Source organism: Geotrypetes seraphini, chromosome 14 (assembly GCF_902459505.1).
Source record: "Geotrypetes seraphini chromosome 14, aGeoSer1.1, whole genome shotgun sequence".
Classification (NCBI taxonomy): Eukaryota; Metazoa; Chordata; class Amphibia; order Gymnophiona; family Dermophiidae; genus Geotrypetes; species Geotrypetes seraphini.
Window position 1 is genome coordinate 63205873 of NC_047097.1, and position 72089 is coordinate 63277961.

Genomic DNA, 72089 nt, shown 5'->3' on the forward strand with positions numbered 1-72089 from the left:
TGGGTCAGTGGTAACCATCACAGGAAAAGGGGGATGGACAAGAGAGGGGAGGGGGTGCGTGAGCAGGATATGTACTTCATTGTTTAAATCTTAAAGGTGTTAAGAGCTGTGGGGGGTTGAGCCTTCATGTCTCAGACAACTAACCTAGTTAACATAAATTAAATGACCTCTTCCCAAACCATTAAGAGAGTAAACAGAACATTTTGCATTTGATTACTTCCAGCATAGACAGAGGCAGAAAACTTATCCTTTCCTTTCACAATATAATACAGATGTACGAGATAATTGTCAACAAAAGTTAATCCTAACAGCAAATCAGCCACTAGAGTTACATAGCCATTCACCGTGGTGTCGGTGCAAGAGAGCTTTAACACTGCTGGGATTTCGCAAAAGAAGTGGTTGACCCACAAAAGGATCATCTGAATACTAAGCCACTGATCACCATGGAATTTATAATGCCAATGCACCATGCCAGTCCTGCCAAGCCCACACACATTCTTCTGCTCATAATAATTGGATAACGCATGGGGAGACATATTGCCGCAAAACGATCGTAACTCATTACGCAAAGGCGTGCGAGTTCAATACCCCAAAGGTAGTCGTGGTAGAGACTTAGTAATTGGGGCTGGGAGATGTATCATTCGTCCTTAAAATCTGCATGTTCAACAACCTGAAGGGGAATCATTTCCTTGATGCACTACCTGGCTCATTGTCAAAAGACAAATGCCGTCCCCAAAATGGCATATATAATAATAATATTATTATTATTATTTTATTTTTATATACCGCCAAAGCCATAGTAGTTTCGAGGCGGTTTACATCAAGAAGAGCTGGTACAGTCGGCGAAGGAAAAAATAACAATGAAGACTTTGGAGACAGCGAAGAAAAAAATAACAGTGAGGATTTTGGTTACATAAAGTCATAATGTGGGGAACAAAGAACATGTGACTAGGAATACAGTAGAGGGTTTTAAGGGTTACAAATCGGTTGAACAGGTTTGTTTTAACTAGTTTACTGAAGTTAAGGTAGGGATGAGGAGTGTTTGATGAAGTTGCCTAGCCAGTTGTTTTGTTGACTTGCTTGGAAGTTCTGTTTAGGAATCCTTTTGTATTGGCAGGTTTTTGTTTTTTTTTTAGTTCAAAAAGTTTTATGATTTTATAAAAGATGAAATACAAAGCCAACAACATGCCGTGCTCCAACAAGGAGCACATTATAACAATGTAATGTAATGTAATTTATTTCTTATATACCGCTACATCCGTTAAGTTCTAAGAGGTTTTCAGAAATATACATTAAAATTATAAGTAAGAAAGGTACTTAGAAGTTCCCTGACTGTCCCGAAGGCTCACAATCTAACTAAAGTACCTAGAGAGTAATAAAGTGCAAAGTAAGGAAAGAGAAAAAAATGAAAAATAATCAATTTAACAAAATTGTGTGCTTTGAAAGATAGAAGAGAAGAGAGAAAGGAATAGATGCAGAAGGAGGAACCGTTGAAAAAAAAGAATTCTGGAGAAATTTAAATGATAGAATATAGAAAAAAAAAAAAAACCTTGACTTCAATCCACAGTTTCAGCTTCAATATAAAGGACTTTTACAGGTAAGAGATTTGGTTGATAGATCTAGGCTGTCCATGTCTCCTCTTCTGTGATGGTCTCCTCCTTGAAATCCTTTCCACCTTAGATCACCCCATGCTCCAACTGCTATCTCGAATAGCCGATCCAAGGAGACTGCTCCAGAAGAGGCCTGTGGTGGTTGTAAGAAATTCCTCCCTCTTGAAAAAGCCACTCGGTACTGATTCTGGTACATGTTGGTGCTGTTGGTAGCTGGGACTGACGGGTGAACCTCTGTTTTGTTGCTGCTACCTTCCCCACAACGCATGGATTCTCTACAACGATGAGAAACTCCTGAGAAAAACCGGGCTGATGGACGCCGGGATTTCGGAGAGGAAGATTTCAGGTTCCGGGCCTGGCAAGCCTTGAACATTGCCGTTAAAAGCCAAAGTCATTAACAAATGTGAAGTGCATCCACAGTGGAATAATAGTCATAAATGATTGAATGCATCAGAAATAAAATAGAAGTTGAAAAGACATCAGTTCAGGAAAAAAACATAATACATATTAGGTGCTAAGTTCTGACAGTATACCAGAGTAATCAGTTTAAATGATCCAAGCATAAAATAAAGAAATTGACATAAACAATATTAAATGAAACATGGTAAAACGGAGAGAGGTGCCTGAAATTAGACCCTTGCAGTAGTCAAGGGTCTGATTTACAATATTCAAGCAAGGGGGACCAAATTTTTTGCATAAGAGGACACGGAATTATTGCGTTCAGCAAAATGACATTCATATTTCACGAGGAGACAAATTGAGTTTCCACCATTGATTGACATGTAATTTAATGGAATCTTTCCAATTGTGGAGAATAGTGGAGAGAGCAGTAAATAAAAGTATAATTAACAAACCGTTCATGAGTAATGGATGACGGGAGGAAGAGAGTATCGAAGAGCCATTAAACAATAAGTCAAAGGAAAACGCATCGGTAATTTGCAAGATACGGGCAATTGTAGACCATACATTCGACCAGAAAGATGAGACATATGTACAGGAGTAGAGCACATGAAGTAAGGAGCCATCAGATGATGTACAGGTCCAGCAACAACCGTTCGTATGACCGGGTTTATTGTGGCTGATTTAGCAGGAGTCCAAAAAGCCCTGGCTGAACAAATGTAGCACTTGAATGTTTTATTCGCTAAAACGTCCAAATTGTCATTTTCAACACCTATTTTCCAGGTTTACTACGCCACCTGATAGGGACTACGGACAGCCAGATAATTGTCACCCTCAGTAACTCTGCAGTTATTCAAGGACACTAGCTCTCGAACCCAGCCAGATCACTAGAGGGTCCTGAGACAGTCCGGCGCTCAGCTTATACGCTTTTAAAACGGGTCGAACTGTAGGCGTCTTTGGGCACCGCCCAACCCTAAACGTCTTGTTTCATTTCTAGCACTTGGACGTCCTGATGTAATCACGCCCAGGTCAATGTAATGTATCAGACTAGGAAACGGGGACTACTGTATACAATGCATAAAAAATATGGTAGGATTATGAAAACATTGCTTGGGAAAAAAACCCCAGCTTCACACAATTAGTCAGCGCTGCGTACACCTTTCAGCGCTTTAGAAATGATAATAGTAGCAGTAGTTCCAACCCCTTTACCATTTTAGATGCTATTCTCTGAACCTTTATAATTCCATTATATCATTTTTGAGATAACGGTGACCAGAACTGAACACAATACTCTAGGTGAGTCCACACCATGGAGAGATACAAAGATTTTTGTATATATATTTTTTAAAATTTGATATTCGGTATGTCAGTGTACAATTTCTTTTATAGTGTGTGCATGTCGATGTGGCGGCGGATAAATAAACAAATATTTTTTTTTATAATATAATATAATACGTTGTGCTCCGTCCCTGGCAGTGTTCAAATCCAAGTTATACCTAGACCCACTATAATCTCCCCAACCCTAAAATGTCCTGTCTAAATTAGAATGTAAGTTCTTCTGAGCAGGGAATGTCTCTGTGTTAGAATGTATGGCATCTGGTAACTATGATTTGGATTTTTCTTCCCAATGTGCATTTGCCTACATTAAATTGCATCTGCCGTCTGGATGCCCGGTCTTCCAATTTCCTAAGGTCATCCTGCAATCTTTCACAGCCCGCGTGTGTTTTGCAAGTGACACAAAATCTATTCAATCACCTCACTTGTCATTCCAGTTTCTAGATCATTTGCAAACACGTTAAATAGCACCGGTCCCAGAACACACCGCCGTGGCACTCTACTATTCACCCTCCTCCATTGAGAAAAATGGCAATTTAAGCCTAGCCTGTGTTTTCTGTCCAAAAACCAATTCCCAATTCCCATCAGAGCATTTCCTCCATCCCACTGTTTTGCTTCACATTTTAGACAGGCATGCCTGGACATGTTCTCCATATAACATGTGGATTTTTTGACTTCCTTCAGGCATCCCACAGGTGTATTCAGTCAAACTCTGTGGCATGGGGGCAGGTGCACAATTGAAGAATAATGTACATAATTGTGCAACAGTGCATAACATTTGTTTCTTTGAATCATCTCAGATGCTGCACAATCAGTCTGGCATTACTATCCTCTCTTCAAACCTTTTCTTCCCATCCATCTATTTCAAGAACAGTTTTTCCAGGGGGACTCTGGGTACTGGCATGTTTCTTGCCTCCACCGTCGTCCGGCAGCCCCCTGGCCTTTCCGGTCTAACTTTAAAAAGCAATTATAGTCTGCAGAGGATCGTTGGTGCTGCAGTGATTCTAACAGGTTGCCCGCGACCTCCGCTGCACTTTCGCTCTGTCGCGGTCTCACTACCTCTAAGCGATGTCCTGTTTCTGCCTGGGTTGAACCATGGCAGAGGGAAAGTGCAGCAAAAGCCGTGGACAGCCTGTTAGAATCGCTGCAACCACAGCGATACTCTGCAGAGCATAATTACTCTTTAAAATTAGACTGGGAAAGCCAGTGGGATGCCGGACAAGGATGAAGGCAAGGGAGAAACATTCCGGTCTTTGGGGTGGCCTAAAGCCACAGGGACTAGACTCTAGAGCAGGGGTAGGGAACTCCGGTCCTCGAGAGCCGAATTCCAGTCGGGTTTTCAGGATTTCCCCAATGAATATGCATGAGATCTATTTTCACGAACTGCTTTCAATGCATATTCATTGGGGAATCCTGAAAACCCGACTGGAATACGGCTCTCGAGGACCGGAGTTCCCTACCCCCTGCTCTAGATCAGGGGTGTCAAAGTCCCTCCTCGAGGGCCGTATTCCAGTCGGGTTTTCAGGATTTCCCCAATGAATATGCATTGAAAGCAGTGCATGCACATAGATCTCATGCATATTCATAGGGGAAATCCTAAAAACCCGACTGGATTCCGGCCCTCGAGGACCGACTTTGACACCTGTGCTCTAGATCAACTTTGCTGTTTGCTCCCCCCTCCCCCAATGCCGGCCCTTCCCTGATTGCCCTCCATGTGAACGCCTTTACATATTTGTATTCCCTATGTCTCTTCACTATGAAGAAGGCACTGATATCTGAGTTGGAAAGCTCAATTTTTTACTTAATGTACTTGATAATGCTTTTACCTGAATTGATGTCTTACCAAATGAACCCCCCTCTTTTACAAAATCCATAGCGTGTTTTTTTAGCGCCGGCCACAGCGGTAATAGGAATTCTATGATCATTGGAGCTGTTAATGCCGCGGCCAGCGCTAAAAACTGTAAAAGGGGGGTGGGTGGGGGATAAATGTTAAAAATTCCTATAGCACAAAATCCACAACGCAATTTCAGCCAAAGCCCACTCCCCATCACTACTATCTTCATCACATATCTTTGCTTTATTTGCGCAGTTATACATTTTAATTGGTTTCTATCCTTTTGGGTGTACATTCTTTTTGAACAATTTTTTGAAGGCATTGATGACCTCTTTATTTCTTAAACTGTAAATAACGGGGTTCATTACAGGGGAGATAATGGAATAAACGGCAGTCATCACTTTGTCCGTGTCTGGGTCATTCATGAAAGCAGGTCGAACGTAGGTGTAGATAACTCCTCCGTAAAATAATGCTACAACGGCGAGGTGCGAAGCGCAGGTAGAAAAGGCTTTCTTCTTTTTGTCAGCAGAACGGATTTTCAGTATGGCTAAGATGATATATGTATAAGATGTCACTGCTAAAAGGAAGCAAACCATACCTAATAAAACATCTGAGACTATAAGAACCACAGCGTTGATATAAGTGTCTGAGCAGGCTACTTTTAATACTGAGGGAATTTCACAAAAGAAGTGATTAATTATGTTGTGTGGACAGAATTTTAACCTGAGGATTAAACTAGTGTGTATCATTGAATTCGTGGTCCCAAGAAGCCAGACAGCTGCCGCCATAAGAAGACAAGTCTTCCTGCTCATAATGGTCGTATAATGCAGTGGGTGGCATATTGCAACGTAACGATCGTAGGCCATCACTGTTAAGAGCATGAGCTCCGTACTCAAGGCAACGGTGAAGATAAACATCTGAGTTATGCAACCAGAGTAGGAGATCGTTTTGTCCTTTGACTGGATGATCTGCAAAATTGCAGGAATAGCAGCTGTGGTGCAACAGATGTCCAAGACGGACAGGTTCATGAGAAAGAAGTACATGGGAGTATGAAGACGAGGGTCGGCGGTAATGATGACAGTGATTGCAGTGTTGCCCGTTAAAGCTATTAGATAGATAAAAAAGAAGATGACGAAGAATAAGGGTTGGAGTTCTGGATGATTCAAAAATCCCGTCATGTAGAACTCAACGGTTATGCTCCGATTCTTTCCCTCCATTATAATTAAAATATGCTCCTGTAGGAATGGAGAAGTAAAACATATGAGAAACATACCATAACATATGAAGGTATCATAAATAATAAAATCCTAGAGCGCGCATGCGCTGTTGAAATATCGTGAGTCCTGGTGGCATGAGGTGTGCTCCTGTGTCACTCCTCACGGCGCCTGTGCCAGCGACTCATCTAAATTCAGCCGGGGGTGGGGAATCCGAATTGCATACGTGCTCCAGCTCCGGATCGGATCCCGCTGCTCCTCTCTCCCCCCCCACCCCTTTCCCGGCTCCGGAGGGGAATTGGTCTCAGCCCCGGGTGGGGGCGCACGCTGGTCCGATCCTGCCTCCGGTTCAGGGTTTAGCTGCTCCCCGGTTATCTCGGTTCCGCTTCGGGATCGGAACCGGCTCCAGCCGCAACGGGGCGCCGACTCGGCTTCTCCCTTTCTTTTTCTTGCCCTGGGAGGAGGATCGGGGAGGGAAAGACATCAGTCCGGAAACAGCTGGGCAAAGCCCCGCCCCGCGGGATGAGAAGCAAAATGTGGATCCGTCAGGACAGGGCGGCCCAGACTGGCATTGGGGGTGAGATGGGGTGGGGGTTTCAGTGGAAGGGGAATGGGAATGGGAGGCAGGCAGACTGGCATAGGAGGGGGGGTGGGTGGGGGGGTTTAATGGAAGGCAAGCAGGCAGGATGGCATGGGGGGTGTTCAATGGAAGGGGGGATGGGAGGCAGGCGGGCATCGGAGGGGGGGTGAGGTGAGGAAGGATGCACTGGGGGCACTATGGACATAGGAAGGGGCACTAAGGACACAGTGAGATTCACAGACAGAAAAAATGACAGACAGGCAGCGTGCAAGGAGAGAGAGACAAAGAAAAAAAATACCCAGACAGACAGACATCTATTCTAGCACCCGTTAATGTAACGGGCTTAAAGACTAGTCTTCAATATTTCTATACTGCTGTCAGCACTGGAGTCAACTATTGACCACAATTTTTAAATTTACTGCCTGATATTCAGTGTCAGCCAAGATATTACATTACATTACATTACATTACATTACACCAATGTCTTCTATTCTGCCAATACCTTTCAGTTCTAGGCGGTTCACAACAAGAAATTAGCCTGGGCATTCCCAGAGAGATTACAAGGTTGATAGTATGCATCGGGATCTGGGAAGGGTCGATTACGGTTTGGTTAGATCATTTGACAAATTTCTTGAACAGTATGGTTTTCAGTTCTTTCCTGAATGTTTTGTAGTTGGGCGTCGTGATCAGCAGATTTGAGAGGTGGCGATCTATTTTCGCTGCTCTGGTGACTAGTAGACCGTCATATATGGGTTTTTTTTTTTGCTTTGCATGCCTTTGATTGGAGGTGGGTAAAGTGTGCTTGAGTTCTCCTTGGTCTGGATGTGTTTTTCCAGATTAGGTGGTTGTTCATATAGCTTGGTCCATTTCCATTTAGGACTTTGAATAGGGTGCAGTAGAATTTGTGTTGTATGTGTGCTTCTACTGGGAGCCACTGTGAGTCTTGGAAAGCTGAGGTCTTGTAGTTGTATTTTTTCAGCGAGTATATTAGTCTTAGGGCTCTATTTTGGACTGTTTGTAATTGTTTTAGCATGTTGGCGGGGCATGACAGGTAAAGTATGTTACAGTAGTCCAGGAGTTCCAGGATGAGCGCTTGTACTATGAGTTTGAATTGTTCGTTGTTGAAGTATTTTCGGACTTGTCTTAAGTTGCGCATGGTTGCAAATGCCTTCTGAACCGTTTTGCTGATTTGAAGTTGCATGGTGCAGCCTTTGCCTATCATTATTCCCAGCAGTTTTAGGTTGGGTTGTAAGGGATATGTGATGGAGTTTATTTCTAGGTTTGTTATGGTTGGGGTTTTGTTTCTTTCTAGAAGTAAGAATTTGGTTTTTTTCTTGGTTCAGTTTTAATTTGTGGTCTCTCATCCATTTTGACACTGTTTCTAGTGCAATGCGTAGTTTCTTCGTTGTCTTGGGGGTGGTTTGGTCGAAAGGCAGAAGATATTATTACTGACTAACAAGATATAGAGTAGCTGATGAAAGCTATCCAAGCACTGTCAATATTAGTATCTACGGTAACTTATCCAGTTACCCCACTAGCAGCTTTAAAAATATCTCATTATTATTTATGTCAGCTGGGGACCTCTTCTGGCATGACGTCACAGGAAATGAAAAAAATTTTTCCTTCGGATCAGGATATATTTCAAATCGCAGTTCATTAGCAGCATAGCGGGTTCTCCGAAGAAGCCAGTTTGGCGAAACGCGTCAGAACCTTGCCTTGCCAACGCTGACTGAACATTTAAGCTAAGTTTTTTTGAACTCACGTTTTTTGAATTCACTTATAAGCTGGATACTTATTTCACTATATGGGCATAAAAATATTTATGAGCGTTTTTCAACAAGCACTTTTAATTACCTTTTACTTCAAAATGGTGCAATGATAGATTCTGTAAGAAGCTCTTCAGGGGTTTGTACCCCACTCTGAGTTTTTTCATTCCATCTTGGATTCTGAGCGCCACTCAAGTTTAAAAGGTATTTAAAGTACTTTTGGTTGTTCCTTTACTGGTCTTTTTGCAAATGACTCAAGTGTTGCCATTAGGCTGTTTCATGGAAACGTTCCTTCTGTGAAAACCCTGTTTTAAAAATTGATCCAAAAGAGAGATTTTATACATCAAAAATATTATCTGAAGATTTTATACATCAAAAATTAAATCTGAAGAGTCCTTTTATGACATATGAAAATTATGTTGCATTGACCCCCCCCCCACCGGAGTGCTTAAATGGTTGATCCTGGATGACACAGTTGAAGTCTTTTATTTATCATTTATTATGTTCCTGCCTGGCTTTCAAGATCATTCACGGAATCCTGCCTCCTCTTATCCCACTGTCTTTCAACTCCTCCAGTCCCGACTCCTCCAGAACTGCCCAAAGGCTTAAACTAGCTTCCCCTCTCCACGCGGCATCCACTATTCAGGCAAACTGGGAAAATCCCTTCTCTTCAAAATCACAGGTCTTTGGAACGACCTCACCACCCCGCTGCGGAACCTGAGCTCCCTTCAGTTATTCCGCAAACAACTGAAAACCTGGCTTTTCAGCAAATTGTAGCTCTATCCTTCCCCCCTTTCTCTCCCCCCTTCTACACATAAGTTCATGTAATCCTTTTTTCTTCTTCTCTACCCACTATTTTAAGTTCTTGTAAACCGTGTCGAGCTCCATTCTCATGGAGATGATGCGGTATATAAACTTAAGGTTTAGATTAGATTAGATTAGATCATTATCCACTGGTCATCTAATTTATTTGTCTCGTAAGGCCAGTTAAGGCCCTCTTTTACTAAACTATGGTACAGATTTCTGTTGCGGCCTGGGCTGCTAAATGCTCCGATGCGCACATGAATTCTCTGAGCATTAAAGCAGCGTCCGAGCATTTAGTGCTCCGGGCCATGGTAGAAACCTTTACTGTGGCTTAGAAAAAAGGAGGATAATTGTTTTTTTGAAATTGGTCCGCCCCTAAAACAAATATACTCCAGATTTCCCCAGTGTATAGGGTGGGTCTCCAATTTGTCAAGGCACCGGTTCTGTCGTGCAATAGCCCGTGAGATTTTGAAATATAGTCTGTCCACCCATTACACCAGGGATCTCAAAGTCCCTCCTTGAGGGCCGCAATCTAGTCGGGTTTTCAGGATTTCTAAACTAAACTAAACCTTAAGTTTATATACCGCATCATCTCCACGGAAGTAGAGCTCGGCACGGTTTACAAGAACTTAAAAATGAGAAAGGGTAGGAAAAGGTTTACATAAGTTTATAAGTTGAGTGGAAAAGTAAGGGAAAAAAGAAATTACATGTTAGAGAAAAGCCAGGTTTTTAGTTGCTTGCGGAATAAATGGAGGGAGCTCAGATTCCGCAGCGGGATGGTAAGGTCATTCCAGAGACCTGTGATTTTGAATAGAAGTGATTTTCCCAGTTTACCTGCGTGGAGAATACTATGTAGGGAAGGGAAGGATAGTTTTAATTTATGGGCGGTCCTGGTGGAGTCATGGCATGAGGAGTTGAAGGAAAGTGGGATTAGGGAAGGAAGGATGCCGTGAATAATCTTAAAAGCCAGGCAAGAGCATTTGAATTGGATTCTGGAAATCACTGGGAGCCAGTGAAGATTGGCCAGGAGTGGGGAGATGTGGTCAGATTTACGTTTTGCAAAGATCAGCTTGGTTGCTGTATTCTGAATAAGCTGGAGTCTTTGGAGGGTTTTTTTTGTTAAGCATAGGTAAATGGCATTAGAGTAGTCAAGTTTGGAGAGGATGATGGATTGGACAAGGACAGCAAAATGTTTTTGGCAGAAGCAGGGTCTTGCTTTCCTTAGCATGTGGAGGCTGAAAAAGCATGATTTTGTCAGGGAGTTGAGGTGGTCGTTGAGAGAGAGGAATCAAAAATGACGCCAAGGACCTTGCTTGAGAACTCAAGGTGTAAGGCAGCGCCTGAGGGTACTACGAAGAGGGAGGGTAGGTGTTCTAACTTTGGGCCGAGCCAGAGTAATTTTGTTTTTGATTCATTTAGTTTCATCTGTACCGAGAGGGACCAGGAGTGGAGTCTCATTATGCAGGATGTTATGTTATCGTGGAGGTTGGTGAGGTTCTGGTCTGTTTCAAGAAGGACAAGGATATCATCGGCGTATGTGTAGATTGTTTCAAGGGGGGAAAGCTGGAAGAGCTTCAGTGAGGACATATAGATATTAAAAAGGATAGGGGATAGGGGTGATCCCTGAGGGACACCGCAAGAAGGAGACCAAGGAGCGGACATGGTGCCATTAGAGTTGACAGTGTAGGAGCGAGAGCGAAGGAAGTTTGAGAACCAATTAAGAACGGTGGAATCAATTCCTATCTCGGAAAGTTGATAAAGTAGTATGTCGTGGTGAACGACATCGAAAGCAGCAGAGAGGTCGAATTGTAACAGAACAGCGAATTTGTTTCGAGAATGTAGTTGTTGCACCTTTGATATTAGGGAGACAAGGAGGGACTCGGTGCTGAAGCTGGGTCTAAAGCCATGTTGATAGGGGGGGAGAATGGAGAATCTCTCTAGGTAAGAAGATAGCTGGGTAGCGACTATGGACTCAAGCAGTTTGGTTAGGAGGGGGATATTTGCTATGGGGCGGTAGTTCGATGGTGAGGAAGGGTCGAGATCAGCTTTTTTCAGAAGAGGGGATAAGGCAATGTGTCCCATTTCTGTGGAGAACAGGCCAGATAGTAGGGCAGTGTTTACAAGATTGGTAAGGGAGGAGATGGCCTGCGCAGGAATGTTATCGTAAAGGTAGGATGGGAAAGGATCTAGGATACATTTGCAGGATTTCAATTTGAGACAAAGTTTAGAGATCTGGGATTCGGAGGCTATTTCGAAGGCAGTCCAAGATCTATCAGCAGGGATAGGGTTGGAGTCGTTGGGAGGCAGAGAATTGTAAGAGATGGTTGGGGGGGAAAGAACTTCTTATGGTAATGATCTTTTCGTTAAAAAATTTGGCTAGGTCGTTTGCGGATGGGGGAGAGAAGGGGAAGGTGGAGTCATTTTTTGAGGTTAAATTACGCCAGATGTTGAACAGTGTACTAGTTTGTTTTTTTGATCTGGTGATTTTGTCACCATAGAAATTTTTCCTTGCTTTTGTCAATACCGTGTTGTAGAACTTGATGTTGTCTCTCCAGGATTGTCTGTCAGAAGGGGATTTCGATTTTTCCCATTTACGCACCAGTGCTCGACATTTCTGCTTCAATTCCCTATGATATGGAAGATACCAGGGAGCTTTGCGGGAGTGGGAGAAAGGTTTAGTAGAGAGAGGAGCGAGAGCGCGGTAGGTGGATTCAGAAAGGGTTACCCAGTTGTGCCAACTGGAATCAGGATTTCCCTAATGAATATGCATTGAAAGCAGGGCGTGCACATAGATCTCATGCATATTCGTTGGGGAAATCCTGAAAACCCGACGGGAATACGGCTCTCGAGGACCGGAGTTCCCTACCCCTGCCTCTGGACCAGGGATCTCAAAGTCCCTCCTTGAGGACTGCAATCCAGTCGGGTTTTCAGGATTTCCTCAATGAATATGCATTGAAAGCAGTGCATGCACATAGATCTCATGCATATTCGTTGGGGAAATCCTGAAAACCCGACTGGATTGTGGCCCTCAAGGAGGGACTTTGAGACCCCTGAGTTACACCTATCTCACTCCAGCACCCATTAGACCTTTGAACACATGGACGCATTGTTGTTACCAAAGGAAGACATTTAATAACCAGAGTGTGGATCTATTATATGCTGATGTGCAAACATTAAAATGATGTAAATTTTGCTACTGAAAAGATACAGTAGAGCAGTGATTCCCAACCCTGTCCTGGAGGAACACCAGGCCAATCGGGTTTTCAGGCTAGCCCTAATGAATATGCATGAGAGAGATTTGCATAGGATGGAAGTGATAGCCATGCAAATTTGCTTCATGCATATTCATTAGGGCTAGCCTGAAAACCCGATTGGCCTGGTGTTCCTCCAGGACAGGGTTGGGAACCACTGCCCTAATGAATATGCATGAGAGAGATTTGCATATGATGGAAGTGATAGGCATGCAAATTTGCTTCATGCATATTCATTAGGGCAGTGATTCCCAACCCTGTTCTGGAGGAACACCAGGCCAATCGGGTTTTCAGGCTAGCCCTAATGAATATGCATGAGAGAGATTTGCATATGATGAAAGTGATAGGCATGCAAATTTGCTTCATGCATATTCATTAGGGCTAGCCTGAAAACCCGATTGGCCTGGTGGTCCTCCAGGACAGGGTTGGGAACCACTGCAGTAGAGCAAGCACTTGAAAGAGTCGCCGCCCCCCTCACCCATGTACGCGAAATAGGACAAAACGCTAGCCCCCTGTTTTACTAAGGTGCGTTAAGCGTTTTACTGTATGTTTAGCGCATGCTAAATCTACGCACGTGCTAGCCGCTAATGCGTCCATAGACTAACATGTACACTTTAGCATTTAGCCCGCGGTTAGTGCGTACTAATATGCAGCGTGCGGTAAAAAGCAGAGCACACCTTAGTAAAAGGAGCCCTTGGTCTCAGGAATAAAATTGGAAACTGGATGTTGTCTGTGATCAACCCAAATCGCACACACCTATTCCCTAATAGCCCATAAAATGGACAGGGCAGGATTAATTCGTCGAGGGCCCCTAGGCACACAAGTACACTGGGCCCCCTGCCCCGCCCCACCCCACCATGCGCCCAGGCGGAAACAGGAAGCTGCGTCAGAGGGAAGCGTTGGGCAAGCAGCACCGCTTGCAAAATTACAGTTCCCGTTGCCTTTCTTACCCGCGTTGCTTGCATGTCTTACTTTCCGTCGATGGGGGGGGGGTGTGCATTGCCGATCGAGAGGGGCCCGCATTGATGATCGGGGGGGGGGGGGCCCGTGTTGCCGATCAATGCTGGAGGGGCCCATCGCCATTTGGAAAAAACAATGTTGATGCTCTCCTTCATCGGGCCCCCTGACCATTTTGGGTCCTAGGCACGTGCCTACTAGGCCTACTGGTTAATCCTGCCCTGAAAATGGAAGCTGTTGCACAATGCATATGTTATTAGGTCTGGGCACTGATGTCAGACCCAATAACATCACACTAGCAAATAATCCTTACTCACAGAATTATATCCACACAGACTGATATCAGGCCACAGCGGCTAAACTCAGACGTTCAGCTTGGAGCCGAGGTGGCTGAGGGGACATAGGATTGAAGTCTACAAAATCCTGAGCGGTGCAGAACGGGAACACGTGGATCGATTTTTCACTCTGTCAAAAATTACAAAGACTAGGGGACACTCAGTGAAGCTACAGGGAAATAGTTTTAAAACCAATAGGAGGAAATTTTATATCACTCAGAGAAACAGTTAAGCTCTGGAACGCATTGCCAGAGGTTGTGGTAAGAGTGGATAGCGTAGCTGGTTTTAAGAAAGGTTTGGACAAGTTCCTGGAGGAAAAGTCCATAGCCCGCTGTTGAGATAGACATGGATAAAGCCACTGCTTTGCCCTGGATTGGTGGCATGGAATGCTGCTACTATTTGGGTTTTTGCCAGGTCTTGGATTGGCCTCCGTGACAACGGGATACTGGACTAGATAGATCATTAGTCTGACCCAGTCAGGCTATTCTTATGTTCTTAAATTTGATTTCCGAGATATTAGCAGCGAAGCCTTATCACTGGTCTTATATCAGCTTTTGCATTATCATTAACTATCATAGTAACATAGTAACATAGTAGATGACGGCAGATAAAGACCCGAATGGTCCATCCAGTCTGCCCAACCTGATTCAATTTAAATTTTTTTTTTTTTTTTCTTTTTAGCTATTTCTGGGCGAGAATCCAAAGCTTTACCCGGTACTGTGCTTGGGTTCCAACTGCCGAAATCTCTGTTAAGACTTACTCCAGCCCATCTACACCCTCCCAGCCATTGAAGCCCTCCCCTGCCCATCCTCCACCAAACAGCCATATACCGACGCAGACCGTGCAAGTCTGCCCAGTAACTGGCCTAGTTCAATCTTTAATATTATTTTCTGATTCTAAATCTTCTGTGTTCATCCCACGCTTCTTTGAACTCAGTCACCGTTTTACTCTCCACTCTATCTCTATCTTTCTTCCATTGAATCTTTTAATAATGTTCTCAAATTAATCATGAACCAAAAAGAAACAAGAAAGTCTTACCCCACACAGTAGATGCAAAAAAAAAAACCCACAAAAAAAAACACGAGGACAAAAGGATAGTTCCTTAAACAATCATGCCTTAATTTTAAGCATATCACGCTGTCAGGCAGGACTCATCTTTGAAAGCCAGTCTTTCCCACTGCAGCTTAATAAAGGGACCCCATAGACACTTGTTTTGCCTTAAAAACATAAGCTGAAATAGGTGCCTGTTGTATGATAATGGGGGTATCTATTTCATCTCATTTGAGGTAGGCATGGCTAACATCAGTGTTAGTAATAAGCATAAAATAATGGATCGTACCTACTTGTTGATAGATGGAGTCTTTCATCACTGATATGAAGCAGTTGGTTTCTGAACGTTTTAAACATACTGAGGAAGCCCCAGAGATCTTATTTTCCAGTTTAGAACCCCCCAAGGAAGCGTGTCCTAATTTTTATCTTCTAATAAACAACTGTAAGGGATTTATGCAACTATCTTCATGGGCAAAGTGATCCCCTGAGTTCCACTGAGGCACCACACCCTGTAATTGGCATTTAATTAACTAAGAATGATCATCCCTAACTTTCTTTCTCCATTCTTTACCAATACTGTTTACACACTAAGGGGTTCATCATAATAATGATTTTAAAAAGTCCCAAAAGCGGCCTAAGTCGGTACTTGGACGATCAAAAAAGACAGTTTGTCCAAGCACCGATAATCAAAACTGGTTTTAGACGTATCTAAAACCAGCTTCATCCTTTTCACTGCCTCTGTATGCCCAGAGTGAAAAGGGGCATTTTTTTTGGAAGAGTAGATAGTGCAGGAGGTGGGTCAACCTAGACTTAGTCGTCTGTCAGCCATAATCAAATAGGTTTGACAGGTTGCCAGACAGAACTTATATGTTTTGACTTAGACCAAGTCAAAACAGGTATACGTTTCGAATCGGGCCGCTGAGCTGATCGTCGCTGCTACGATCAGCTCAGCGGCCCAGGCAACCCATTCCCCCTGCACCGGCAACGATCACAGTAGGAGAGACGCCCAATCTCTCCTGCTGTGATCCCCCACAACCCCCCCCCCCCCCACACACACACACACATACAAATCTTCCCCAGCAGGAAGATACCCAGTCCCTCATGCTGGACACAACCTCCCCACCCCCGAACACCCACGCGATCACTGGCAGGAGAGTGCTCTATCCCTCCTGCCGGACTCAACACCCCCAAACTTCCTTCCCCCTTGAACCAACCCACCCACCCATCCTCTGGCTATCTTCCACTGAATATACCATTTGTCAGATAGCCCGGTGTCACGCAGCTTAGCTGGTCACTGCCAATATTCATCAACTTGCCGGCTAAGTTCAGCAGCCAGATAGACCCACCTAAAAAGCCATTAGAACTTAGGCAGCCAGCTGCTGAATATCAGATTAGCCAGCTGTGTCTCGGCTGGCCATATTTAAACTGAAAACTCAATGCTAGCTGCTGGGTATGGCACCAGCATTGAATTTCTGGTTTCACCCGGACCTCAGGGCACAGCTGGCTATCTCCCACAGTGGGTCTGTTTGCAAGTACTTTTACCCATAGTAAGGTTACCAGATTTTCTAAACAGAAAATCTGGACCCCCCCCTAGACCCGCCCCCAGACCCACCCATCCCTGTCCACCCCAATCCCTCCATAACCCCGCCCCCCACTGCCTGCCCTCGTCGGGCAGGAAGGCATCTGTGCGGATGCGATCCAATGACATCACACACGTGGCATCCGCACATGCGCAGGTGCCCTCTTGCCCAACGGTGATTTGTTGGAAGCTTTTCAAAACCCGGACAACCTATATTCTGGTATGTCTCTCCATACCTTTCATCTCCTTTACTTCCATCCTTCCTCACCCCATCCCACCTTGCCCCATGGTCTGGCATCTCTGTTTCCTTCCCATCCATGTCTCCCCCATGCACTGGAATCTCTCTCCTCTCCATCTCTTCCCTCTCTCCATGGTCTGGCATTTCTCCTCATCCTTCTCTTCTCTTTTATTCCCTGCCCCTACCTCTATCCCATGGTCTGGCATCCCTGTCTCCTTCCATTTCTCCCTCCCCTTTCTATGCTCTGGCATCTCTCTCCTCTGCTTTCTTTCCTTCTTTCCCTCCCAACCCCATCCTATCCCATCTAGGGTTACCAGACGTCTGGGAAAACCTGGACCTATCCTCTTTTTAGAGGACTGTCCAGGCGTCCGGAGGTATTTCCAAAACCCGACAGTTTGTCTGGGTTTTGGAAGTCCTTAGCATGGGTAATTCTAATCCTCAAGGGCAATTCCTTAGATCCTGTCCCACCTGCAAATGGTTGTCCAGTTTCTTTTTTCTTTTTTTTTAATTCTTTATTTGATTATTCATTACAGTACATTAATAACAAATATTCATGAATGACCACAACAAACTCAATATAGAGAACATTAAAGCATATATAAAGCAATTAGTCAACCTTGTCCTAGTCCACATTATCATGGTCGCCAGTATTTTTAAAAAGAAAGAAGAAAAATCAAATCTGTCAATCTACCATCTAAGGACAGGCAAGGTTGTCTGTTTCTCTCTAAAGTCACTGAAAAAGTTGCTTCTACTCAGTCATTACATGTTGTCTCTACGGAAAATATCCTCCATCCATATTAATCAGGTTTTAGACAAAAACACAGCACTGAGATTACAATTACTTCAGTTCTTAATGATCTCCATAGCTCCCTGGATAAAGATTATATGATGTTTGTGATTTCTTTGAACCTGTCTTCCGCATTTGACCTTGTGGATCATACCCTTATTTGCAGTGGATTGAGTCAATTGGGTATTTCTGTCTCAACACTCTTTCTGTGTCTATTCTGATTATGTTCAATCTTCTACTTATTCCCTGGATTGTGGGGGTCCGACAAGATTCCATACTTTTGCCCATTCTTTTTAATATATATATTAAATATATATATATTATATATATATATATTATAATATATTATATATATATTATATATATATTTTAATATATATATTAAAAAGAATGGGCGAAAGTATGGAATCTTGTCGGACCCCCATAATCCAGAGAATAAGTAGAAGATTATATATATATATTACGTAGTCCCCTAGCAACTTTGATCCAGTTGCACAGTATCCATTTTTATATTTATGCAGACACTCTTCTCCTTTTACCCATCTCACCACTTTATGTAGACCTGTATCCATTACAGTCTTGTCTTCACTTAATTGCTGTGTGGCTCTTCTTGCATAATCTTAAACTTAATCCTGACAAGTTTTCTGGATTACCGGTTCTATTAATCAGATTCTTGGGCACCGGGAAGGGGCCTAAGGAAGGGCTTTAAACAACCTGGGCCAATGAGAGCCACAGGCCCCTCTTAGTTGCATCCCAGGGAGGAGAAAGCCCACTATTTTGAAGAGGTGGGCCAGTTGGCCGGAGGGAGTAGGCATCCCTCCAGCCAGCCATCTATAGTAAAGGGGAGGGGGGGGGGGTCGTCAGAGGCACAGTGGGGTGTTGTGTGGTGGTGAGAGTGCGTAGTCATCTCTCCTGCTGCCGAGGGGGGTTGGGGTATGTGCTGGCTGGTGGTGGGAGAGATTGGGCAAAACAAAGTCACAGACTTTGGTTTTGAAGCCTGACCCCTGAGGGAAATAAAGAATTTTTATTTTGATATCACTTTGCTTGGGACTCCTTTATTTGAGTTGCAATCTCACCTATGGTCACTCCAGTTACCGCTCGGCTGGGCTGTGTTGAGGGCAGGGCTTGGTTCCAGCTGACCCTTCGCCCCACCACAATAGTTATAGAACAGTACTTAGCATACTTAGGGTTACCAGATTTTCCATAACTAAAATCCAGACATATGGGCCATGCCCCCAGGCCCGCCCATTTCTGCCCGAGTCATGCCCCATTCTGCCCCGCCCCTCAACCTGTTCACTTGTCAGGAGGGCATCTGCACATGTGCTGGTGTGATGCAATAATGTCACACGCATGCACATGACGTCACCGTGTTGCATCCGTGCATGCTATTGCTAGCCGGGGTCCACAGAACAGTTGTGGCCCACTTGGCTAGGCGGCATAAACCTTTCTGAGGCGTACTTCCAATATGGGATAGCCCTACAGGGGGTGCTTGGCTCAGAAAGACCCCAGAGCACTGGACAGGCATGACACCCAGCACACCGGACAGAATGCAATTTGAGTCAAAATGGCTTGAATGCAAAAATAATGATTTATTGTCCAGGTCTTTCAAGACAAAGCAAAAATATTTTTCAGAAAAATAAAGCACAAAAACACAAAAGCAAAACCCTAAGCAACTGGTAATGACAAACTTTCAGTAAAACAAAATGCTTTAAGCACACCACAGGCTTTTCACAGCAGGAGAGTTGCCACACCTTGGCTGGAGTAAAGCCACAGCTGTTTCAAGGCTTTTCCCCCAAACTCTCAGGCAGATAAAGAAAACTAGTTTGCAGTTCCTTCTGAAGGGGAAAAAGAACAAATAATCCAAAATCAATTCACAGTAATGTCCCATAAGCTTAGTTCACTGCTCCTTCCAGTTCTCAAAATGAAGAGACAAAATAAACAAAAATAAACTTTTGCAGCATAAGGAATAGGCTTCTTGCACAGTTCTTGATTCCCTTAATCACCACAGCCCTATGGTTGCTGGAAAACCACAGTTCAAAAAGTAACCTTCTCACCTCCAGCAACTATAGGTGATTGCTCCAGAACAGTTCACTTCCTGGTTTAAACTTTCAAAAAACAGACAAACCCAGGTAAGTCCTTTTTAATATAGCACACTTTAGACAGCTGGACTGAGCATTGTTAGCAGACCTCCATTGGTCCTAGAATCTCATTCTCAGAAACGAACTCCTCTTCTATTGCCATGCCTTCTGAAGTATTAATCAGCTCCAGCTCTGGCCTGTGGAAATCCTCCTCCAGCTTAAGCATTTCCCAATCCTCACTAGGGTTCAGCTGGGCTCCACCATCAGGCAAGTTCAAAGGCTCTTGTGCGCTTCTCTCCAGAGACTGGTCCACTCACTGTCTCCTCCCTCTCCCTTCTGCTCAGCAAGGAGCTCCTTTTAATTAGAGAATGACACGGTGACAAAATTCATCACCGTCCCCGTCCCCGCGGATAACCGCGGGAAATAATCCCATGTCATTTTCTAGTGTCTATTTCAACCTCGGTCCTTCTACACCAGCATTCTTCAAGTTTCAAGTTTATTAAGATTTTATATACCGCATATCAAGGTTATCTAAGCGTTTTTTTACAATCAGGTACTCAAGCATTTTCCCTCTCTGTCCCAGTGGGCTCACAATCTATCTAACGTACCTGGGGCTATGGCTTGTGGGTCAGTGGTTGTGGCCATTCATACTTTGATTCTTATGGGAGCCAAGGATAATGAAGCCATTGTGACATCACTGATGTGATTGGCTCTTAGGCACTGGTGGAATGAGGCATTATGACATCACAATATCTGCTCTGGAATGTTGCTGCTCAATCTCAGCATTCTTCAAAGCAAAGCTTGCGGGTCAGTGGTTGTGGCCATTCATACTCTGATTCTTATGGGAGCCAAGGATAATGAAGCCATTGTGACATCACTGATGTGATTGGCTCTTAGGCACTGGTGGAATGAGGCATTATGACATCACAATCTCAGCTCTGGAATGTTGCTGCTCAATCTCAGCATTCTTCAAAGCAAAGCTTGAGGGTCAGTGGTTGTGGCCATTCATACTCTGATTCTTCCCTCTCTCCTTAAAGAATGACATGAAGATGGTTTCCCGCGGTTATCCATGGGGACAGGAACGGTGATGAATTTTGTCACCGTGACATTCTCTACTTTTAATCTCTAGAGAAACCCCGCTTACACCTAGGTACTGCTGGAATGGGCCAAGGCTCTCACTGGCTCCCTTTCAGGCTAGTCAGTAAATTACTACTAGTTTTATTCAAAGGGAAATATGCCTGAGCTTTCCCTAACACTCTGGAAGGTGTTGTGTAATTGGTTCTAGGCTGGTTCAAAAGGGGGCAAGGGATTGCGTTGCCAGTAACTAGATCCTGGCATGCCTGAACTCAGAAGGCAGACACGCCTATCTGTGAACCAGGGCCAGACCCCTGGTGAGACTTTTTAACCTCTAAGTTCCTACTTTTCCTGCCTTGACAAGCCAGCAGCGGTGCTGGAGTTGTCCACACTGCGCAGATGCCATCCCGAAGTCACTCCTAGCTGGAAGCTTTTCAAAATCCGGACAAAGTTCCGGGTTTTGAAAAGCCGTCTGGACGCCCGGACATGTCCTCCAAAAGGACGACATGTTCGGAGAAATCCGGACGTCTGGCAAATAGACACAGGCGTACACGTGTACAGTATATGAAAATATTCCAATGTATTCATTTCTTGATATCCTGCTTTCCTGTGGTACACTCAAAGTAGTTTTCTTATTCATATAGGTATTTTTCTGTGTCCCCAGCTGGGCTCACAATCTAAGTTTTGTACTTAAGGCAATGAAGAGTTAAGCGACTCGTCCAAGGTCAGAAGCAGCCACAGTGGGAATCCAGACCAGTTCCCACTGCGCAATCCAGTAGGCTACTCCACCAGTACTGGTTTATGCATGGAATATTTGATCCTTTTGTCCCCTTATGTTGGAATACCCTCAGACTTTGCCATTGAGAAACACACAAAGATATAAGTTGGCCTTCCCTTCCTTTAAGGGAATTAAATCTGCTGAGAAGCTCAGTCGATCTTTTGTCTTCAAGTTTGTAGAGATCTGGAATGAACTTCCCGACTCCATTAGGCTTTTAGGCCAGCTGCAATTATTTCGCAAATTCCTGACAACTTTGTTGTTCTCGCAGTTAATATTATAGTTATTTTTCTTGTGCTTTTCTTATGGACTTTAGTTTATAATAAGTTCTGCCTTCTCTTATGTTTTCTGCTCTGTATTCTAGGCTTAATTATATGTGAACCGAGTCGAGCTCCACTGGGAGATGACCCGGTATATAAACCAAAGATTAGATTAGATTAGATTAAGGGCGCCTTTTACAAAGGTGTGTTAGCGGTTTAACACACGTAATACCGTGCGCTAAACCGCCGACCGCACTAGCCGCTACCGCCTCCTCTTGAGCAGGCATTAGTTTTTAGACCAGCACGGGGGTTAACGTGTGATGAAAAGTCGCGTGCGTTAACCCAGCTAGCGCGGCTTGATTAAAGGAGCCCTAAGTGGCACCTCAAAGTAGATGCCACATTATAGAAGTGCCCTGTTAGAATCTGGAATTTGCTGCTATATGCAGTGGCATAGCGAGGGTGAGTTGCGACCCTCCTCCACCCGCCCCGCTCCTTCCTGAACCCCCCTGCCGCGGCCGTGCCCCTTCCCTTCCCCCATACTTCTTTAAGTTTCCTGACGCAAACAGCATCACAAACTTGCCACCTGCGCCGTGTCGGCTCTCCCTCTGGTGTCGTTTCCTAGGCGCGGGACCCAGAAGTGACATTAGAGAGAGCCAACACTGACGCGGGGCAGCAAGTTCGTGATATTGCTGGCGCTGGGAAAATGAAAGAGGTACGAGGGAAGGGAAGGGGTGCATGAGCACTGTGGGGGGAGGTCAGGAAGGTGCAGAGAAGGAGGACGGGTGCCAGCACCCCCACCAAGATGGCGCCCAGAGCAGACTGCCCCCTCCTCACCCCCTTACTATGCCACTGGCTATAAGTAGAGTTAGGCAAGGAGGATGTCAATTCAACCAATTAAAAAAATCCTTTATTCCTATATGTGGTCCCAACAAGGATCCTAGTTTCGGCGGTATCAAAACGCCTTCCTCAGGAGACACTTGCGAAGCAACTCATTCAACACGCTGAGAAAAGGAGTCGCGGGGCATTAGCAGGCAGACGTTCTGAGGTCATGCCCCATTATGCCCCCCTGCCCCGCCCCACTAAACCTGTTCACTCCATTTCTAAGCGTGTAGAACGAGTTGCCTCGTAAGTGTCCCCTGAGGAAGGCGTTTTGATACCGCTGACACTGGGATACTTGTTGGGACCACATATAGGAATAAAGGATTTTTTTAATTGGTTGAATTGACATCCTCCTTGCCTTTTTTTCGGACTGTCTACATTTCAAGGCGAGGTGTCGCTCTTCTTTACTGTATTTATATGTAGAGCTAACCACAGTGAGATCTGTCTGTTTGCTGCTGCTCATTCAGAGAGCAGTACTCAATATACATGGATTTTAAATGGCCCCTGCCGTCTACGACACTACATTTCTGTTCAGCAATTTTTTCAGGGCATTGATAACTTCTTTGTTTCTTAAACTGTAAATAATGGGGTTCAGCACAGGGGAGATAATAGCATAGACTGCGGACATCACTTTGTCGACCTCCGATTCACTACTGAAAGCAGGTCGAACGTAGGTGTAGATAACACCTCCATAGAATAAGGACACAACGGTGAGGTGGGATGCGCAGGTAGAAAAGGCTTTCTTCTTTTTCTCGGCCGAACGGATCCTTAGTATGGTTAAGATAATATATGTGTAAGATATGACCGTTAAAAGGAAACACACCATACCCAGCATAACATCTGCCATTATTATCACCACATTATTGATGAAAGTGTCTGAGCAGGCTGCCTTTAACACGGGGGGGATTTCACAGAAGAAGTGGCGAATTGTGTTTTCTTGGCAGAATTTTAACCTTAGAATTAAGGTCGTGTGCATCGTCGAATTCATGGCCCCAAGAAGCCAGACAGCTGCAGCCAGAAGAGTACAAGTCCTCCTGCTCATCATGGTACTATAATGAAGTGGGTGACATATTGCAACATAACGATCGTAGGCCATCACTGCCAAGAGTATGAGCTCCGTACTCAAGGCTGAAGAGAAGATAAACAACTGAGCTAAGCAACCAGAGTAAGAGATCGTTTTGTCCTTTGACTGGATGATCTGTAAAATCTTAGGAATAGCAGCTGTTGTGCAACAGATGTCTAAGATGGACAAGTTAATGAGAAAGAAGTACATGGGAGTATGAAGACGGGAGTCACTGATAATGATTGTAGTTATCACGACGTTGCCCAGCAAAGCTGCTAAGTAGATAATCAAGAAAACGGTGAAGAATAAGGGCTGGAGTTCTGGATGACTGTCAAATGCCTTCATGTAAAAGTCTATGGATGTGCTCTGGTTCAATCCTTCCATTATAGCTGAAAACTCTATCTGTAGGAGTGAAACAAAAGAAATATTACCAAAATACCTAAAATGATCTCAGTTAGAAATATAGAAACATGATGGCAGATAAAGGCCAAATGGCCCATCCACAGCATCCACTGTCTCCTCCTCTCCCTTTTGAAAAAGGCTCTTAACATTTGCATCTCCTCTTCCTATAGGCTAAGGCTCTTTACACCTGCATTGTGAGGTCATAGAGCTGCCCATCCACAGTAATCATTATCTCTTTCTCCGAGAGATCCCACATGACTATCCCAGGCCCTTTTGAATTCAGACACAGTCTATGTCTCCACCCCCTCTTCTGGGAGACTGTTCCATGCATCTACCACCCTTTCTATAAAAAAGTATTTCCTTAGATTACTCCGGAGCCTATGACCTCTCAACTTCATCCTATGCCCTTTCATTCCATAGCTTCCTTTCAATTGAAAGAGACTTGACTCATACGCATTTACATTCCTGTCTTTGACAAAGGTATGATTCTCTAAACGGTGCTGTCGCATGATTGACACGTCATTGGCGATTGCTTTTAAGGCAGTTGCTGACAATGGCGCTGTTTAGAGAATCCGGCGTTTATTGAATTTAGCCCTGTATGCCATCACACACATTCGAAGAACTTATCATAGTGACTCAGAGGTTAATTCCATATATGGGCAGCTATTTTCAGGTGCCAAGAATGCAAATATATAACGAGAATACCAGATATATACACATGCATAAGGGTGCAAATGTTCATAACGGTGCTCCGAGAGATGACGTCGGACAATTGCGCTCCATCAATCGCGCCCTGTCAAATGTGCGCACTGACAAGTGCACGCAGGACAATGGCGTCCTGTCAATCGCGCTAGTATTAGGGTAAGGTTTCCATATTCCTCTTCTAAATCTTACCCTAACACTAGATCAAGTTAATATTTTAAGTGTAGTGGGGGTCCCCCACCCCCCAAAAAAGAGGGTTACTTTGTAACCTTCAAAAAGAAAAAAATAGTCCGCTCTATGGAGCGCGATTGGCACCTGTCCTGTGTGCATTTGGTGCGTGCATTTGACGGGGTGCAATTGGTGGGGGGGAGGGGCAATTATCCTGAGTGCATTTATCGTGTCACAGTTCATAAATGCCACTCTTTTAGCTACATGTTATTTATATTCTGGCTACTCGATATTCTATAAAATGATGCCCCAATGCAATGGCACATAGTTTGAATATGGTTACACAAATATATATCGGTGGAGTATGGGCAGGGCACACATAGTTACGGCTGGGATTTCCATCAGTGAATGCTGTGAGATTAGCTAGGATTCAGCAGTCCATGTTGACCATTCAAGGTATATTGTTATGGAATTCATTACCCATTCAGATATTTGTTTTTATATATATAACAGATGTAATCTTTGCCCTTCTTTTCCTCCCATTTCAAGTTTGTCTTGTCTTAAATTTGTTGTTACTGAGTTTTAATTTGTATCTTTATATTTTATTCTTTTTTACTTATGTACATCGCTTTGTAAACAGATTCAGCGATAAATCAAATATTAATAAACCTTGAACCTTGACAAGCAGGCTACTAATATTTTACAGTTTAGAAAGAGTTTATGGCCATTCAGAAGGGATATTATAAAAAATTTATGGAAGTTTGGGAACCATTAACTAAATATTGAAAGGATTGATTTATTTATATAACTGAGGAAAACATGCATATCCGGGAAGGAGGGGGGTATGTTTTGGCATTGGTTAAGAGGTATAGATGGGTTGTTTACTGGTATTTTTATGAGGTGTTGGTTAATTGGAAAATGGGTGGGGGAAAATAAGTCTTGTCTTTATTCTATTAAGTATATTGTGCTGCAATTATAATATTTTATGTAAATGCATCATCTTTTGTGCACAATTGAAGTTTTGAAAATGAATAAAGAATTTAAAAAGAAAGAAAGAGGGTAAAGAGATTTTTATTTGAGAGAGTGCATTCATAGATACCTCAATTTAAGAACGATCATGGTATTTAACTGCATGGGTTTTGTAATTTGAAGAAAGAGCATTTATAGTTATTTTGAAATTGGTATTAATAGTTATTTTAATTTTCGTATGATGCTATTTTATTCATTTCTGTGTCTGCAACACTCGAGAGGGGGGTTTTAATAGACTCTTTGTAAGCATGATGTGATCGTATAACTGTGTGTTTGTACTAATTCTATTATGTATATTTTGTTGCAACCCACCCAGATCTGTGGGATGTTGCTTTTGAAATAAATCAAGAAATCTAGGCATGGGCATTTCTAATCTAATCTAATCTAAACCTTAGGTTTGTATACCGCATCATCTCTACATTCGTAAAGCTCGACACGGTTAACAAGAGTTAGGGTAGAAAGGAACTCCAGTGGAGGGAAGAGGCAAAATGAAGAGAAAATTTAGAGGACTACAATAACCGGAGAGGGAGGAAGAGTTACATTTTTGAGAATAACCAGGTTTTCAGATGTTTACGGAAGAGTTGGAGGGAGCTCAGATTCCTAAGAGGGGAGGTAAGGTTGTTCCAGAGCTGAGTGATTCTGAAAGAGAGGGAAGAACCTAGTTTTCCTACAAGTGAAACGCCTTTTAGAGAGGGAAAGGAAAGTTTCAGTTTTTGGGTGGATCTGGCAGAATTGGGGTTAGAGGAGTTCCAAGAAAGAGGAATGAAGGGAGGGAGAATACCGTGTAGGATCTTGAACTAAGGCCGGCACTGGGCAGACTTGAACGGTTTGTATCCTGCAGATGGCTATTCGGCTCAGGATGGACTGGGGAGGGCTTTGATGGGCACTCCAGTAATTTAGGATGGTTTAGATAGGCTGGCGTGAGCTTCGACGGCAACTCCAGCAGTTGGAAGCTAAGCATGTTACTGGGCAGACTTCTACTGTCTATGACTCAGAAATATTAGTGAACAAAGACAATTGAACTTAATCGTGGATATGTAATGGGCAGACCGAATGCTGTCATTTTACTAGGTTACTCTGTTCCAGTTTTTGGTGTGTAATCAACTCAACATTCTGTCTTCTTTTTTTATTGCCCCCTACTGGTATCTCTTCAAAAAGAGCATTCTTTGAGAAAAATTCAAGACTTTGTTAAAAACTCATTTTTTTTCTCTCTGTTGCTTTCAAAGGCAAAGAAGAGGCCTGCTGTAATATTTTTCTTTAAACATTTAGATAGAATAATAAATTATGCATGGATAGAGGAAAACAAATTTCCAAAATTTTAGAATTAAGTTAATACAATGGATGGGAATGCTGTCTGAGTCTGGAGCAAATATATTCTGCTCTGAGGGCTCGACGAGGGGCCGCTGAAAAGTTCTCAGCCCCAACCAAGAAGAGAATGATGTGGAGACATGAAACTCACAAGTTATTCCATACTTTTCTAGACAATTTGGTTTCTTTTCATATAATTGAAATGAAAAGTATCAAGAAAAGTGCGGAATAAGAACATAAGAACATAAGAAGTTGCCTCCGCTGAGGCAGACCAGAGGTCCATCTCGCCCAGTGGTCCGCTAGAACCTATCCAAGCCTTCTTTGAACTTGTAATTTTCATGGCTCCACATCATTCTCGTCTTGGTTAGGGCTGAGAACTTTTCAGTGGTCCCTCATAGATAGCAAATATATATTCTTACTGTTCTGCTAGAAGCCAAAATTTAGGATAATTCTGCAATGCACAAATGTTTTTCAGAAAGGCTGTTTTCTCTGTAGATCATCCAAATAAATCCTATTCTGCTTTGTGGTATGGATATTTTTCTCACGCCACAAGGCAAAGGGTTTCAATAAATCAATTCAGACAACTATTTCACCTTTTTGGGTGTGAGGAGATAGACCAGCAACATTAGCATTAATAATAAGTATAAAATAATGGAAACATACCCATTTATTGGCAAATGGATTCTTTCTTCACTGATATTAAGTAGTTCATTTCTGATCCTTTTAAATATATTTGCAGAAACCCCAGAGACCTTATTTTCCAATTTGGCATCCCAATGAAGTTCATCATACTCAAGATCTAATGCAATCATCTTCACGGGTTGAGTCATCCTCTGAACTCCACCGAGACCTCACACACTGCATGTAGCATTTAATTAATGAACAATGATCACAGATGTATGTGCGATCATCTTCTCTCTCTGTATATATTGCCAATATAGAATTATTTTGATGTATAACAATTTTTATTGAAAGAATCAAATAATCAGTACAATAGGATAATACAAAAATACATTCAATACAATAAGAATTACAATAAATTTCATACAAATTTAAATCATTCTTTCAAATTTAATTTCCATATAAATTAATTAGATCTTATCTACACCACCCTTAATTCCATCTCCTATCCACTATCTTCCCCTGAATGAAATCCCTCACCCTGGATGAAAGTTGACAAAAATAAAAAACTGGAATGTAATTAGTAAACCTAATTTTCATAATAAATCATTGATAACCAAACTTCGTATTTTTGGTGAAAGATTCTGAATATAAGAATCCCAAACCTCCATAAAAAGACAAGTAGTTTTTTTTTTTTTTTAGGCGAACCTTGAACCTCCCAACTCTCAAATAAAAATAAGCGATGTAATTGATTCCTCCAATGCCAAAAACTTGGAGATTCTTCTGCAACCCAAATTGCATAATACATTTATGCCCAATCATACAGGCTTTCTGAAATAAAAGACATTTTAGTTGGCCAAAAACTCCACAAGCTGATGCTTTACCAAAAATTATTCCCCTAGGACAACCCATATGTTCTCATTTTCACATTCTCATCTGCCTGATGTTATAACTTCATTGTAGAAAACAGACAAATTGAATAGTTCTACATACATATAGCTAAATCTCTATGCCATTTACCAGGCTAGTTCTACTAATAAAGCTTTTGACAAAAATGGCATTTTTATAAAATTTAACCAAAGGTTTGTACATAAAGAAGGAAAATCTAAAGGGTCCTTTATCAAGCTGAGGTAAAAGGTAGCTTTTGTGCACCCTTATGTGATATGTTATATTATATACAGTCTTATATCCCGCCAAATCCTTGCAAAATGGAGTTCTAGGCGGGTTACAGGTAGGTGTTACATTACGTAGAGCTTTACATACACTACATCAGTGTTCTTCAACCACCGGTCCATGGACCGGTGCCGGTCCACAGAAATTTCCTGCCGGTCCACAGGGCCAGCACGTGCATCAGGCCCAACACAGTGTTCTTCAACCGCCGGTCCACGGTGCGATCGATGCGGCGTTATCTTCGAGCCAGCTCCCTCTTCCTCACTGATTCAGTGCACAAAGCCACAGGCAGTGGCACCTACGGGCATCCTGTGCCTGAACCGGAAGCCTTCGCTCTGATGTTCCAGATGAGGCACAGGATGTGCAAGGTGCAATTAGTACTATTATGGGGGCGGGTCTGGGGTGGAGATTGGGCAGAGATGGGCGGGGTCTGGCCTACGACTTAGCCCAGTGTCCTTCAACCGCCGGTCCACGGACCGATGCCGGTCCACAGAATAATTCTTTTATTTCTACCTGTCCATAGGTGTAAAAAGGTTGAAAAACACTGACATAGAGCTTTACATACACTACCAAGAGCATCTTTCTATCCCTTGCCCAGCTTCCATCCTTCCCTCCTTCCCTCCCATCCCTTGTGCAGCAGAACCCTTGAGCACCCGCCCCCGCCGCGCAGCAGAACCCCCGTTGACCCTCCATCCTTCCCTCCCATCCGAACCCCGCCCTACATACCTCCCTCCAGAGCAGCGTCGGGCCGGCAGCACTCTAAACAGGCTGCTTCGTGGCCATCTCTCGTTGGGGCCTTCCGTGTGCCGCGTTACTGATGACATCATCAGTGATGCAGCAGAGGAAATTCCCCGATGAGAGAAGGCATGAAGCAGCCTGTTTAGAGTGCTGCCGGTCCAACGCTGCTCTGGAGGGAGGTATGTAGGGCTCGCAGTCGGCAGGCCAGATTAAAAAAACTAAACTGGCCGAATATGGCCCGCGAGCCATTGTTTGCCCATGTCTAGGCTATGTTATGTTACAAAACCAGTCACCAGGCTTTCCACCAAATGCAATATTCAATGGGAGATAGTCAGCTATATCCCTCTGAATATCTGAAGATAACGGACTATGTGCTATTTAGCTCGCCAGGGGCTTAATGTTGTGCCCTCTCTGTTTTGAAAAAGACATCCATGGGCACCTATTTTATTTTCATAAAATGGGCACCTTTTAAAATCATGAACAAATACAACCTCTTATAAAATTAAGCCCAACGGCCTAGGATTTAAAACTGTTTAAAACTTCTGCCAAGAATTCTAGGAGTTGTGAGAGGAGGAGGAAGAGCTTTGCAAGGGCGAGAACAAGGCTGATTATGACATTTTAATATATCTTTGCTTGTATTGTCAGTTATCACGGCTGCAGCTCTTTGGCCTTTTTCCACAGCCTCTGTACACTGGAATTGTTTTCAAATGGAAGATCTACAACTGTTCAATCTAATTAATAGCAGAGGGAAAATTAAAGTTTGGTGTCTGGAGAATGGAATTTATACAGCCTAATGTTAACTGATGCAACTTTAAGATCATTTTAAAACAGAAGATTTGGAATTATACAAGCGTGTATTATGTTCTGGTGGCATGCTTTATTTGCAGTATATGTACCCTTTGGGAAAACTGTTACATTTTGGGGTGATAAGGAGAAAATAAAATGGTTAAAACTCAAAGACAAGAGGTTACCTTATGCAAAAAAAAAACAAGGACAAAAAATAGCAAGGCAAGATACACAGAAGTCATAAGAGAAGTATATAATTTTAATAAGGCAGTCCAAGAGACTATGAAAAGAAGTTTGCTGTGTAAACAAATACCAATGCTAAAAAAAACAACCTTTTGCTCTTGAAGGAGTCATGTGAACTGTTACATAACAAAGGAATAAAAAGAATGCTTAGGGCAACAATTCTATAACTAGGTTTCAAGAAAGGTTTGGACAATTTCCTGCAGGAAAAGTCCATAGTCTGCTATTGAGAAAGACATGGGGGAAACCACTGCTTGCCCTGGATCAGTAGCATGGAATCTTGATACTCTTTGGATTTTGTCCAGGTACTAGTGACCTGGATTGGCCACCATGAGAACGGGCTACTGGGCTTGATGGACCATTGGTCTAACCCAGTATGGCTATTCTTATGTTCTTACATGAGCCAAGTATAGAACAATTAAGCCATTGTAACATCACTGATGAGGTTGGCTCTGAGGCACTGTGGACTGAGGCATTATGACATCACAATCACAGCTCTGGAATATTGCTCCCATTTTCCATGCGCTGTAGGGCACCGCAGATAGGAGTGCACATGTGCGCAAATCTCTCTCTCTCTTTCTCTCTTCCTCCGAGGCGGATGTCGGCCGCAGTGGCTGTCTGAGGCTGCCGGCTGCGGCAGCTGTAGGCCACATTGGCTGTCGGCGGCTGCAGGCCGTGGCGGGCGAGCACGGAGCACGGAGACACAGCAGCGGGTGGTGGTCAGGCTGGACGGAGAGGGAATGCTGTGGCTGCTGCACAGGGAAGCAGGGAAAGAGATAGGAAGAAAGACACAGGGATAGGGGCAGGGAGAGAGACAGAAAGAAAGACAGGGGGAGGAAGAGAGACAGAAAGAAATAGACAGGGGTAGGGAGAGAAACAGAAAGAAAGACAGACATATATTATATCATCAGCGGGAGGAAGGGAGACAGAAAGAAAAGAAGAAAGACACAGAGACAGGGAGAGACACAGAAAGACAGACAGACAAAGGGGGCCAGGGAGAGAGACAGACAGAAAGAAAGACAGCGGGACAGAGAGAGAGACAGAAATAAAGACAGACAGACAGACATATATCCTAGCACCCGGTAATGTAACGGGCTAAAATACTAGTACTTTAACAAAATGCGTTCAATATAAAATAAAAAATAAATAAATCCATATATACTCTCTGGGCCATCCATAAGAAACTGCGCATGCTACAGATCTACACATGTAAGTGCAACTTCCTAAAGTCACTATTTACACAAATTAGTCACATTATAGCTCAAGCCATAATTTACACATGTAAAAGGTAAGAATGCCTTCTAAAATGACCTGCATATTAGCTCAGAGAGGTATGGTTTCAACACAGGGGAAATCACCCGAGCAACTCTTTATTATCTAGCTAGAGACTGTTAAAAATGGACAATTTTTGGAACTTCTCTGTATACAGATTTCGGAACCAGCTAATCGAAGTATGTCAGAGAACAGGGATGTAAGTCGAGCCACAATCCACCCTCCATCACGACTGTCTCCATTCTTTACCCTTCCTTCTGTGTGCAGTTATTCTACCTATGCTTGTTATATATTTTTTCTTATATTATTATAATTCAACTAGAGATCTTGGATCATAGGCAAAATGTGAAATTAAAAACTAAGAGGTCCTTTTACTAAGGCGTGCTAACCGATTTAGCGTATACTAACCCCCTCTTCTACGAAACCGCACTAGCGGTTTTTAGCGCAGAGAACCATGCTCATGAGCAGCACAGGCCAGTCAGCGCGGCTTTCTGCGCTAAAAACCGCTAGTGCAGTTTCGTAGAAGAGGGGGTGACTGATTTAACGTGTGCTAAATGCGAAGGCGCCCATAGAATATAATGGTTAGCACGCCTTAGTAAAAGGACCCCTAAACTAAATAGAGCATTTTACATGGCTATGATTTTTTGGGGTGTACATTTCTATTCAGTAATTTTTTGAGAGCATTGATAACCTCTTTGTTTCTTAAACTGTAAATAATGGGGTTCAGCACAGGGGAAACAATGGAATAAACTGCAGACATGACTTTGTCAGTCTCTGGGTCGTTGCCGGAACCAGGTCGTATGTAGGTGTAGATAACCCCTCCATAGAATAATGATACAACGGTGAGGTGCGATGCACAGGTAGAAAAGGCTTTCTTCTTTTTGTCCGCAGAACGGATTTTCAGTATGGCAGAGATGATATATGTGTAAGATATGACCGTTAAAGTAAAGCAAGCCATACCTAATATAACATCTGCGACAATAACTATCACATTATTGAGGTGAGTGTCTGAGCAGGCCGCTTTTAACACCGGGGGGACTTCGCAGAAGAAGTGGTCAATTATATTGCGTTGGCAGAATTTTAACCTCAGGATTAAGCTGGTGTGCATGACTGAATTCGAGAACCCAAGTATCCAGACGGTTGCAGCCAGAAGAACACAAGTCTTTCTGCTCATAATGGTCGTATAATGCAGTGGGTGGCATATTGCAACATAACGATCATAGGCCATCACCGTCAAGAGCAAGAGTTCCGTACTTAAGGCCGAAGTGAAGAGACACATCTGAGCCATGCATTCTAGGTAGGACATAGTTTTCTCCTTTGACTCGATGATCTGTAGAACCTTAGGAATAGCAGCTGTTGTGCAACAGATGTCTAAGACGGACAGGTTAACGAGAAAGAAGTACATGGGAGTATGAAGACGAGAGTCACTGGTAATGATGGTGGTGATTGTAATATTGCCTAGCAAAGCTGCGATGTAGATAAAAAAGAAGATGGCAAAGAAAAGGGACTGAAGTTCTGGATGACTGGACAGTCCCATCATATAAAATATTATAGTCGTGTTCTCGTTATTTCCTTCCATTATGGTTGAAGCCAATACCTGTACAAATGAGAAGGAAAGATATATATTAGATAAATACCTGAAATAATCCCAGTGAGAGAACCTATTTTAACACATAAAGGAAAATATCTAGACCAGACATGGGCAACTCCGGTCCTCGAGGGCCGGAATTCAATCGGGTTTTCAGGATTTCCCCAATGAATATGCATGAGATTTATTTGCATGCACTGCTTTCAATGCATATTCATTGGGGAAATCCTGAAAACCCAATTGGATTCCGGCTCTTGAGTACCGGAGTTGCCCATGTCTGATCTAGACAAATCCTGCAGTTATCCAGTTATTTTTCTTAGCTATGTCTGCCCACAGATAGCTGTACAATGATTTACAGACCACCTTTGCACCTTTCAGGTAGCACCAGGGCATTCTGTGGGTGTTTAGAAGTGATATTTAGGGATATTGCTAGATATTTGGCATAAAGAACACTGGAAATATACATTTAGGCCCGGTTTCTGCAAATGGTGTACTGATTGTAGGCAGCGGTAGGCGTTCTACCACTGTTTAACCAGCCAATCGGGATGCACGTTTAAAAAAAAAAAAGTTCCCGAGGCAGGCTATCTACATTGACGGTGCCTCTGGGAGCCTAGGGAGGCCTGCATGCCCACCTAAGCTCGCCTAAGACTAGGCGTGGGCGTGGTTTGTCCCGGAGCTAGTCTTAGGCGAACCTAGGTGGCCGTACGCACCTCTCTAGTCTTGCGGGAGACGCATACAATGTAGGCCAGCAAAATGTCAGTCTCACGGTGGGAGGGTTGGTGGGGTTCTGCTACACAGGGGGATGGGAGGGAGGGATAGAAAGGTGCAAAGATAGATAGGGAGGGTCAATGGAGTGGGCAGACTTGATGGGCCGTGGCCCTTATCTGCCGTCTATTTCTATGTTTCTATGTTTCTATGTGCTGCACAAGGGGATGGGTGAGAAGGGAGGAAAGATGTTGCACAGGGAGGGGGGGGGAGGGAGAAAGGAAAGAGGAAGAATTGGGGTAGAGGAGAGGAAGGGAGAGATGATTGTTGTACATGAAAAAAATGACATCCCCCCAAAAATAAGCCCTAATGCATTTTCAGGGAAACATGGTATGTATATCTATGCCTATATCTATTTATCTATTTATCTACCTCCCCAAAGAGTACCACCTTGGAGGAGGGGCTTATGGTTTTGAGAGAACAAGCTATGTTGACAGTAGTATGACTATTAGCAGAACCTCCCATGCCAAGCTGGTTGAAACCTCAAGACTAACCAGAGTACCCAAAACCCATTTCTAACAGAGAAGTTAAATAAGAAGTCCATATTGGCTTGACCATCTACTGAGTCAACAAGGTCCACATCAGATGTTGGATTCCTTTGAGATAAGGTGAAAAATGAGCTACAGGACACAGTTGCCACAGCAGAGTAAACAGAGCATGGAACTGCAGAGCCACTGGAATACATACCAAAAGGGGGAAAAAATTGAAATATTTGAAAATCAAGTAAAGAAGAATACCAGATTCATCTGGTGTGATATAACATTAGCTGAGCTGATGTCACCGGCTGGTAATATTTATTAAATGATCGTGTGGGTAAAATGGGAGGGGGGGGCAAGGGTGAGGGGAATATATGAGGTGTTGTCAAGGGTCTGTAGAATAAGGATTGACAAGCTTATAAGAGGAGGTAAGAAAGGGTTAATAGACAGAGCTTGTAATAAAGAAAAATGATTAGGGAAGTTTCTAAGGTGATGGGGTGGAGCAGTCACGTGATTGGTTGGATGTTGTGGCAGGCTGGAGAGAATTCTGTGAGGAAAGGGGAACAGTAGAGTAGTTTCTTTAGGAAAAGATTATCCCTCCCTCCCTCCCTCCCATTTGTGTTGGTGTTATGTTTTGTGTCAGTGTTGTGGGGTGGGGTGGGGGGTGTACATGTTATATGTCGACTTGGGTGGGTTTGGTGGAGCTTATGGGGTTGGGGGGAGGTAGTCGCAGCTTTGGGTGGGGCAGAAAATGGGGTTTGTCCCAGTTGGATCTGGGAGATGAGCAGTTAGTAAATACGTCTTTGTCGCCCCCTGTCTTCTTAAATTTGTATTTTAACCGTTGTTTTCTTTTATGATTTTGTACACCGCCTAGAAGGCTGATTAGGCGGTATAAGAAATTTTAATTAAACTTGAAACTTGATAAAAGGAAAAAAAAGTACATTAATATGAATTAACAAGAATTGGCACGATAAATTCAAAAGCAAATGAGTGAAACTGAATGAGTAAGATGCCAAGTATAACGAGAGATCCAGTGAAATGAGTGGACATTCTCCATCTACAAATGTGTCTATAAAGTCATTTCCTACACTGATTATTAGCAAGATAAATAATTTACATTGGCTTTTACAAAGCCGGGTCTACTGTGAGCTGGTGAGGTAAATGCTCTGACGCTTTTAACAGTAGTACACATTGCAAAGAACACCTATAGGACCATTTCCGGACTGTATTAAATATCTGGAGAGATCCAGACATTTAAATGTCATGTTAGAACGGGGGACTTTTAGACACTGTCGTATATTTTAAGCTTTAAAAACAGTTTTCAAATACGATTATTATTTTGATTCTCCATAGCTAATCCAGAGTCAACCAATACTCTTAAAAGCTTAGGGGTCCTTTTATCAAGCTGTGATAGGGGTTTAACGCGTGTAATCCCGCGAGTTAAATCGCCTGCCGCTCTAGCCGCTAACATCTGCATTGAGCAGGCATTCATTTTTTAGCCGGCCACAGGGGTTAGCGCGTGATGAAATGTCCGACGCGCTAACCCCGTTAGCGTGGCTTGATAAAAGGACCTCTTAGTTTTATCCCACAGTGGGAGCCCTACCCCTGCTAGTGTTGGGGTCACGTTTGACTGTAAAAATGATTGTGATCCTATCCATAAAATGTTCATCTTATGAAGATTAATTTTCACTTGTAATGTAGACCTCCGGTTATCTCAAACACATGGCTCATTTGGACATAATCCTCCCAGAGAGAAGAAAAGTTAACACAATATCATCTGCATATGAAAAATACTGAAGGCCTAATAGCTGTAATAATAACCATTAAATAAGATGGGGGAGAGTGGAGAACCTTGAAGAACTTTATGCACCAATTCCAAACTGGGAAAATTCACCTACCAAAATCTTCAATCAATAACACTTTTTAAATAAAATATTAATATTATTATTATTGCCATCCAATATAGACCAAGCCCGAGGGTAGGAAAAGCCTCAGAGCTCCACTGGGAGTCACACAGAGAATTTCTCCATGCTCCCTTTCTTTCTTCTATCGGCATAAAAACCTACCTTCTGGTACTCAACGTTTCAAAAAAATAAAAAAAATCTTAAACTATTATCACCAAATTGGTTCATCTCATCATCAGTTTCATAGTTTAAGCATGTTTAATATTTGTCAAAAATACTTGCTGTGATCCTTATAGATATATGAAGCACCGTACCCTGACCACTTTCGTAACTTTACTTTCATCCTTTTAATCTTCAGAACATCATTTCCGTTCCTGGAGCTTATTTAACCTTGAAGAACCCCATGATTCAAATTCCAAGCATCAGAAACTTTCTGTTCTCAAGACACTTGGAAAAATCTATTTTTCATGAATCTAAGAACCAAGCTAATATCTTATTTGTTAAACCAACATCCTTTAACCTTGTAAGATGTCATGATTGATCTTCTGCCAAGTACTTGTGACTGGATTGACCACTATTGGAAACAAGATATTGGGTAGATGGACCATTGTTCTGATCCAGTATGGCTATTCATATGTACCAAGTCAAGTGCTGTTGATCAATCTAATTGCCTAACAAAAGCTTGATGGCCTTTCCTCAAAAGTAACCTAAGTTCTGTTAATATGTACACCGGCCAGTGCTAAAAAGTGGAACAGAATCCAAATTGTTTAGAATCCAAGATTTGAAAATGATCCAAATACTCCTGAAACTGAATTGCCACAGGAGATTCAAGTCACTTAATTACATCAGCATGAACGTTAAAATCAGAAATGGAAAAGCAAGCTATTCTCAAACTTTATTTTGTTAGCAAACAAGCTCTATTCTGTGGACAGAAATTAAATGTGTTTCCAGATGTCTCCAGGCAAACACAGTATAGGAGAAGACAGTTCAACTTAAACTCAAGACAACTTAAACTCAAGACAACTGAAACTCAAGACAACTTAAACTCAAGACAACTGAAACTCAAGACAACTTAAACTCAAGACAACTGAAACTCAAGACAACTTAAATTCCCCTGTAAATGTTTGGTTACATATGAGAATAATAAGTATAGTTTTGTTGATCCATCTCAGTTGGAAATTTTCTTACAAGACAAACCTAAAGTAGATAAATTACCTGAGATTATTACAGAGGTTAATAAGAAGTGATAAAGTAAAGAAAGGAATATAGTTGTGTCTGATTGTCAGATTATAATTTAAATTACCTTGTAATTATGTGATTTATCGGGTGATGTCACAGTCCCAATGACATGGACTTGGAATTGAATTTATTTTCTTTGATGTAATGATCTTGTTTACATTAGTGTGTATTCCTAATTTTATTTGTTGTAACAAATGAATAAATTTATAAATAATAATAATAATTACATCAGCATGGGCCTCCTGATATGTCCTGAAAATTTGGTATGGAACATATACTAACCTAAAGACATGTAATGGGATACCAATTCTGCATGGATCTTGATGGAGTACATGGTACCCAACCCCCCTCCACCACCTACAAAAAGCTACTCTTGTGAAATACTCATGTCTTAAAAATCTGAAACACTATGAAACTCCAAATATACTGCCACAGAAACTTGAAAAGAGACCAACAAAAAGGCAGAAATGGTCCAAAAGGTTCTGAGAGTGGTTACTCAATGACAAAAAACCTCTGTGAATACAACACAAATTTAAAATAATATAATACATTTTAGTGAAATTGGGTACCTTCAGTGTGAGGGGTCAGCGAAAGGAGAAATTCTCCAGCGCTTCACACAACAAGGCAGAGGCAACCATGCCCCCGCCTACACACCATCATCGGGTACCTCATGTGTGCTTTAAAACAAAAAGTTCATAATACCACAACTATATCTCTCAATGTCGCTCTCTCCTCTTAATAAATTACTTTAATCAAACTATCAGGGCTTCAGACATGCCATTTGGTCACCACACAATTTTTTGTGTTTGCTTGGTTGCCAAAATTCTTCTCACTGGCTATGGCTTCTTCACTAGCCCCTACTCAATATGTTTCACAATTTTTTTGTTTTTTTTAAAGTGCTTCATTATATCTCAAACTTATTAAAGTGCTTAATGTCAATAACTTAACCGTTATAAAAACTGGTTAAAACTTATCTTATTATATTCTTTTTCTTGATGATTTTATCTCATCGGGAAAGGGAACTGTCATATCCGACATGTTTCGCCGACAGGCTGCTTCAAGAAAAGGTCCCCCCTTCACAACTTATTCTGCACCATCCCAATCCACATAGAAATTTTTTTTGGATATACAGGCCTTTTGGACTGTATATCAAGCGCAAATACATGAATAAATACAAGGGGCCGTAGAAAATTTCTCGGCCCAACCAACAAGGTGGCAATTTCCATCGAGGGCTAGGGCTCCTTTTACTAAGGTGCGCTAGCGGTGTTAATGCGTGCTTAGCGCATGCTACAATGTTAACAATAAACGTTAACGCCTCCATAGAGCTTGCGTTAGTATTTTTCATTTAGCGTGTGGTTAGCACGCACTAAAAACGCTAGCGCACCTTAGTAAAAGGAGTCCTTAGTCCAGTGATTTTCCACTTTTTTAGTTCTGCCAGAAAAATACAGAAGAAAAAAAAGGGAAAATCGCTGGACTAAGGCCCTCTTTTACCAAGGAGCGCTAACCGGTTAGCGCGCACTAAACACTAACGCGTGCATGTTAGGCTATGGACACGTTAGCATTTAGCGCGCGCTAATTCGATTAGTGCGCCCTAATCGGTTAGCGCACCTTGGTAAAAGAGGGGTTCGGCGTATAGCCCTCGATGGAGACCGCCCCAACTTTGTTGGTTGGGCTGAGGACTTTTCAGCGGCCCCCGCGTCGATCTGCTGTCATTTACTATCCCCCCCTCCTTTGCTAACGCGTAGCGCGGGTTTCAGCGCCAGCAGCGGCGGTAACTGCTCCGACGCTCAAACGAATCCTAGGAGCGTCAGAGAAGTTACCGCCGCTGCCCGGCGCTAAAACCCGCGCTAGGCGTTAGCAACGGAAGGGGTATGTTACTACGTATTCTGCTTTGAGGCGTGGATATTCCATGCAACAAGTCACGTATTCCTTGCCCCGAACTTCCACCGTTTGAAATTAAAGACAAAGCTTCACAGTGTTTCAGTAGCAGAGTTCACACTGCTGTGACAGGGGCAGGGGCACCTTATGGACTAGCCAATCTATTGAAACACGAGCTTTCCCGAACCTGATCCCACTTCTTCCGCAGCCTCTGCTTCTTGAAAGTTTACGCCTCAAGAAATTATTAGTATATAAAGTGCCATCTGCCTCGGTCATTTTTGTTAGACTTGTCTAATGCAGCTGCCTCTTTTCTTGTTCAATTTTTTTTTTTTTAAGATGAGGGGACAGAATAATAATAACATAGTTCTAAAAATAAATATAAAAAAATGGAAACATACCTTTTTGTTGGCAATTGGATCCTTTCTTCACTGATATCAAGCAGTTCATTCTGATTCTTTTAAATATATTTGCAGAAACCCCAGGGATCTTATTTTCCTGTTTGGCAACCTGAGGAAGTTCATCATACTTTAGATCTTCTAGTAAGCAACTATAGACAGTTTATGTAATCATCTCCATGGGTCAAGTCATCCTCTGCACTCCACAGAGACACCACAAACTATATGTGGCATTTAATTAGTGAAGTATGATTATACTTTTATATCTGATCTTTCTGAATGCTTTGCAATGCATTTTTTAAAAAAGTTATTTTCACATGCAAAGTGATACTCCATCTCCAAATCCATGTCTGCCTGACATTATTTTTACTGTATAAAATCAGACAGGTCTAGAGTTATCTATGTCAACATATCACTAAATCTTCACAGGGATCAGGTTAGAGCTACAGTCTTGGCACCCTGAGGTTGTGGGTTCAAGCCCTGTGCTGTTCCTTGTGACCCTGGGCAAGTCACTTAATCCCCCCATTGCCCCAGGTACATTAGGTAGATTGTGAGCCCACCAGGATAGACAGGGGAAAATGCCTGCGTACCTGAATAAATTCATGTAAACCGTTCTGAGCTCCCTTGGTAAAACAGAAAAGAAAATTGAATAAATAGTGTGAAAAGTTTCAGCCTCTGATATAATCAGAGCTGGTTTTGTGACATCATAATGCCTCATTCCACCAATAGAAGCCAACCTCATCAGTGATGTCACAATGACTTGATTGTTCTATACTTGGCTCAATTTTACTAGATTATGATTTCTAGAGTGGCGCAGTGGTTAAAGCTACACCCTCAGCACCTTGAGGTTGTGGGTTCAAACCCACGCTGCTCCTTGTGACCCTGGGCAAGTCACTTAATCCCCCCATTGCCCCAGGTACATTAGCTAGATTGTGAGCCCACCAGGATAGACAGGGGAAAATGCCTGCGTACCTGAATAAATTCATGTAAACTATTCTGAGCTCCCCTGAGAGAATGGTACAGAAAATTGAATATATAAATAAAAGAAATTTTCGAGCCATTTCCATGAGTAAAATAGAGGTTAGTACTGACCCAGAAGGAGTCAGCATGATTTTAATGCTGCATCTGGGCACAGATACAGGAAAGAAAGGAGGTGGGGGATAATGAATACAAATTGGTAGGATCCCTCTTATACGCAAGTGAGAAATGCTTAGGGGTCCTCTCTTCTCTCTCCCCTCTATAGCGATTAACTTGTTCTATTGATCACTCTCTCCTCAAAAATGGATTTCCTGTCCTATTAACCCTCTTTCTTCCTCCCCTCTTAAAGTCAATCAATTTGTACCTTGGCTTAATGTAATAACAGGAAACGGTAGGTATGGGGCCCTTGCATTTAAATCTGGTTGTAGAAGGGTGAATCCAGGAATCACTGAATATTTAATAAGGGTTCCAGTTAAGGATATTGATAGTGTTATGTGTAAGGTTGGCTCTGAAGGGTTTCCTTTTTTTTAGAATTTTTATTGGGTTTATAACAGTGTCCTGAGTTTATAACAGTGAAGGATGCTTTCTAGTTTTACCACCAGAACGCATGTCATTTCCCCCGTTTGCTTTTTTGTGTCTGATGTATAGAGTGAAGATGGAGGAAGCAACCAGAGGGTGTGATAGGGCAGAGTATGGTATTGGAGGTCTTGAAGGAATTGGACAATTTTCTGAAGGAAAAAAGGATAGAAGGGGATAGATAGAGGGCTGCTATACAGGTCCTGGACCTGATGGGCCGCCACGTGAGCGGACTGCTGGCCATGATGGACCTCTGGTCTGACCCAGCAGAGGCATGGCTTATGTTCTTATCAGTAAATATGGAACATTTGTGTGTGATTGGCGATTTTAATGTGCCCCTATCATCGGAAGAGCTAAAATCTGAGAAGTTGAATAAAGATTTTTTTATACATTATGGATTTTTTTATGCATTATTAGATTTGTTGCAGCTTGTGGCTGAAAGCACTCATAATATAGAAACATAGAAGATGACGGCAGAAAAGGGCTACAGCCCATCAAGTCTGCCCACTCTGCTTACCCACCCCCTGCCTATGCCCTAATGACCCAATTTTCTTATCTTGACCCTCGTAGGGATCCCGTACGATGGTTGAAAAGTTGGAAGGATCAGTGAAGGTTTTGGAAGTGATTTGGTCGGATCACTATTTGCTTACGTTTTGTTTCTCTTTGACTCCTCAAATTGGAAATGAGGAGAGAAAGAAGGTGGTAAGGCCAAGGTTTGAGGTCAACGACTTAGGGCTCCTTTTACGAAGGTGCGCTAGGGGTTTTTAGCGCACGCACAAAAATTACCGCGTGCCATAGCACGCGGTAGCCGAAAATCTACCGCCTCCTAAAAAGGAGACGGTAGTGGCTAGCGTGCTTGGGAATTTAACGCGCGCTATGCTCGTGTTAAGGCCCTAGCGCACCTTTGTAAAAGGAGCCCTTAGTGATTTTGAAACAGAGTTTGATGGCGGATGATAAGAGATCCACGAATGAGGATGTTGAAACGTGGTACTCGTCTCTTTCAACTGCCCTTGATGCCTTGGCACCACCAGAAGAATTGATTACCGAGTGTAAATTTTCAGTTCCTTGTCCTTGGAGATCGGATGCTGTTATTAATGTGAGAAGGGAAGTTCGAGGAGCTGAAAGAAAATGGAGGAAATCTAGAGATCCAGATGATAAAGATGGATTTTGTATTAAATTGTTAGAATATAGGGTTTTATGTGATAATGAGAGGAGTAGATATTTTGGGGAAAGGATTTATTTTATTTTTTATATTTTATTAATTTTCTAAAAAACTTAACAGTGCAATATACATGTTAGCAACCAGAGAATAAAGCAACAAACACACATTCATCTTATAAATATACACATACAGTATCTTTATCCCACCCACCCTTCTATTAAATAATCAGTAATAAATACATATTTATACTTTCCAAATCCTTATCTTAAATAATAATATGCATAGTAACATAGTAACATAGTAGATGACGGCAGATAAAGACCCGAATGGTCCATCCAGTCTGCCCAACCTGATTCAATTTAAATTTTTAAATTTTTTCTTTTTAGCTTTACCCGGTACTGTGCTTGGGTTTCAACTGCCGAAATCTCTGTTAAGACTTACTCCAGCCCATCTACACCCTCCCAGCCATTGAAGCCCTCCCCTGCCCATCCTCCACCAAACGGCCATACACAGACACAGACCGTGCAAGTCTGCCCAGTAACTGGCCTTAGTTCAATATTTAATATTATTTTCTGATTCTAAATCTTCTGTGTTCATCCCACGCTTCTTTGAACTCAGTCACAGTTTTACTCTCCACCACCTCTCTCGGGAGCGCAAGGTCTGCCTTGTTAAAGCTTTAGTAAAAAAAATAAAAATAAAAATACGCCCTGAAGCAGTTTGTGAAAATACATGCAAACGAACCATGCATGTTGGCGGCGTTTTTTGAACAGATAGTAACGGCTAGCTTAACTTTGGCGATATGCCTCACCAGAGTTACAGATAAGTTCAAAATTAATTTATTACATATACGATTTTGATAGAACAATATCTAAAAATAAAAGAAAAAATTGATAAAAAATTTAAAACTAAACCAGAGCCTATGAGGAAGCGTAGCGGCTGAAAACCTCTATAGCACCTGGCTGTAGAGTGAAGCTTCTGATGGTTCCTGGCATAGGAGAAAATACTGCAACTAACTATGAGATATATGTTATCAAGTTATTGTCTTCAAAATAATAATTTATGAAGAGCTTTTTTGATTGTCTTATTTTGATGATTCAATTGGTGTGCAACTAATGGCAGTCAGGTAAGTGAATAACCCTATTCTATAACATTGCACTTAGTGCTCCTTTTGCAAAGCTGCGATAGACGCTAACGCCAGCATTGAGCTGGTGTTAGTTCTAGCCGCGTAGCGCAGGTTTAGCGCGCGGGGCAATTCTGCGCGTGCTAAAAACGCTATAGCAGCTTAGTAAAAGGAGCCCTTAATTTCTGAGAACACCCCTAACCTATCCATGTCCATCCCACAGCCACAGCCCCTTTTGAGATGAGCGCTAATAAAAAACCCTTAGGGACGCATTTTATAGAATGACTACCAATTTTAACTAGTATGTGGGCAGAGCTGGAATCTGCACTCAATTAGGGCACCCAAAATCAGGCAAGCTTTATCGAAATCAGGGTTTACAGTGTAAATTTGCACATGCAAAATCTATGGAAGCGTTCCTTGAAAGGAGAATGGTTTTCTCACTGGGGAACCCAGCTGAGTAATTCCTTGCCAGCTTCTGGAGTTTCCTATAATTCCTTTAGGGTTTCAAGAATTAGCTCATCTGCGTTACAACCTCCATAACTTGTTTTTCTATTTTTTTACTCTCCTTTCTGTTTACAGTTTTTCTACCTGTTATTGCTAAATCACTGGCTCCCAATTCAAGCCAGAGTACACTTCAAATTCCACTGCCTACTATTTAAAGCTATAAACGGAGAAAGCCCAACCGACTGGAACAATTAACTAATTCTATCCACCTCAACCAGACACAGGAGAACCCATACACTATTCACACACACCAACCAAAAATGTCAAATGAAGAAAAGTGTATGACAACCTTCTGGCCACCAGAGCAGCGAAATTGGACAGACAAATCACCAATCTACTGATCTCGACCTCAGACTACAAAGCCTTCAAAAAAGAAACAAAAACCCTACTCTTCAAAAAATACATAAAACCAATATAACACCATCAAACATGTCCCAAACCTCACCTGAAATACTATCTACTCCTTAGCAAATTAGAAAATGTTCAGTCTATTCCTTAAATTCTTCTTAATATCATACAACTCTTATGTAATCTGCCTTGAACCGCAAGATAATGGCGGAATAGAAATCCGAAATGTAATGTAATATAATATTACAATTGACTATTTTACCATAAATCACCCTAGAGATCTCAGATTATACACAAACTATGAAATTAAAAACTAAAATATTCAAAATGGTTGCTATCTTTTTGGAATTTTGCTTCTTTCCAACAATTTTTTGAAAGCGTCGATAACCTCTTTGTTTCTTAAACTGTAAATAATGGGGTTCAGCACGGGAGATATAAAGGCATAAACGGCAGACATGACTTTGTCAGTCTCTGGGTTATTGTTAAATGTAGATTTCACATAGGTATAAATAACACCTCCATAGTATAATGTCACAACGGTGAGGTGCGATGCACAAGTAGAAAAGGCTTTCTTCTTTTTATCTGCAGAGCGGATTTTTAGTATGGCCGAGATGATATATGTGTAAGATATGACTGTTAAAAGGAAGCAACTCATAGAGATAAGAATGTCTGCACCAATGACGACCACATTATTGATAAAAGTGTCTGAGCAGGCCAAGTTTAACAATGAGGGAATTTCACAAAAGAAGTGGTCCAGAATATTGTGCTGGCAGAAGGTCAACTTGAGGATTAATTCAGTTTGAAGGAAGGAATTTATGAACCCAACTATCCAGACAACGGCAGCCAGAAGAATACAGGTCCTCTTGCTCATAATGGTACTATAATGCAATGGGATGCAGATTGCAACGTAACGATCCAATCCCATCACCATCAAGAGCATGAGCTCCGTACTCAGGGCAGAGGTGAAGATGCACAACTGAATTATACATTCAGAGAAGGAAATAGCCTTATCCGTTGACAGGAGGATCTGTAAAACCATAGGAATAGCAAACGTTGTGCAACAAATGTCTAAGATGGACAAGTTAATGAGAAAGAAGTACATGGGAGTATGAAGACGAGAGTCATTGGCAATGATGGTGGTGATCAAACTGTTGCCCAGCAAAGCTGCTACGTAGATGATGAGGAAGAGTGCAAAAAATAAAAGCTGGAGATCTGGGTGATTGGAAAACCCAATCATATAAAACATTATGGGCAAGCTCTGGTTATTTCCTTCCATTATAGCTGAAATCTTGACCTGTAGGAATGAAACAGAATCAAATATTAGACAAATACCAGAAATAATGTTGACATGTCAAAACCGCGAAGAACAGCACGCTGATAGTCCTATGCGAACATTTGCGCCAGGATAAATGCACGCCGCTGCTTCCACCACTTTGAGGCCTTCCTTTTTGCACTCTAAGGGGGTGTGTAGGGAGGAACCCCCACTACACTTAGAAGCCCTCACATTCCCGTTGGGGGTCGTATGGGGGACATCCCCCCCTCCTACAATGAAAACTCTCAAAGACCGATAACGGGAAGGAGAATGGGAGTTTTCAGTGTACTGAGGGGGAGGGAGACCTCCCCCAACTCCCCCAACGGGACCACGAACACTTCTAATTGTAATCGGGGGTTCCCCCCACACCCTCCCTCAGAGCATAAAATGGAAGGCCTCGAAGTGGCGGAAGTGGCAGTGCGCATTTGTCCTGCGTTGAACTGTCAGCGCGGATGGTTGGCGCGCCGTTGTCCTCACGCTTTTCATGGTGCACCAAAATAATCTGAGTGAGAACACCAGGTTAACTGGTTATTTCTTAGCTGTGTGTATTTGTAAAGTGTACCTCAATGTCATTACATTCAGATTGCGCTGGAGTGCTTCTTGACAGAGTGGGGATAGTCCCAAGATAGATCTGGGTTAGCATAATATTTAGGAAAGGAGAGGAAGGGTTCTATGCACTCCCTCACAGTTACCTAGCTTTATTCCCTGATAAATCTGCTTTTAAAGACCAATTTCCCAGGACTGCTTATGTTCCTCTCACTAGAATGTTTGGACTCACCAGAGATATTGAGTCACTCAAGTTCTGCTTTAGAGCTATTCTAAGGTCTCAACCCTTCTTGCTGGTGTGCATCCAGCAGCACTAGCAAAGTGGCAAGGTGTCATGCATAAACCCCACCCCCTCTGATATTCAGCCAGAGGTGGTCAGTGATTTTTTTAATGTTGTCACCGGCTACGTTAGCCCCTCCCCCCCTAGTATTCAGTGCTAGACCAAGTCCGGGCACCAGCACTGAATAATGGGGGATAATTTTAAGTGGATTGTCCACTGGAGCTTATGTGAACCCAGCCGATATTCAGCTGGGACCCACATAAGAAGTTATATGGGCCCCCGGTGAATATCAGGTCGGCACCCGCAACACTCTAAAAACAAATTGAACCCCCGATCCCTCTCTGAAACCCCCCAAAAGCCCTTTCCTACACTCCCTCTCCTTCCACCTACGGTCAGCAAGTGGTCCTCCCTCCCCATTCACCTAAATCACTTTGAATATCAGGTCAACTTTACTACCATCTGGCTATTACTCTTATCATACAAATATGTAACAGGCAGGTGGCATCTCCAGTGTTGCCTTATTTGGATGCTCACTGATATTTTATAAGCAGGTACATAAATGCTTTAGTGCATAACTTCATTGGGGTAGACATGTGGGCGGAGTGTGGGTGTAGCATCAATTTACACATGTAATATGGAATACTATACTGTAAGTTATGCACATCCTATGGTGCACTCAGGGCCGGATTTAGATGAAAAGAGGCCCTAGGCTATTCCACTTATGAGGCCCTTTCACCTCCCATTTTTAAGTTTGTAAATTACATGAGAGATAATAAAATACATCATTACTGTGATATATATCAATATGTTAAATGAAACGTTGTTATTGGTACTAACCTTTATAAAAAATGTGACACGGATAACAAATTAAAAAAAGTCGAGAACACTTATTTGGACATTTATTCTCAGCACCATATATAGTACTTGTAACAATAACTAATCAAACATAACGCACAACATTTACAAAGAAACAAAATTCAAATAATGAAAATCTTTGACTACGAAAATAAAATACGCAATAAAAATTATCATATTTTCTATCATATTTTTATGTTTGTTTATTAGTCATATGCGTAGAATTTCTCCTTATTTTCGGTTCAGTGTTTTAGTGTTCACTGTTTTTAGAATAGTGTAATTTTAATTTTGCTAACAATTTGAATATAGGCCCCTCTTGATCTTGAGGCCCTAGGCTGAAGCCTAGTTAGCCTATAGGAAAATCCGGCCCTGGGTGCACTTAAGCCCATTCACTCATGTCTGCCATTGACCTGGCATAACAACTTTTTCAATTTATATATTATGATTGCTGTACCGCTAATACTGATCAAATCAGATCAATGAGGAGCCGCTGAAAAGTTCTCAGCCCAGCCAAGAAGAGAATGATGAGCCATGAAATCGACAAGTTGTTCCACACTTTTCTTGACACTCTTTGTTTCAATGATATGAAATGAAGCAAAAAGTGTCAAGAAAAGTCTGGAATAACTTGTAAGCTTCATGGCTGCACATCATTCTCTTCTTGGCTGGGCTGAGAATTTTTCAGAGGCCTAATTTACCAGTGTTTAACTCATACACCTAGCAATGCTTAAGTTTACTGCCCCTAACCGGGCCTACTTGTCAGGTAGGCATCGTCAGGCATCTGAGGATATCCTTCCACACACCACCTTAATTAGTAATAAAAAATGGTTTCTTTCATCGGTTTTTTTTAACCAATAAAAAAAAACAATTTAGTTGTACACAGATTTCAGTCAGGCCTCACTAGGCATTTGTGATTAAAGTGCCTATTGGCACTTAGCCTAAGCTTTGTTTATACAATCAGACTGTTAATACACACTAAGAGCTCCTTTTATGAAGCCGCGTTCGCGGCTTTATCGCACGCAACTTTTTTTAGCGCGCGCCAACCCCTGCGCTAGCCAAAAAACCACCGCCCGCTCAAGAGGAGGCGGTAGCGGCTAGCGCGGCCGGCAAATTAGTGCACGCTATTACACATGTTAAACCGCTAACGAGGCTTCGTATAAGGTGCCCTACATCGTTAGTGTTTGCTAATTCTTACTATTCCTGACCCTCCTGTTTGTTTACTCCATTCAATAAATGGCCATTGGTTGGTCCTACCTAGCCTCAAACAGACGTGCATTTTTTTTTTTTTTTTGTTTCGCTGTACCATTCTACTGGACTTCTCGCCCTCTTCATATTCAAGGTGACCTTTCCTTTAAAATTGCACTGAAAACCTAGCTCTTCGAAATGAACCCTGACCCAACTTAAGGTTGCCGGCTCGAAATCGTCACTGTCGCTCCATAACCAACTCTTTTACCGACCCTCTAGCTTTTCCCTATTCCCTACCTTAGCCTCTTCTTATTTATTTATTTATTTATTTGGATTTTTATCCCGTCCTCCCAGTAGCTCAGAACGGTCTACAAATGAACATACACAGTGGAGAGTAACTAGACATATAAGTAATACAACAGGTTTAGTGTTTGGATTTATAGATTTTGGAGAGAATTTAATGCAGGGAGAGTATAGCAGAAAGAGAGAAGGGGGAAATACAGTAGTTTAGTTTAAGGAAAGTTATATGCGTTTAGGTACAATTTGTTAGTGGAGAGAGTAAGAGAGGGTTATACTGGAGTTTGGGAAGGTGATAGGAGAGTGGAGGGGTGGGGCGTAAGGGGGGGGGAGAAGACAGAGGAGATCTTTAGTTGAAGAGGAGGGTCTTTACCGATTTACGGTAAAGACTTCTTACCCTTTCAGAATAGCTCCCAATTTTGTCTGATTTGTCTGGAGTGAATGTTTTCCTATCCTATTGCTGTTGTCGTTCTTTTCACTCTTCTATTTTGTTTTAGTTTTTTCACCACTTTGATCTATGCGCAAGTCCTATGTGCTATAACAAGTCTTAAATAAACCGTAGATGCTAGGTTTTATTACATGGCGGAAGAGGTTTCTACCGTGGTCCAGCAAAGTTAAAGGTCCAACTTTATGGAACGCCATGCCACCTCAACTCTGCCTTGAAAATTCACTCGACAAATTCAAGACTAAACTAAAAACGTTCTTATTCCAAGACGCATACCATAGCGTCTAAATATTTCCTTTCCAACAGCCTGCAAAATAAGCAAAAACCGCTTTTAAGAAGCGATACCAATTCCTGGTGTTTTATTATTATTATTATTATTATTATTAGGTTCTTATATCCCGCCATACCCAAAGAGTTCTAGGCGGTTTACATCCGTTACATTAGGATCCGGTCTGAACCCGGATTTACAAAAATTTTGTCGGAATTGCAGGTAGCGCGGAAGGAGGCAAAGTAGTTTTAGCACAGGTTTATCATAGTTGGGTTAGAAGATAAAATGGAGGGAGTGGGAAACCAGAAGGGGGGGGGGAGAGGGAGGTAGGGGGGGGTTGGAGTGTATGCGGGGAGTAAGGACTAAGGGTCTTGTTCGCGGAAGAGGTGTGTTTTGAGAAGTTTTCTGAAGTCTAGGTAGGTCGGGGCCTCTAGCATCATTTGGGCTAGCCAAGGGTTCAGCTTGGCCGCCTGGAAGGCGAAGGTTTTTTATCCTCCCCCCTCTTCCCTTTAATTAATTTGTTTTTAATGATGTAATTAAACTTTACTTTCCCCTCAAGCTCATATTTGTAATTTGTCTATTTAATGTTCACATTTCCCCCCCCCCTACAAAAATTTATTTTAACCTTTCATTTTTAGCATTGTAAACCAGCCAGGTGCATGTCGATGGTCGGTATATTAAAATGAATTAAACTTGAAACTTGAACTCCGATGCTTCCTTTGACCATCGAAGCATTTACCTTGTTGGCCCACGGTAGAAACCTCTACCGTCATTTAGTGAAAGGAGCCTGAACTTAGTAAAAAGGACCCTCCACTGATTTACTGAGACATGAGTTTCCCAGGACCAGAGTCTAATTCATTAGATCTGATGAACTTGACTCTGGTTTCAGAAAGCTCATGTCTCAATAAATCCATAAAGTGCCCCTGCATCTGTCACTTTTGTTAAACCAGATTAACACTGCTACTTCTTTGAAATTTCACACTACTGACTCTATTTCAACATTTTAATAATAATAATAAATTTATTCTTTTATACTGCCATTACCCAAGAGTTCCAGGCGGTTTACATCAAAGAGACTGAACAGTCAGCGAAACGTATACATATATTAAGGTAAAAACAGAGTAAAAGATTAAAAAATTACAATCTTAAAATAATCTAGTTAAGTGATAAATTTATCAAACAGAGCAGATTTTACTAGTTTACGAAAAGAGCAATAAGACATGGCTTGATGGATGCATTCATCGAGCCAACATTGTATTTTGCCTGCCTGAAATACTAAGGCCCTTTCAAAAAAGGTCTTATATCTGACTCCATTTGGTTTAGGATAAATAAATAAGTTGGAGCTTCTTGTGATCCTTGATGGTCTGTAAAATTCAAAGTGAGAAGACAAATAAATTGGAGATTTTATAGGTTGTAGCTTATTTTAGGTCGTAGCTTTTTTAGGTTGTAGCTTATTTTAGGTTGTAGAATAGTAATAGCTCTAGGATTAATAATTAAATATGAAATAGTGGAAACATACCTATTTATTGCCATCAGATACCTTTCTTCACTAACATAAAGCAGTTCATCGCTGATCGTTTTAAATATATTTACAGAAGCCCCAGAGATCTTATTTTCCAGGTTGGCATCCCAGTGAAATTCATCATACTTTAGATCTTTGAATAAGCCACTGTAGATTGTTTATGCAATCATCTTCATGAGTTGAGTCATCCTATGAACTCCACAGAGACACCACACACTGTACGTGGCATTTAATTAAGAATGATCGTACCTTTACGGGTAACTTTCTTTTGCTATAATTTTCAAATACTGTATTTTCAAATGTAAAGTAATACCTCATCTCAAAATCCTCATCTGCTTGATATTATACAGTAACTTTATTTAGAATCAGAATTATCAGTTATGCAAACACATTACTAGCTGATATTGAAGATCCAGGTATTTAGCAGGGTTCCAGTCGACATTGAGCCTTTTACTGGATAAGGACTGTGATTTATTCAATTTGACTGGGTAGGAGTCTCTTCTGCTTGATTAAATCACTCTGCATATCAACCCACCCCTCCCCATGCTTTACTAGTAGAAATTAGCTTTCTAAATTGCCAATCCAGACCAGGGATTAAGTAATGACCCCCCACACACTCCCCCAGTGGTCACTGAGCCCCTCCCACCCCCCAAAGATCTGAATGAAACAGTACATACCTGTCTCTAGAATAGCAACCTCTGCTATGAGAGAGCCTACTAAGGCATCACACAGGTGTCTTAAGTAGCCAGATGGGTGGGCTAGTGAGCTATAAAGAGGAGGACCGATGCTCATAATCCACTCAAACCAGAACATTTATGATGGAAACTGTGAGCCCATCAAAAAAAAAAAACCCAAACCCTTCTCTACTGCTATACAAATGCTACCTCCAGCCATAAGGGATATTGGGGTGGTAGACAGGTGGGTATAGTGGGTTTATGGGAGCTTACTGTAACTGATAAAGGGTGAGATGTACACATGGCACCCTTTATGTGAGGTTCACAGCAGTGTCCTTTGAGGTGTCCCACTGCTCTGTTGGCATGTCTAGGTGGCCAGTCCATTGCTGGCCACTCCATAGTTCATAAACAATGAAGCCCAATGCTATCACACTTTTTTCACAATTCAATATTATTTATTATTTATTCTTATTATACATCATTCTTATTAAAAATATCTTCATTCAAGTAAATTGACCATGTCTACGAGTGATAATAAAGTGCATGAAGTGCCAAAGTGACCTCGCCAAGAAAACGGGGAACAGTAAGTGCAAAACAAGCCAATCTTAAAAATCTTTGAAGTTAAATTCGAAGTAAATGTTACTTGTTCATTGGAGCCTCACAATTGGCTCTGTTGCCGCAGCTCTCTCTAAATCAATCATATGCCGCTGAAGTTTAAGAGTTCAAGAATTCAATGGCAGTGATATTTCCCAATGACTTTGTAGACAGAGAAGTATTTTGGAACAGCCTTGCTCTACACCCGACGGTGTTTCGCTTGTAGCATCTTCAGGTGCCAAGACTTCAGAGGAGTCAACAGCAGGGCATATGCACCTATTTTCACAAATCTGAATATAGTTGAAGGACAATCAACAGGAAGGGAAAAGAACAAGCTCCGATCCCGTATAGGGAGGAGCGCGGCCATATCGGCCGAAGCCAGAGTGGAAGATGGGAGGGGGGAGGGGGAAGGGAGGAGAAGGAAAGGCCAATCAACGAGGGAAGCAGGGGTGGGGGTGGGGGGGTTAGGAGAAGAGTGGGAAGCGGAAGGGAGGTCACCCTTTCCTGACGGAGATCCTGGGAGACAGACGCGGCTTCCCTCCCGCCCATCCTTCACTACTGTCACAGCCAATCTGGCAGGTAAGCACAGCATATGGGTAGAAGGCATACATCTTTACAATGATTAAGACATGGGGCACGTCGCCTTGCTTGGACGGCAGGGAGGCCAGGCCATGATCTTCACAGCAACGTACCGCTGACGAGGGGACACCTCCTTGAACGGGAAGGGTCCGGTGAGCCGGGGAAGCTTGTATGGCGCCCCACATTGTGCGGGGATAGAGAGGCATATGCTGTGCGCCTGATCATCGGTTGGTTATATATTGCCTGGTGATGTACATTGCGTATTATGCCATGTTCAGAAGTGCGGTTACAGTGTACAGTTCATCACCGTTCATGCTTGATTATTATGTTCAGTTGATAACAGTTTGATGTAATTGTGCTGTTATGGCTGCAGCCAAATAAATTCCACATGAGTTGATAAACGCCTAAGTGTCATCATTGTGCCACGCTAGACCATGAGGGGTAAGAGCGACAGCGCTGAGTGCATGATTTGATGCTTTTTCTACTGAGCTGTCGTCATCTTCACACCCAAATGAAACTCCGAAATAATGCAGCTCGACTAGAAAATCCTGATGAAGCCGACATTGTGAGGCGAAATGGGACCCGTTGGATAAACATTAAGATATGAAGCAGTTTCAGGGCAGTTCCGGCATTACGGACTTTGCAGTTTTTGCAATATATACAACAGCATCAAAGCCACGAAGCATGAAATAAGTAGCTTTTTTCCTGGGTTTCTGCATGGAATATGCATTTAAGCTACAAGTAAAGTTATTGGACAAATTTCCGAGGCAGTCACAATAATGCTATATGTTTCTGCCTGCTGTTGAAATATTAACAGAGGCATATATTGATGATTTAATCACTTATAATTGGTGTTTGGAAAAAGAAAAAGTAAAAAAGAATTTAAAAGCACTATTTAATAATTTATAAAACGAAATGAAATGATAGGAATATGACAGAAATAAATGTGAAGGTTATTGATCTATGAAAGATACCTACCACTTTATTACCATAGGAGAACAACATATGTTCCTTGGTGTGGTGCTCTGAGATCTTTTCCTTCACTTAGGCATCTGAGTAATTTGGTTGACCTTTTGAGGATCTTATTACTGTATGGGTTGACACATATTTTCCTCAGAAAAATTTTTTGATTGTTCAACATATACCCAAGACACCTCCCATGGCCAATTGGAGTCTTAGACCACTCCCACTGTATCCCAGGATACACTAGGTAGGAGTAAGGGATCCCTGGAAGTAGCTTGGTATGATAGCAATCTATTAATTATATATATATATATAGAGAGAGAGAGAGAGAGTGCCTACATTAGGCACAACTAGGCCGCCTAAAGACAACTAAGATCGGTATCCATGTCTAATTTACATATTTTATGGAATAGGCCACAGGTCAGATCCACGAGTAAACCTAAATGACTAATAATTTTAACTAGTATGTGTGCAGAGCTGGGATAGGTACTCAATTTTGGCAGCCAAATTCAGCCAACCTTTATTAAATCAACGGTTTACAGTGTAAATTTACACGTGCGAAAGTTATGGAAGGCTTCCTTGAAAAGGGAATTGTTTTCATCCTGGGGGAACCATGTGAGTAATTCTTTGCCAAGTTTTGGAGTTTCCTATAATTCCATTAGGGTTTCCAGAATTAGGTCATCTGCGTTGCAGCCTCTACAACTTGGTTTTCCTTTTTTTTAAAAAAAAAACATCATTTTTATTAAAGAGTTAACAAGAGAAACAGGCATGACACAATGAGCAAATATGCAAACAGAAGTAATAGTACACGTTCTCTTTTTAGGACTATAATCGGTGGGTGGTGCTGGGCTTCTCCTCTTATCTGATTCTGTATTACTGGTACAGTATGTGTTGTTAAAATATGAACAGTGCAATAATAATTCTTAACATTAGAATTCACACTCCATCACCTGTAACTGAAAGCTAAACATCATCAAAAAATAATCATACAACTCAATTTTCATGGAATAAATATTTGGCTGCAGCTTTATTATCGATCTTAATATTATCTCCACTGACAATTCAATCCGTGTCCAAAACCAACAAACTCCCAACGCATATTTCACCCCCCCAGGGAGCTATTCGGTGCTGAAACTAACTCCCATTAAGTCTTTAAACTTATAACATTCCTCCAAGCATGACCCATAGTAATGCCAGGCCATGCTTCGCCTCGCAGAGGTGTCGCCTATGAGTGTTACATTTATTTATTTATTTATTTATTAACTGTTCATCTCCCAGATCCAACTGGGTCGAAACCGACTTTCTGCCCCACCCAAAGCTGCGACCACCTCCCGCAGCCCCAAAAACTCAACCAAACCCACCCAACATAAATCCTGTTACCCCCTACCCACTCCCAACACTGACATAAACATACCACCAGCACACATGGTAGGGAGGGATAATTGTTTCTTGAAGAGACTACTCTACTCTTCTTCCCCTTTCCTCACAGAACTCTCTCCAACCTGTCACAACATCCAACCAATCCCGCGACTGCTCCACCCATCACCTCAGAAACCTCCCCAATCCTTTTTCTTTCTTACAAACTCTGTCTATTAACCCTTTCTTGCCTCCTCTTATAAACTTGTCAATCCTTATTCTATAGACCCTTGACATCACCTCATATATTCCCTTTACCCTCTGCCTCCTCCCATTTCGCCCACACCACCATCCAATAAATATTACCAGCAGGTGACATCAGCTTGGCTAATGTTATATTACACTAGATGAATGTGGTGTTCTTCTTTACTCTTGCTTATTTATATACTTTTCTACCTGTTATTGTTAAGTAATATTACAATTGTCTATTTTATCATAAATCACTTAGATATCCCAGATTATAGACAAACTATGAAATTAAAAGCTAAATTAAATATTCAAAATGATAGCTATCTTTTTGGAGTAATGTTTCTTCCCAACAATTTTTTGACAGCGTTGATAACCTCTATGTTTCTTAAACTGTAAATAACGGGGTTCAGCACAGGAGATACAAAAGCGTAAACTGCAGACATGACTTTGTCAGCCTCTGGGTTATTGCTAAAAGCAGGTCTCACATAGGTGTAAATAACACCTCCAAAGTATAATGTCACAACGGTGAGGTGCGATGCACAAGTAGAAAAGGCTTTCTTCTTTTTATCTGCAGAACGGATTCTTAGTATGGCCGAGATGATATATGTGTAAGATATGACTGTTAAAAGGAAGCAACCCATACCAAAAAATATATCTGCAACAATAACGACCACATTATTGATAAAAGTGTCTGAGCAGGCCACGTTTAATAGTGAGGGAATTTCACAAAAGAAGTGGTCCAGAATATTGTGCTGGCAGAAGGTCAACTTGAGGATTAATTCAGTTTGAAGGAAGGAATTTATGAACCCAAGTATCCAGACAACGGCAGCCAGAAGAATACAGGTCCTCTTGCTCATAATGGTACTATAATGCAATGGGATGCAGATTGCAACATAACGATCAAACCCCATCAATGTCAAGAGCATGAGCTCCGTACTCAGGGCAGAGGTGAAGATGCACAACTGAATTATACATTCAGAGAAGGGAATAGTTTTCTCCATTGACAGGAGGATTTGTAAAACCATGGGAATAGCAGCTGTTGTGCAACAAATGTCTAAGATGGACAAATTAATGAGAAAGAAGTACATGGGAGTATGAAGGCGAGAGTCATTAGCAATGATGGTAGTGATCAAACTGTTCCCCAGCAAAGCTGCCACGTAGATGACGAGGAAGAGTGCAAAAAATAAAGGTTGGAGATCTGGGTGATTGGAAAATCCAATCATATAAAACATTATGGGCAAGCTCTGGTTATGTCCTTCCATTATAGCTGAAATCTTGACCTGTAGGAATGAAACAGAATCAAATATTAGACAAATACCAGAATTCATCACAGTGAGAACACCAGGTGAAATGGTTATTTCTCTTAGTTGTGCCTATTTGTAAAGTGCACCTCAATATCATTAGAGACCACTTCAGCACTTTCAGAAAGCGCCGTGGAGGTCTATGGCAGAGTGGGGATAGTTCCAAGAGATATCTAGATTAGCACAATATTTAGGAAATTTGCCAGGTAACTGTGAATGAGTGTATAGAACCCTGCCTCTCCCTCTACTGGACACTTCCTGTAAGAACTGTAGTTCTTCTGTAAGCAGGGGCAGGGAAAAGTGGAGGAGACCAGGAAGGAGACCTCAGAAAACCTAAAAGGAAGGGCCAGAGTGAGGAAGACAGAGCCCAGAGGATGGTAGGAAAAGGACTTTGTCCGGATGATATAATTGTTTCCCCTTTATTTTAGACTGAATTTAACCACTGAATGGGAGCTGCAAACTTTATTCCTGTGCCTGATTCAGAGCCAGACCTGTCGGAGTCCGGTTTGTTAAGAAAGCATTATTCTTTGATATAGACTGAACTCTGATTGAATTTTCTGCTAGATACTGTTCTGCTTACCCAGTGTTTGAAGCGAGGCAGCGGTGATGGGATAATCGCACGTCAGACACCAGCATGCTGACAATTGAACGCTGACAATTCGGTGCAAGAAAGAAGCACGCCGTGGGAAAATTTAGTTTTAAAGAGCTCCGGCGGGGGTATGGGGGGAACCCTCCCACTTAACTGCATAGTGTTCGCACTGCCATTGGGGGGGGGGGTTTAGGGGATGCAACCCCCCACACACACACACACTATAGAGAAAACAGAACTTTTCCCGAAAAAATCGGAAAAAGTTGTGTTTTCTCTATAATGGAGGGTTCCAAACCCCCCCCCCAACAGCAGCGCGAACATTATACAGTAAAGTGTGGGGGGGTTCCCCACTCACACCCCGCTTCAGAGCTCTTTAAAACTAAGTTTTCCCGCAGCGCGTTTCTTTCTTGTGCCAAATTGTCAGCGCTTGATTGTTGGCGCGCTGGTATCTCGCGCGTGACAGCTGCTAGCAAAAGAAGTTTTTTTTTTGTTGCATATGGGCTTTTAAGTTTGGGGGGGGGGGGTTTCCTGCTGACCGTTCTGTTCACTTTGTGTTTGGAGCATGGCAGCTGCTCACCAGAGGTATGTTTGGCTGGGACCTGTGTGGAAGGGAGGTCTGCTACCTGAACTGGAGGAGACAGAGGTTGCAAAGCTGTGTTTAAATAAACATTTGTTCCCCTGATCCTTAAGCAATGCCTCTGCTGGGTCAGACCTGAGGTCCATCGTGCCCAGCAGTCCGCTCACGCGGCGGCCCAACAGGTCCAGAACCTGCGTAATAATCCTCTATCTATACCCCTCTATCCCCTTTTCCAACAGGAAATTGTCCAATCCTTTCTTAAACCCCAGTGCCGTACTCTGCCCTATTACATCCTCTGGAAGCGCATTCCAGGTGTCCACCACCCGCTGAGTAAAGAAAAACTTCCTAGCATTTGTTTTGAATCTATCCCCTTCTAATTTTTCCGAATGCCCTCTTGTTCTTTTATGTTTTGAAAGTTTGAAGAATCTGTCTCTCTCCACTTTCTCTATGCCCTTCATGATCTTGTAGGTCTCTATCATGTCTCCTCTGAGTCTCCGCTTTTCCAGGGAGAAGAGCTCCAGCTTCTCCAATCTTTCAGTGTATGAAAGGTTTTCCATGCCCTTAATCATTCGTGTAGCTCTCCTCTGGACCCTCTCAAGTATTGCCATATCCTTCTTAAGGTACGGTGACCAATACTGAACACAGTACTCCAGGTGCGGGCGCACCATTGCCCGATACAACGGCAGGATGACTTCTTTCGTTCTGGTCGTAATACCATTTTTAATAATACCCAACATTCTGTTCGCCTTCTACGCGGCTGCTGCGCATTGCGCCGTTGACTTCATTGTTGTATCCACCAGTACACCAGTACATCCTTATTATAGCAATTTCTACTGTCTCCCTGTTTAGCCATGCCACAGCCCCCTAATTCAATAAAAAGCGCTAAAAATTGTTCATGTGAATTTGGCTACATTACCAAATTGTGTATACAATTTAATTCAATAACAAGCTCATTAGTACCAATAATTGGCATTTTAACATGTGATCATTGATGCTAATTAAAATTAATTACAACTTACTTATGTAAATTAATTTTACACCTGTGTCAAACAAGGGAGCATGGAAAGGAGCAGGTCATGGGCAGATCAGGGGTGTTCCTTTTATTAATGGGGTTATAGTATGAGGACATTTGTGCCTAAATTTAGGCATTGGTGCAAATAGCCGCACTTAAAGGTAGGTGTGGTTCGTAGGCATAAGGGTTCTTTTAACCTCATTTTGTAGAAAAGTGTTTTTTGTACTCGTTTTTAGGCACCATATATAGAACTTACCTCTTGGTTTATTAGAATACTTTAAATGTTTAGTACAGTAAAACTTTAGATTGCAAGTAACTTGGTTTGCAAGTGTTTTGCAAGACAAGGAAAACATTTGATTACATTTTAACTTGATATCCAAGTACATACAGTATACATATATCACAACTGAACCAATGGTTCTCTCTCTGACGCTGCAAGAGTGTAGCGACTGTTCTAAACAAGCAAAGTCTTGCAACATGAGTACATGCAATATACACGTGTCACATCGTCACAACTGAGCCGATGGTTCTTCTCTCTCTGACACTGCAAGTATAGTAACTGTTCTAAACAAGCAAAGTCTTGCAATACGAGTACATCCAGTATACACGCGTCACATCATCACAACTGAGCCGATGGTTCTTCTCTCTCTGATGCTGCGGGAGTGTAGTGACTGTTCTAAACGAGCGAGGTCTTGCAATACGAGTACATGCAGTATACACGCGTCACAACTGAGCCGATGGTTCTTCTCTCTCTGATGCTGCGGGAGTGTAGTGACTCTTCTAAATGAGCGAGGTCTTGCAATACGAGTACATGCAGTATACACGCGTCACATCATCACAACTGAGCCGATGGTTCTTCTCTCTCTGATGCTGCGGGAGTGTAGTGACTGTTCTAAACGAGCGAGGTCTTGCAATACGAGTACATGCAGTATACATGCGTCACATCATCACAACTGAGCCGATGGTTCTTCTCTCTCTGATGCTGCGGGAGTGTAGTGACTGTTCTAAACGAGCGAGGTCTTGCAATACGAGTACATGCAGTATACACGCGTCACATCATCACAACTGAGCCGATGGTTCTTCTCTCTCTGACGCTACGGGAGTGTAGTGACTGTTCTAAACGAGCGAGGTCTTGCAATACGAGTACATGCAGTATACACGCGTCACATCATCACAACTGAGCCGATGGTTCTTCTCTCTCTGATGCTGCGGGAGTGTAGTGACTGTTCTAAACGAGCGAGGTCTTGCAATACGAGTACATGCAGTATACACGCGTCACATCATCACAACTGAGCCGATGGTTCTTCTCTCTCTGATGCTGCGGGAGTGTAGTGACTCTTCTAAATGAGCGAGGTCTTGCAATACGAGTACATGCAGTATACACGCGTCACAACTGAGCTGATGGTTCTTCTTTCTCTGACGCTGCAGGAGTGGAGTGGAGTGGAGTGGAGTGACTGTTCTAAATGAGCAAGGTCTTGCAATACAAGTACGTATAGTATTTTGTATTAAAGTTTTTGGGTTGTGGAACAAATTGTTTGAGTTCCCATTATTTCCTATGGGGAAATATGCTTTGATATACGAATGCTTTGGATTGCAAGCATGCTTCTGGAATGAATTGTGTTCGCAAACTAAGGTTTTACTGTACATGCTAACCTGCACACTAGCATGTGTTATGCTCTATTCCATATACAGTAAAACCTTGGATTTCAAGTAACTTGGTTTGCAAGTGTTTTGCAAGACAAGCAAAACCTTTGATTAAATTTTAATTTGATATACAAGCAATGTCTTGCAATACGAGTACATACAGTATGCACTCTTCACAACTGAGCCGATGGTTCTTTTCTCTCTGACGCTGCGGGAGATTAGTGACTGTTCTAAATGAGCAAAGTCTTGCAATACGAGTACATACAGTATACACGCATCACACCATCACAACTGAGCCGATAGTTCTTCTCTTTCTGACGCTGCGGGAGTGTAGTGACTATTCTAAATGAGCGAGGTCTTGCAATACAAGAACGTATAGTATTTTGTATTAAAGTTTTTGGGTTGTGGAACGAATTGTCTGAGTTTCCATTATTTCCCATGGGGAAATTTGCTTTGATATACGAGTGCTTTGGATTAAAAGCATGCTTCTGGAACGAATTATGCTTGCAAACCAAGGTTTTACTGTATGTATATATATATATATATATATATATATACAGTACATATATATTCTAATAATTAAAAAAAAATTATATATATATATATATTTTTTTTAGTTAATAGAATGGATGTATAAAACAAATCAAGAAAAGTCCAAAAAATTAGCAAACCAAAATACAAACGGAAAACTTTTTGACCTGTGTATATATTTCATGTTTCTTTCAAGCAAAACCTAGGGGGTTTTTCGCCAGTGATAGAAAGCTGAAAGGGAGCTAACAAATAACTTAAGCTCCTTTTCTTAGTCTCAAAGCAATGTTTGCTTTGCAGCATCTGAGGCGTTTTCCCTATTGAGTTATAATGGCTTGAAGTTAGTTTGCAGTTAAGTGCTCATGAGGGGTTAAGGTTTTGAGCATTTTCCACCAGTGTACATTCAAACTGGAAATATTGTTTTGTATTTTTGCGTATATTCTGTGCAATGCATAAGTCCCTAATTTATTGCCAAGTAACAGAAAACACTGCTCTGACACCTTCTCTAGCCCCTTCTCCTGTCAGGTTGTTGAAGAAAGGAAAAGGGTAACTATTTTCTTCTTCTCTGCAGTTTGGGCTCCATCAACACCCTTTTCCTAAAGGAGGGGGAGGAGTTGAGACTGGAACAGACCCTACAGGTTTGCGAAGTGTGCGGCGGTTTTCCCAGCACCGTTCCTGGCCCGATCTCCGACGCCGGCTGACTTCTGACGACGCCTCTCCTTCTCACCCCCAGACCAGCAACGGAAGGAGCCACGGGGCATTTGCTAGGCTGGCCCGCTTCGATAATGCGAGGCGGGCCGGCTTAGCATAAGCCCCGAGGCTGCCCGGCCTAACGGATGCTGGACAGTGAGCAAGTAAGGGAGAAGGGGTACTATTAGACAGGGGGGAGGTAAAAGGAAAAGAGAAGGGCTACTGATGGACAGGGGGAGTAGAGAAGGGGTGCTGCTGGACATGGGGGAGCAGGGAACGGGTGCTGCTGGACATGGGGGAGGTAAAAGTAAGGAAGTAGGAAAGACAGACGGGGCAGAGAAAAAGAAAGAAAAAAAGATAGACAGACAGACAGGGGGCAGAAAGAAAGAAAGAAAAAAATGCAAAAGTCCACACATCTATTCTAGCACCTGTTAATGTAACGGGCTTCAATAAATCCATAAAGTGCCCCTGCATCTGTCATTTTTATTAAACCAGATTAACACCTCTACTTCTTTGAAATTTCACACTACTTACTCTGTTTCAACATTTTTTTTAGGTGAGGCGATTGAATAGTAATAGCTTTAGGATTAGTAATAAATATGAAATAGTGGAAACATACCTATTTGTTGCCAATTGGATACCTTTCTTCACTAAAATCAAAGAGGTCATTGCTGATCATTTTAAATATATTTACAGAAGCCCCAGAGATCTTATTTTCCAGTTTGACACCCCAAGGAAGTTCATCATACTGTACTTTAGATCTTCAAGTAACTATAGATGGTTTATGCAATCATCTTCATGAGTTGAGTCATCCTCTGAGCTCCACAGAGACACCACACACTGTACACGGCGTTTAATTAAGAGTGATCGTACCTTTACAGGTAACGTCCTTTTGCTATAATGTGCAAATATATATTTTTAAATGTTATTTTCATATGTAAAGTAACACCTCACCTCCAAATCCTCATCTGCTTGACATTATGCAGTAACTTTATTTAGAATCAGAATTATCAGTTATGCAAACACATTACTAGCTGATATTGAAGATCCAGGTAATTAGCAGGGTTCCAGTCGACATTGAGCCTTTTACCGGATAAGGAAACTGGGCAAAGGTAAGACTGTGATTTATGCAATTTGATTAGGTAAGAGTCTCTTCTTCATGTTTAAATCACTCTGCATATCAGCCCCCCACCCCCGGGCTTTACTAGTAGAAATGAGCTTTTCTAAATTGCCAATTCAGGCCAGATGACCACTAGAGGGATTAAGTAATGACCCCACACACGCTATCTCAGTGGTCATTGAGCCCTTCCCACCCCCCAAAAATCTGAATGAAACAGTGCATACCTGTCTCTAGAACCGCAGCATCTGCTATGAGAGAGCCTACTAGAGTATCACAAGTGGTTGGGCTAGTGAACCATAGAGAGGAGGACCAAGGCCCATAATCCACTCTAACCAGAATATTTATGGTGGAAACTGTGAGCCCACCCAAAAAACCCCAAACCCTTCTCTATAGCCATATAGGTGCCACCTACAGCCATAAGGGCTATTGGGATGGTAGACAGGTGGGTATAATGGGTTGGGGGAGGGGGCTCACCATAACTTATAAGGGTGTTATGGTAAGATGTAAAAAACCAAGCAAACTAGGCATATCAGCCAACTGCTCATTTGGTCTTGAGGTAAATACCAGTGAATGGGGAGTAGATATGCTTACATCTCTAGCACATAAAACCAAAGAATTATAAACCAAAGATTGGGGTTTTCTTTATTCAGTTTTACAATTGGCTCTTCCAGAACATCCAGTTTTGTAAAATCTAGTATGAATACTGACACATTGAAACATAGAACCATGACAGCACATAAAGGCCAAATGGCCCATCTAGTCTGCCCATCCATAGTAACCATATTTGGAATAAAATTGATTACCTGATGTAATGAACCATTTACTACCTAAATTAAATAAGCTATCATTTCCTGCATATAACTGACTACCTAAATTAAATGCAGTCGTGTGAAGAAATAGGTACATGAAGAACCAGGGTGTAGGAAAGCATCCCCGCTTTAAGCTAATGCATGGTATAAAATTGTTTTCCCTTCTCTGTGAATTGCTCTATCAGATTCTTTCATGTAAGGACACCCATCCCAACTTGCAAACAAGAAAATAACACCCTCCCCACCACCACTTTTTACAAAGCCACGTTAGGCTTTTATATCGCCGGCTGCAGTGGTATTAGCTCCGACATTCATAGAATTCCTATGAGCATTGGAGCTAATACCACCGCAACCGGTGATTTAAAAAAAAAAAGTCTGACGTGGCTTCATAAAAGGGGGGGGGGGGAATTAATCCTGATTAACTAATTGTCTAGAAATATGTCAAAGACCAGTGCCTTAACTGAGACTAGCCTTACCTGTGTACGTTCTGGTTCAGCAGGAACTTGTCTAAATTTTGTCTTGAATCCCTGGAGGGTGTTTTCCCCTATAACAGCCTCCGGAAGAGCGTTCCAGTTTTCCACCACTCTTCTAGGTGAAAAAGAACTTCCTTACGTTTGTACGGAATCTATCCCCTTTTAACTTTAGAAAGTGTCCTCTCGTTCTCCCTACCTTGGAGAGGGTGAACAACCTGTCTTTATCTACTAAGTCTATTCCCTTCATTATCTTGAATGACCACTGGGGTAGCATGTGTGGGGTCATTACTTAATCCCTCTAGTGGTCATCTGGCCTGGATTGGCAATTTAGAAAAGCTCATTTCTACTAGTAAAGCCCGGAGGTGGGGGGGCTGAAATGCAGAGTGATTTAAACACGAAGTAGAAACTCCGACCTAATCAAATTGCATAAATCACAGTCTTATTTTTGCCCAGTTTCCTTATCCGGTAAAAGGTTCAATTGTCGAAGAATGCAAGATATAACCCTTTTAAACAAAATAAATAGAAATGCAGATGCAAATGTCTCTCAAAGTATGCAATATTATGTACCGTTAAAAATACGAGCATAGCTCCTTAGAAACTATTATAACTACTACTTATCATTTCTACAGCACTGCTAGACGAACGAAGTACATTAAATACATAAGAGAAAGTCCTTGCTGAACAAAGCTTACAATCTAATCAAAACATAACATAACATAAATTTTTGTTTATAGATCTCAAAAGCCTTTTGGTTCTATGCAGTTTACAAAGAAGTGGGCTGACCATACTGAGTGAACTACAATAGAACAAACGTTGAACAGGTAATGATCGATATACATCTGTGTGCTTCTTTGGAGATTAGAAGGATTTAGAGAAGGGGTGAGTTTTTAGAATCTTTCTGAAGTGCATATTATAAAGGAGGAAGCAACAGGTTTTTGGATCTGAGTGGAGAAGGAGAGAGAGGAATCGAAGATCACCTTGAAGTTGTGAGCTGACGCTACAGGGAGGAGGAGAGTACTGGCATTATATATATAGGGTGCCTACATTAGGCACAACTAGACACCCTAATTGTGGCTGCCTAGCAACGTCTAAGATCGGTATCTGTGCCTAATTTACATATTTTATAGAATAGGTAATTTGACCATACGTTCCATTTTCAACGGGACCATCCCGTTTTTAGATCGCTTGTCCCGTTGTCCTCACACACAGCTTCGGGATGCCGAAATGTCCCGTTTTCAGAGAGCGTTCCAAAGCTGTGCGTGGGAACAACGGGACAGGTTATCGTGGAGCCTGGATTTCTCCTATGCAGCAACAGATCAAATGCATGCAGCCATGACTGCATAATCCTTCCCCCCCCCCCACATCAATTTTGATGTCGGAGAGGAAATTCCGGGCCAGCCAATTGCTGCCTTGCTGGCCCGGAATTTCCTTTCCGATGTCAGAATTGATGTCGGTGTGGGGGGTGGGGAGGGGGAGGCTTGTGCAATCACGGCTGCACACAGCTGTTGCTGCGTCGGCTTGGAGAAATTGGCATGCATGTTGGCTTGGAAAAACCTGTTGCATGCTGCATCTGTTGCTGCATGAGCTTGGAGAAATTAGCATCTGCAGTGGCGGTGGCTTGGGGGGCAGGGAGAGAGAAATAAAGAAAGGGGGCAGGGAGAGAGAGAGAAAGACAGAAATAAAGAAAGGGGGCAGGGAGAGAGAAAGAAAGACAGACAGAAAGAAAGGGGGGGGGGTCAGGGAGAGAGAAAGAAAGAAAGAGAAAGAAATGAAGAAAGGATACACAGTCAGAAGGAAGTGCAACCAGAAACTCATGAAATCACCAGAAAACAAAGATAGGAAAAATTATTTTATTTTCAATTTAGTGATCAAAATGTGTCAGTTTTGAGAATTTATATCTGCTGTCTATATTTTGCACTATATTTAACGGGGTATAGCGAGGATCCGGGGGAGGGTCCTATCCCGTTTTGAGGAAAAAAATTAATGGTCATGTTATGAATAGGCCAGAGGGCAGATCCACAAGTAAACCTAAATCTCTACCAAATTTAATTAGTATGTGGGCAGAGCTGGGATCTGCACTCAATTTTGGCAGCCAAATTCAGGCAACCTTTATCGAATCCAGAGTTTACAGTGTAAATTTACACATGCAAAAGTTATGGAAGACTTTCTTTAAACTGGGCTAGTTTTCACCTTGGGGGAACCATCTGAATAATTCTTTGTCAAGTTTTGGAGTTTCCCATAATTCCTTTAGGGTTTCCAGAATTTGGTCAACAGTGTTACAGCCTCCACAAACTTGTTTTTCCATTCTTTACTCTTCTTTCTGTTTATAGTTTTTCTACCTGTTATTGCTATGTGATATTACTATTGCGTATTTCATCATACATCAGCTAGAGATCACACATCTTAGACAAACTATGAAACTGAAATCTAAATTAAAATTTCAAGGGGTTGCTATCTTTTTGGAATTACGTTTCTTCCTAACAATTTTTTGACAGCGTTGATAACCTCTTTGTTCCTTAAACTGTAAATAACAGGGTTCAGCACGGGAGACACAAAGGCATAAACTGCAGACATGGCTTTGTCGGCCTCAGCGTTTTTGCTAAAAGCAGATCTCACGTAGGTGTAAATAGCACCTCCGAAGTATAATGACACAACGGTGAGGTGCGATGCGCAAGTAGAAAAGGCTTTCTTCTTTTTGTCCGCAGAACGGATTCTTAGTATGGCCGAGATGATATATATGTAAGAAATGACTATTAACAGGAAGCAAACCATACAATTAAAAATATCTGCAATAATAACGACTACGTTATTGATAAAAGTGTCTGAGCAGGCCACGTTTAACAATGAGGGAATTTCACAAAAGAAGTGGTCAATTACATTGCGTTGGCAGAATTTTAGCCTCAAGATTAAGCCGGTGTGCATGAATGAATTTGAGATCCCAATTATCCAGACAGTGGCAGCCATAAGGATACAATTCTTCCTGCTCATAATGGTGCTATAATGCAATGGGATGCAGATTGCAACGTAACGATCGTAGCCCATCACCGTCAAGAGCATGAGCTCCGTACTCAGGGCAGAGGTGAAGATACACAACTGAATTATACATTCAGAGAAGGGAATAGTTTTCTCCGTTGACAGGAGGATCTGAAAAACCATGGGAATAGCAGCTGTGGTGCAACAAATGTCCAAGACGGACAAGTTAATGAGAAAGAAGTACATGGGAGTATGAAGGCGAGAGTCATTGGCAATGATGGTGGTGATCAAACTGTTGCCCAGCAAAGCTGCTATGTAGATGACGAAGAAGAGTCCAAAAAATATAGGCTGGAGTTCTGGGTTACTGGAAAGTCCAATCATATAAAACTCTATGGGCTTGCTCTGGTTATTTCCTTCCATTATAGCTGAAATTTTGACCTGTAGAAATGAAACAGAAACAAATATGAGACAAATGCCAGAAATAAGAACATAAGAAATGCCTCCGCTGGGTCAGACCTGAGGTCCATCGCGCCCAGCAGTCCGCTCACGCGGCGGCCCATCAGGTCCAGGACCTGAGTAGTAATCTTTTATCTATACCCCTCTATCCCCTTTTCCAGGAGGAAATTGTCCAATCCTTTCTTAAACCCCAGTACCGTTCGCTGCCCTATAACGTCCTCTGGAAGCGCATTCCAGGTGTCCACCACACGTTGGGTAAAGAAGAACTTCCTAGCATTCGTTTTGAATCTGTCCCCTTTCAACTTTTCCCGAACACCAGGATTATTTCTCTTTGGTGTGTGCACTTATGGAGTCCATCTCAATATCATTACAGACCGCATCAGCACATTCTGATAGTGCTGGGGTGGCCACGGCAGAGCGGGGATAGTTACCAGAAATATCTGGGATAGCGCAATATTTATAACAGATTAAAACGTTTAAAAGGAGCCAGTAAAAATGACTGGGAATGCAATTAGGATCTGGTTTGATTCTGCCTGAGGATGGAGTAAACATATTCAGTTCAGAGGTGGCTGTGACATGAATAAACATCATTTCAGTGATATTAAGTGGGGGTATGCAACCTGAAAATCTTCATTTCCAATATTCTATAAATCTTCTTAATTCATGGATCTCTTTTGGGTTTTAGATAACTAGATTCAAAACTGCTTTCAGTCTATTTGGAGCTCTAACTTTGTGAGGCATGAGATTATCCTTTGTGATGTTCAGAATTTCTAGATAGTTCTCTCATGCACTGTTGTTATTGTCTAAGCATGCCTGTTTTCTCTTTAAGATTCTGTAAATGTATTTTATTCTGCTTTGTGGTGTGGATATTCCATAAAAACATGAGTTGCCATCCTGGGTCAGATTGAAGGTCCATCAAGCACAGTATCCTGTTTCCAACAGTGGTTAAACCAGGTCCCAAGTAGCTAGCAAGATCCCAAATAGTAAAACAGATTTTATGCTGATTATCCTAGGAATTAGCAGCGAAGTTCCCCAAGCCAACTCAATAAGGGCCTATGGACTTCTCTTTTAGGAAATTATCCAGACCTTTTTAAAACTCTGCTAAGCTAACTGATTTCACCAGATTCTCCGGCAATGAATTCCAGAGTTTAATTACACATTGTGTGCAGAAATATTTTCTCCAGGTTGTTTTAGATCTACTACTTAGTAGATTCATCGCATGCCCTCTAGTCCTAGTATTTTTGGAAACAGTAAACAAGTGATTCAAATCTACCTTTTCCACTCCCCTGAGCCATCGCTTCTCCAAGCTGAAGAGCCCTAATTGCTTAGCCTTTCCTCATAGAGAAATCGTCCCTTCGCTTTAATTATTTTTGTCAACCTTCTCTGTACCTTTTCTAATTCCGCTATATCTTTTCTGTAATGCGGCAACCAGAATTGCATACAGTATTCGAGGTGTGGCCGTACCATAGAGCAATACAAAAGGCGTTATAACATTCTCACCTTTGCTTTTTATTCCTTTTCTGATAATTCCTAACATTCTGGGCTCCTTTTATCAAGGTGCGCTAAAGGGGTTAGCGCGTTGGACATTTCATCACACGCTAACCCCCGCGGCATGCCCCAAAACTAACACCTCATCAATGGAGGCGTTAGCGACTAGCGCGGCAGGCGGTCGAACGCTTGGTATTCCGTGCTTTAACCGCCTACCGCACCTTGATAAAAGGAGCCCTCTGCTTGCTTTCCTAGCCACCACCGCACATTGAGCTGAGGGTTTCAACGTATCCTCGGTGATGACACTTAGATCCTTTTCCTGGGCAGTGCCTCCTAACGTGGAAACTCGTATCACGTAGCTGCAGTACGGGTTCCTCTTTCTCCAGTATTTGTGACTTATTTTCTTTGTTCCTATCTTGCACCATTTGAAATTAAAGCTGCAAAGTGTTTCACTAACACAGTTCATAGTACTGTGAGAGAAGCATAGCCAATCCATTGAGGTATGCGCTTTTGAGTACTTGAAGCAAAATCTGGTCCTTGAAAGCTCATGCCTCAATAAATTGATTTGTCTCTACGCTTTAGACCTAACTAGCATGGTTAGTCATTTTAATGCTCACACGACCTATTATAAATCCATTTTTTATGGTGAGCAGAAAGAATAGTAAAAACATAAGTCTTGATAATGAGTTTGAAAATAGTGGCAACATACCCATTTGCTGGCAATTGTTTTCTGTCTTCACTGATATCAAGCAGTTCATTTATGATCCTTTTAAATATATTTGCAGGAGCCCCAGAGATCTTATTTTCCAGTTCAGCACCCTGAGGAAGTCCATCATATTTTTTTTTATTTTCCAGTATGCAAGTGTAAATGGCTTACGCAATCATCTTCATAAGTCAAGTCATCCTTTGAACTCCACAGAGACACCACATACAATATAAGGAATTTAATTAATGACTAAGTGCCATACTTGTGTATCTTATTTCTTTAGAGTCTGCAAATATGTATTTTTAAATTATATTTTCACATGCAAAGTAATATTTCACTTCAAAATTTTCATCTGCTTGCCTTCCAAGCTGGCCCACATCATCTCACGCACTTCATCCTACTTAAACTTCAGGAAACTACTAAAAACGAATCTTTTCACCCGATTCATACCCTAAGACCCTATGTCCACCCTGGCCCCTTCTATCTCTCTATGTCCTTTATGCAGATTTTCTTGACCTTCTTCCCTGTACCATTTCATTGCCATAATTATACCCATCTTTCTTTCTGTTTGTACCATTTTTTCTCTCTGTTGTACCATTTTTTCTCTGCCACCTATTTTTCTCTGATTGTAACATTGTACCATTTTCGCTGATTGTCCAGCCCTTCTTCGTTGTAAACCGCCTCGAACTACTATGGCTTTGGCGGTATATAAGAAATAAAATTATTATTATTATAACTTTACTTTAGAAAATCGAATAGGCGTTGCTAAATCTCTATAAGAGAACAAGAAAGGTAATTTTTCAGGGCATTTCTGCTGGTAAAATTATGTTTTAACTGCAGAAATGGGGTTTTATACTGATCATAAAAGACTGTTTCATATAAATTGTGCAGGACTCACTTAGATAAACAACTGCAAAAATGTGGAGAAAAAAAGACCTCAGACTCACTGCTCAACTCCACTTATATAGCATATCAAACATTATACCATTACACATGCTTTTTAGTTGGGAGGGGGAGGCCAAAAGCTCCACCCTAGACCCACCCAAGCACTACTCAAGCTCCACCCTAGATCCAACCAAGCTTCACCTTAGATTTGCCCAAGCTCCTCTCTAGACCCACTTAAGCTCTGCAACAGACCACAATCAATAATAATATTACTAATTGTAATGCCATTTCTTACTCAGATCATCTGGAACACAGAAGCTCCTTCCATCTATAGACTGACATGGGGACAAAGATTTATCTCCATCTCCTCATCAACCCCACAGTGAAGTACATTTTTCTTCCCTGTTCCTTCAACATCCCTGCATTTTTCACCCTGTCCACTCACCATCCCCATAGTCTTAATTTTCTTCTCCCCATCA

The 72089-nt window shown here is 42.1% G+C and overlaps 6 protein-coding genes and 1 pseudogene across 6 annotated transcripts; all 7 read right to left on the reverse strand.

Moving 5' to 3' along the window:
- Positions 1-1983, reverse strand: part of LOC117348134 — a 17796-nt pseudogene extending 15813 nt beyond the window's left edge.
- Positions 1984-5453: 3470 nt separating this feature from the next.
- Positions 5454-6356, reverse strand: LOC117348135 (olfactory receptor 13A1-like). The gene has a single exon (XM_033919838.1). It carries the CDS (start codon positions 6354-6356, stop codon positions 5454-5456), a length of 903 nt encoding a protein of 300 aa, XP_033775729.1.
- Positions 6357-23316: 16960 nt separating this feature from the next.
- On the reverse strand, positions 23317-24252 carry LOC117348136 (olfactory receptor 13A1-like). Its single transcript, XM_033919839.1, has one exon. It carries the CDS (start codon positions 24250-24252, stop codon positions 23317-23319), a length of 936 nt encoding a protein of 311 aa, XP_033775730.1.
- A 7547-nt stretch (positions 24253-31799) lies between these two features.
- LOC117348605 (olfactory receptor 13A1-like) lies at positions 31800-33844 on the reverse strand (the record flags this gene model as incomplete). Its single annotated transcript, XM_033920917.1, has 2 exons — positions 32975-33844; positions 31800-31808 (listed from the first exon to the last, which is right to left on the reverse strand). Coding segments are annotated over exons 1-2 (879 nt in total), but the record flags the coding sequence as incomplete, so codon positions are not given.
- An 11727-nt stretch (positions 33845-45571) lies between these two features.
- Positions 45572-46513, reverse strand: LOC117348137 (olfactory receptor 13G1-like). Its single transcript, XM_033919840.1, has one exon. The coding sequence runs from the start codon at positions 46511-46513 to the stop codon at positions 45572-45574; it is 942 nt and encodes a 313-aa protein (XP_033775731.1).
- A 10166-nt stretch (positions 46514-56679) lies between these two features.
- Positions 56680-57621, reverse strand: LOC117348138 (olfactory receptor 13G1-like). The gene has a single exon (XM_033919841.1). The coding sequence runs from the start codon at positions 57619-57621 to the stop codon at positions 56680-56682; it is 942 nt and encodes a 313-aa protein (XP_033775732.1).
- Positions 57622-67553: 9932 nt separating this feature from the next.
- Positions 67554-68495, reverse strand: LOC117348139 (olfactory receptor 13G1-like). The gene has a single exon (XM_033919843.1). The coding sequence runs from the start codon at positions 68493-68495 to the stop codon at positions 67554-67556; it is 942 nt and encodes a 313-aa protein (XP_033775734.1).
- Between the last annotated feature and the right edge of the window lie 3594 nt (positions 68496-72089).

What these genes read in the sequence shown, in the direction of transcription:
- LOC117348135 (XM_033919838.1), bottom strand. Translation starts at nt 6,356, where the DNA reads ATGACGGGATTTTTGAATCATCCAGAACTCCAACCCTTATTCTTCGTC.
- LOC117348136 (XM_033919839.1), bottom strand. Translation starts at nt 24,252, where the DNA reads ATGGAAGGATTGAACCAGAGCACATCCATAGACTTTTACATGAAGGCA.
- LOC117348137 (XM_033919840.1), bottom strand. Translation starts at nt 46,513, where the DNA reads ATGGAAGGAAATAACCAGAGCTTGCCCATAATGTTTTATATGATTGGG.
- LOC117348138 (XM_033919841.1), bottom strand. Translation starts at nt 57,621, where the DNA reads ATGGAAGGACATAACCAGAGCTTGCCCATAATGTTTTATATGATTGGA.
- LOC117348139 (XM_033919843.1), bottom strand. Translation starts at nt 68,495, where the DNA reads ATGGAAGGAAATAACCAGAGCAAGCCCATAGAGTTTTATATGATTGGA.